At 37.7% G+C, this 72,089-nt stretch overlaps 1 long non-coding RNA gene across 2 annotated transcripts; it reads right to left on the bottom strand.

The window, feature by feature from the left end:
* Window positions 1-16,325: 16,325 nt before the first annotated feature.
* Window positions 16,326-58,153, bottom strand: LOC136294642 (uncharacterized). Of its 2 annotated transcripts, none has more exons than XR_010722471.1 (3): window positions 58,017-58,153; window positions 22,305-22,368; window positions 16,326-19,455 (listed from the first exon to the last, which is right to left on the bottom strand). It is a non-coding gene; the product is annotated as an uncharacterized lncRNA (long non-coding RNA). The 2 variants fall into 2 exon arrangements; XR_010722470.1 differs by lacking the exons at window positions 16,326-19,455; window positions 22,305-22,368 and adding exons at window positions 49,640-50,879; window positions 53,831-54,119.
* Between the last annotated feature and the right edge of the window lie 13,936 nt (window positions 58,154-72,089).

Raw genomic sequence — 72,089 nt, 5'->3', positions numbered from 1 at the left:
ATCAATTTGTCATTTTGTGGAAAATACGCTTCCTTTCTGTTACATTTTAAAGCTTTTTAATTTTAATTTTGTAATTATTTTTTCACAAGAAAAGGTCCTCAATGAACTACTACAAACTCTGAAATTATTCTGTATTTAGTGATAGAACTTAGTGAAAAGGATAAAAAAGGGCTTTTCTAAACAAATCACTTTTATGACTAAGCAATCACACTTATTTAAAGAAACAGATTATGAACATAAGCTTTACATTGACAGTCAGTTATACTTGAATCAAATGAGCAATAAAAATTAATAACAAAAATTTCAAAACCACCAAAAATATTTCAAAGAGCATTTGAAATATTTAAATGACCACTTTTTAAAAAAGGTTAAAGATATGCTTCAAGGTGATAAATACACATTTCTCATTACTTGGATGCAATACATCTATGGTTAATTTTATAGTGCCTAGTGTGATGCATTTATTTGATGTTATAGCTTCTTTTTACTGTAAATAATTAGCACAGGATGACTTTAAAGATGGATTATTATTTGATGTCTGTTGAGTTCATTGGGCACTGCTGTTGATTTTAAACACTTACTTAATGATAAAGTAAATCCCTACTATAGTCTCAGCCCAAGTAGCACTAGGCACTTCTTAAGACACAATGAGACTCTAAATCAGTCAGCCAGTTAAAGAGAACTTGTGGCTTTGCATCTCATAAGATCAGTTTTCAGGTAGAAGTGAAAGGCCCCCTATTGTACTGAATCATTCTTTGTCTTTAAAGAGCATCTCTCACACTCAAGTCAAAGGTAGTGTATTGAGCATGATGTTTGACTACTCTGTACTCTGAAAGGAGAGCAAATGCTGATTCATTTGCCCACCAAGTGAGAAGAAAAGGCAGAAGCAGAGGCATACCTTGACAGTACCACACCTGTTGAGCCCAGATTCCCAAGGCTGTCTCAGCAACCCCACCACTTCAGCCATCCACAGGGAGCAGAACAGAGAGAGCATGGACACCACTAGAGACAAGCCTGCTTGAAAGGAAACACTACTGCAAGGAGAGAATAACTCAAAAAAAGAAAGGGAAGGTCATGGATGGAGATGGCAACAAGACTAACCTGGATTTAAAAAATAAGTCTGTCTTAAACAGACACGAAATGAAACCCCTGGGTAATCAGCCTTATTTCTGTCACAGCTGAGCCATCTATAGGAAATGTTGTATCACTGGTATTTAAACAAATATTAAGGAAGGAAACAACAGGAATTTTCACTGCAGAATGAAGAGGCTTTTTGTATTACTATTTCTCAGTTCTTTTTTGTATCTTCCCCTTCGATTTTGGCACTTGTTATGGGGTAAGCCTGTAGCAGGGATATCACCAAAATGCAAAACAGTCTTGAGCTCCCACATTCCTGTAGTCTCCTTACAAATGTCTGGCTATTTTATGTACTCATGTCAGAGCAAAATTCAAGCTCAGATTCAAACCAAAGCTCAATACAAACCAAAATTGTTAAAAATGTTTTTAAGATACTCCCTAAGAAGGGGATAATCATTCATGAGAACTGATGCAATCCTTTCAAGGAATAAGCTCTTGCCAGAGACTGAATTAATTTAGAGGGACAGCATTGAAGCCTGCATCCTGTTAAGAATATACAAGCAGAAAATGTTTCATACATATTTTGCATTCATTTTTCCGCTGTCTAATTGGGCTGGAGGAGTGAGATAACTCATAGCTTATTGTTCTGGCAAGCCACAAGTGTAAAGAGAGAAGGGAATTGTTAACAAGCTAATATTAGTCCAGTAACATGACTCAATCATTTTATTTCTATCTGTTGGAGGGATGTCACAAATTCTCACGTAGGAAATTTGCTCTTTTGCCACAAGGATTAGCTACAACCTGCAATACCAGTCCTTTGCTGGAAGGAATAGTGGAGGAGCTTCACTGCTGTGTTATTATCTGGGATCTATTATGTTTTACATTTTTCAAAAATCTTTAAGCTAGATCTTTGACATTCAACTGCCTGTAAAGACATACGCCACCCGATGAGAAGCTTTGATGTGCATTTTGAGGATTAAATAATCTAGATGGAAGGCAATGTGTTTCCAGCCAAGAAGAAAACTATGGAGGAAATTTTGCCTCCTGCTGTTTAGCACTGCTGGCAGTCAATACCTTTTAGCCTACCCTCTAAATTTGATTTCATACATATTTACAGACTATTTTTCCTCTTACTACTAATTCTTTTGAGACCAAATTAAGAACAAAGATAGCAGGAACAGGCTTCATCAAATAAAAATGTAAATATGCTGCATCTCATTTTTGGATGAAGAGAGTTTATTTAAATATTTTCTCCACTGGAATATCTTTGCAGTATCATTATTGCTTGCAACTGGAAAAGTAATAGCCTTAAAAGTCAGAGTAACCCATTGAGGCTTAAGCAAATTTTTCCATTTAAATAATGGCATTTAACTAAACAAAACAAAAAATCCTAGAACTTTCTGCATTTCCGGACAAGGAAAGAATAGTAATGATAAGACAGATACTAAAGAAAACATAATCTCTCTTACTATATCTAACATGCATTCTCACTTAACTCAATAGTTTTAACTATGAAAGAACACTGAACTAATTACAAACCCATTCTTTTTCACATTTTGGAAGGCAACTGAAAAATCTGAAGTTAAAACTGAAAAGTATAGTGCTTCTACAAAGTGAGGTTAATCTATAACATATTTCTAATCACCCTTTAGTTTTGGTTTTTTGGGGGTTTTGTTTGTTTGTTTGTTTATTTGTTGGGATTTTTGTTGTTTTGGTCTTTTTTTAATTGACAGCCTACCCTTTCCCCTTTCCGCCTGATTCACTTCATGGGTAAATAGACAAATATGGTAGATGCATGATACTATCTTGATGAAGCAAAAGAGGTTGGAGCAGTGACTTTGGTGGAGTAAAACTCTTACTGGAGATGGTTGATCTCTTTTATTTCCCAGTTTAAGTCCAGTGAGAAAAATTATTAAACTTTCTCTAACTCAATCTGCTGACACTTTTTTCCCTCAGTTATTACCTCCACCCACAGCCCAAGCATTCTAAAAGAATCCTGAATAGTCAGCAGCAATAATTATTGCTGTAAACAAAAGAAAGATCTACATTCCATCATCATCCTCATTGTTCAAAAGCTTTAAGACATAGTTTTGTCCATAATGACACACTTCATTCAAACTCAGAACGAAAACTAAGGTATTGTACAAAGCAACAAAGAGTAACCAGACACATTTCTACATGTTCATCTGCCATGACATCCATCTTAAGTAATTTAACCTCTAGATTTTTGTCAATTCCAAGGTTCTTCCATCCCATTGTATCCCCCAAAACCCACAGAAGATGCCATAGATGAGTTGCAGGACCAAAGTAGCTCAGGAACATGTGATTCTAGTTTTAAGACACTCCTAATATCTTATAGCATCATATCTTACCAGGCATTTCTTACATATGCTGTAGTTAAAGAGAAATAGTCAGGGCAAGCTTGATAGGGCCTTAAACGTTGTCTGTGTGCTGTAAGATGGTGTCTACAGGCCAATCTCTGATTTGGAGTAGACACCTGGGGACATTCTAGAAACCAGCTTGGCCAGAGAAAAGCTTCCTGTTTCTGAAGAAGGCGTCCGGAGTGCCACAAAGATGCATAGGAGAAATCAAAGGTTGCAGCAAGATGCCCACTGGATTTTCTGGGTGGCATCAAACTTTAGCTTTCTCTGCACTCTCCAGCTTCGAAGGAGAGCATGCAAACCAAATTCACTGAGCAAAGATGTCAGGACTTACATGAGAATATGTGCGTTGTCCTTGCCTGCAGGTATTTCTTCACAGAAGAATATATTATGGCCTGCTACCTTGTATCATTTTCTTTTGAGAAGCTGAATCACAGTTCTGCTACTTCTAAAGTGTCAGATGTTCACAAGCACAATATTATATTGATATGTGTTTGTTATATAGCATAAAGATATCCTTTGTTGATGTCTCATGATATTTTTATATAGGGCAAGATAAAATCTGCTTGAAAGAAGAGCAAATATGTTAACTGTTTTTCTCAAGAAAACTCACGCAGAGAGGAAGGAGAAATTAATCTCTTTGTAAATGTTGGCAACAGTTCAGAAATGCATCTACAAAGAATTGTGACAAGTTTAACAGTGACATTATGTAGAATAGTGATGAGACTAAACACAAACCTAAAGAGCCAAACTTCTCCATTAAGTCCCTGTCTACATCAATCAGCAAACAGTGTGATATTTAAACACAGCGCCTTGAGCAGGTAGGCACGTTCATTATCTGTAGGCCTGGCTCTGTGAGTCGGCAGTAGGAGTCCCAAATATTCTTTCCTCAGGTACGTCCCATATGATTTCACTGAATTTCACTGTTTTTTCAGGAAAAACAAACTCAGTCTATGACTGCTGCAGCTGTTGTTTGCCCCTACAGGTTGCAGGGCAATGAGAAATGAGCCCTGGGAATGTGTTTCTGGCTTGGCTTTGTTGACAACTCATACAAACAGCTTGGAATTTCTGTATCTGCCAGACTCCAGATGCAAAAAAATATTAACTGTTCACAAATCTTCAGGAAATTTTCAAATTTTTCTGATGTCCTGGAAACTAGGAACAAAAATTCTGAAGGTTTTTTGTGTGATGAAAATAACAATGAGCTAAATCCAGAAAAGGAAAAATAGTAGGTTCTGATAGTGAAATAAAAGGTGAATAGTGAGATTTAAGATTAAGCTTTAAAAGAAAGTATTTCATGAAAAATTCCTTTTTTTTAAAGGCCTGGCTGTAATTTCCACAGATAAAATACATTCAATGGTAGCATTTTCTTAGAATGATATATAATTTGTGAGAATGAAAAAACCCACAAACTTTTTCTCATCTGCAAGATTCTATTCAAGAGAGATATGCAGCAAATCCTTTTTTAAGGACTATGTGCATCAGAATTCTACATACGAATATTTTCACAGGCTCAGAGGCTTCAACACTGTAATTAAAGGTGAATTTTTCACTTTTATTTTGTTATTCTTGTCTCCTGGGCCCGATTTATAACTTTTGTTATACAATTATATTCATTTATTTCTTTGTACCATGTTGTATGTAATTTCAAAAGTAACATCTAGGGTGTCCTTGCTTTAAAATGTAGATTTAGCCTCTCTGGATGAAACTTGGTAGCACATCTGTGTTTGAAAGTGAAAAATTACACATTTTCTGAGAGAACCAGCCTGAGTGCTCACATAATACTGTCTCTAAGAGAAAATTAAAGTGCTGCTGATAGCTAAGGGACTGGCTGGCTCAAGGGAATCATAGTATGACACAGTCTTTCATCTGATGAAAACCAGCATGAATTTAAGCCCATGCTGATAATGACCAGAAGTCATTATCATTTGTTCAGTAATTTATTTAAAATGAGTTAGGGGTCTGGCTCTCATCTTGGTGGCAAAGAGTCCAAGTTATAACTGAGCAAATAATGAAGAAATGCCTCTGCAAATTGATTTCATATCTTTAAATTAATATGCTTAAACATCTTTCTGTTTATCACCTTCTTAATATTTTAACAAACAAATTTAGGAGGATGGATGTTTGTGAATTTAAAAGATGTATCTGAAAATTCTCATGGAAAACAAACTCTGAATTTAAGAAGACAAGTATTTGGACCAGAAAAAAAAAATCTATTTTTCAGGATTTTGATTATTCAACTAAATATATTAAAATATATGCCTTGTCTCTGTGCCAGGTCAAAAGTAACAAATATCTTCTATATCATGAATCAGATGCTAACAAAAGAAACATCTGGAAGAGGACTAGAGAATCACAGTTATTTACAAAAAAAAAAAAAAAAAAAAAAAAAAGAAAAAAAAATAGCAAAGAAAAGCATCCCACAAGTTAAATAGAAAACACATGATGTCTTATTAACCTAATATTTGGCATAAACTGAGTCCTGCTAGAAGCAGGAATGGAGAATTTAATTCTCTGCAGAACTGAAAAAAATACTGATGTGTGATGTCTTTATCACAGTGTGGCCAGGGGATTAAAACAAAAATAACAGGTGCACAAGGGGGAACAAAATCCAGCAGAAATACTTGCTGGGTACACATTCCCCAGAAAAGGCTCTAGGAATAAATAGGGATGTCCTGCAAAAGTACCTCCAGTGAAAGTATATAGTGTGAAAGTGTATGCTACTAAAAAGTATGGGCATTGGGCAATCTTTCAGTAAAAGGCTGATCTAAAAAAAAAAAACCCAGACAAACCAACAAAAACCAAAAAAACCCCTGTAAATCTACAAAACTCTCAGCAGAACTACTATCACAATTAACACGTGCCTTTACAATTTCTAGGCCTCTCCATCATATGATATTTCTTTCACTGAATAGGACTGAAGGCTGAAGACTGCACTGCACGTAGGCAATTTCTTCTCATGGCTGGATATGCTTTGAAAGCAAGATTTGAATTTATGTTGGGGTCTGTCAAGCAGGGGTATTGATAAGAGAGTCGCAGAATCTCTGAGGTGGACAGAGAACTCTGAACATCATCTTGTCCGACCCTGCTGCTCAGAGCAGGTTGCTCAGAGCTATCCCCATCCAAGTTTTTAACACTCTCAAGGATGGAGACTCCTATTATTTCTCTGGGCAACCTGCTCCAATGTTTGATCAACCTCACACTAAGAAAGGTTTTCCTTACATTTGCATGGAGTTTCCTCTACTACCGTTTGTGCCCATCGCTTCTTGTTTTTCACTAGACACTGCTGAGAAGAGACTGAGGGGAAGGGTCACCTCCCTTGCAGTGCTGGCCAGGTGCTGCCTAATGCAGCCATGGGGTTGTTACCCTTTTTTGCCACAAGAGCACATTGATGGCTAATGGTCAGCTTGGTGACTGCCACGACCCTCTAGCCTTTGTTACAAAGCTCCTTGCCAGTGGGTCAGACACAGCCTGTGCTAAGTCGTGGACTAATGATCAATCCCTTTCTAGTTTCAGGGCCTTGAATTTACCTTTTTTAAAATTCTGTGCAGTTTCTGTTTGTCCATTTGCCAGGCTGTCAAGGTCCCTCTAAATGAAAGCACAACCTCATGCTGTATCAGCTGCTCCTCTCACTTTCCTATTGCCTGCAACAGAATTTTGTATTCTCTGCAACAGATTTCCAAAATATTGTCAAACTCTGGTGAAACTACAGAAAATGGAGAATCAGCCTCTGAAAGCTGAAGGACTTTTACTGCAAGCAGAAAACAGGGAGAGCTTTGTGGTATAGCTACAAGGCCTTTCATCAGCTACAAGGCTGATGGCCTTTCATGGGTAAACAAGTGAAACAGCCCAAATTCCACTCCTTTTTTATTAACAAAGGTGCTATGGCTTATGGACTCAGCCTTTAAAGGCAGACAAGAGAAGTTGTAAGGACGATAAATAAGTGTTTTGTTTCCCTGTGTTCAACACTCTTGGCTGGGGTGCCTGCTTCCATGGGAACAGCAGGATTCTGTGCCACACTAAGTACACTCAAACTGTGACAAAATCATGGGCAAAGGGAAGCACTTCCAAGAATTATATTTCTGTATGACTAGTGATATGGCACAAAGGTGTCCTCACTGAGAAACACCATATTTAACTGGAATAAGTAGTGCTACTCCTGATTTACATCAGCAAGCCTGAGAGAAGAAAAACACATGGAAGATCCTCACCATGAGAGGGGCCAGAGGCTTATTTCTGTTTTTGCTAAACAGAATGTCAGCAACAACAATCTGTAGTTTGCACTGTTCACTGTGTTCTTCTTCATGCCACAGGGAAAAATGATGCTTAAGGCAGAACAATTACACCCCAACTAGCCTTAAGGTAAAATGACATCATAAATAAACAGTGCAAGAAATAGTAATAATGACAGCAAAGAAAATAGATATAAAAACAAAAAACCAAAGTAGAACTGTCACAAAATAATATATCTTCAAACTTATAAAAGTATCTAGGACATTTTAAGATCCATTTAGAATAAGAAAGAGAAAAATGACAAATGAAAATCTATTATAATACTTGAAATTGTCCTTTTAACCTTTATTTAAATTAGCAAAAGTTGCATGTTCATGCCCAATGGCAAAATATAGTCCTTTTCTAGCAAAACATGGACATTTGGTATTAATACAGAGCATATAATATTAAAAAGTTATCTATTATAAAATCTAAGTCATGACTATACTTCCAAGCATTGAGCTTAGCAAAGAAGTATTAATTCTAGTTAAATTGGTCCAAAACCTAACACAAATGTTCAATGAAAATTTGGGTCAATTGTCCCTTTGCAGACCAGTAGCTATAATAATGGAGACAGTGTCTTCACTTGTTTAATTTAATATCCCTGTAAGTTCTGAACACAAGCATCCTCTAACAATAAACCAAACGAGCTCTCAATATAAAATATGTCTTCCTTCTCTGAAAATCTGTACAGCAAATACAGCCCGAGGGAACTTTTAACAAAATGTTATAAAACTGAAAACTGACATTAATAGGAAGTACTGATATATCTTTAGTGACAATGAGTTCAATTCCCCTGCCACTGCACAACGGAAACACCAATTGGCTCCAATTTGCTTCGATGGGATTTGCTCCGATCAGTGACAGAAGAATGAGGCCCAGTCCTGGTGAGACATCATTGTGACAGACAGATTTAGCAGAAAGTATTGGCTACAGCTCAAATATGTGACTCCTATGACGACTCAGACTTTGGTTGAAATCCATGGGGTTAGGCAGGATGCAGCACACGTGGTCAGTGCACTCCTTAGGGTCAGTGACTATAGCTCATACAATGAGCTCCGTCAGGAGGGTAAAGCACATAACATTTCTCAATTCTCCCTTCACACAAATTTATCCCGGCCCTTTATTCTAAAAAAATCCTCTAAATTCTCCCCTGTCCTTAATTTTTGCTGTGCCTTTCCCAGATCTTTCATTTCTGTCTGCCTAAATACACATCATTTTCTCTCACATCTTTGCCTCTTTCTCCCTTCACCATTCCCGATCACCTCTCCTTTGCTCCCTGCACAGCAGAGGGGCGAGGTGAGAGAGTTCTCTTAGAACCTTTGCCCAAAGCAGCCTAAAGTTCACACTCTGCCAAAAGAATCTGTCCACTCTATTACTTCCTCTCTTCTACAGCATGCTTGCATTTTGAAGGGAATGAGGAGGTAGTGCACTCCTTCTTGTGAAATCCAGCAAGGGGAAATGCAATCTGTCCTTTTACAAAGATGTTCTGGCCAAGAACAGACATATGCACCAAGAGAAGATGCAAGAAGGAATTTACACTGCAATGGAAATGTGTGATGAATTTTATACTGAATCAAACTTAATGTTACAATTGATTTTTTTTCTTCAACTCAATATTGAAAGCCTATTATAATACTATTTATCAATAAAGAATGTCAATTCACACTTTGAATTGTCTGAAATGGCAATTCCATATTAATTAAATAGCAATTGATCATTAAAATATTTTACTGGGGTTTAACAGCTCTATTACATAAGAAGATTTGCTAAATTACTGTCCAATATGTAGTTTAGACGTATTGCAGTGAACTCAGTGAGGTTGCACTGATGCAACCTCAACTGAAAACAAAACAGTTGTTTTCTCTTGAGTTAGTGTTCACTTAACATACTGTAAGCACTGAGTCTAAACCAAGTGGTTAACTACAGGTATTCATGGTAGTTAAATAGTTAAGGAATATTATGATGTCATATGTTTTGAAGCTGTAATTGTTTGGTACCATTTATTAATTGCCAAAATCATCTTTAGTTCAGAAAGATATCAAAGACTGTTGATACATCTGTACACAAGTCTGGCACCAGACAGATAAAGTATAAATCCATGCTGCTATAGCTGTAATACACTTTGGTCAACAACAGTGTGGGAGTGTGACCTGGGAAGTCACATCTAGAGAACTGAACTGGACTAAATCACCGATCGCAAAGCCTGGAAAAGTAAAAACTCATGCTGTTGCATGGTGTCCAAGCACACAAGCACTAAGCAGGTGCTGTGATGAATTTTTTTTTCATTTGATGCTGAAAGCTGGGCTCAGGATGTGCATGAGCATAGCCTGGCTTTTCCCCCTGCAGCTGAGGCAGTTCAAAGGGGATGCCATAATTTGCTTGCAGAATATTCATTACCAATTAACATAATCAATGGAGATCTCCTCCATTTAGAAGGGCAAGATAAGCCACTAGAGTTCCATTAGTAGTGCCCTGTCAGGATCTAATCCTCTATGGCTAGACATTTTCTCTGTGTTTTTCCACCACTGTTTAAGGGGTTGGCACCTCCAAGGAGGAAAAAAACAACCTTTTTACAGTCTTAACTGGCTGCACAGGGAGAGCATAACTGGGATTTTTTTCATTTTTATATGGTCTTAGATTCTCACCCAGTTCTTCCCCGTTAAGATAGCTCTTCTCTTCCGCAGCATAAGGTACTCATTTTTCCAGTGGGCATGGGCAGAATTCCCTTTTCTCATGAAGATTCCTTGGACTTTTTTTTTAAAAAATTATTCTATCTACTCTCATTTAGCTTTCAATTTCTGATTTCAATGTTTTATCACTTGTCTTCATCCCCTGTTTTATATGCTGCCTTTCAGCAGTTCCAGTTCTTCCTGGTCTGGAGAGCACCACCACAAATTTCAGCAACACTGCTCATCACCATTTTTGCTTTCCATCCTCCATAAACCAGAAATATAATCCTTGGACCTATCCTAAGTCTTGTGAAATCAAATAAATCACTATTTTCTTTGGTGCAAGGACTTCTATTTCTTATTTGTGTAAAAAATGCAGTTATCAGAATAAGGTTTTTGGCAGTTAGATCCACTAATTCTTTTCCGCTCCTACACACACACATAAAGCTCCTAGATGGCAGAGCCAGAGTAGTTCTCTGGATGCCGTATTCCCTCCCATCTAGTACAAATTCTAATTGTTGAGGGAGAGGGAAAGCTAAATCCCACTGTCACACCCAAGCCAAAGCTGCATGTTAAGTCACTATCCTTCCTTTCATCAAATGCTGTATGTGTGAGACAGACATACCTTTAGCCTTTCGCTTTCATGGCAAAATGCCCAGGTCCAAGGAACCCAAAACCCTCCTGCCAGCATCAGCCTCTGCCTAAATTTTTATCCACAGCTGAGCTGACTGACAAAAGAAACCCCTGGTGCCCCCCAAGACTGGAGGACTCACTCAGGGTCACACCGAATGCTGCCACCAGTCACGTCCAGGCTCTGGTAACTGGAGGGGAAGGGGGTTGTTCAGGGTTTCCTGAGTTACCAGCTTTAGCTCATATTCCCACTTTTTAATGCCATTCCAAGGCAGATCTTGCCTGAAACACGACACTTTCCTTCTTTTTTAATCCTCCAACAGAACCTACAAGTGAAACTGTTCTGCAATGTCAGTTCATACTCTCAGAATAAGTATTACTGAGTAGCCAGTGAGAAATAGTCCTAAATGAAAGTAGCAAAATTTAGCCTTTATTTTCTTAAAGTGAATTATTCTAGAACTGCATTAAACAAAACATGTATTTTCCTGCTTCTTCTGAACTTCTTGTGTATTATCATCCCAAAAGAAGGAATTCATTTACTTACTCTCCATACAAGCACTTGATTTACCTTTTTGGAGTGGGAGCAAGAGGATATCTCAAGTGCAGCTGTACAATATTATGTTGTGATTTTCATTACTAGTTCTACCTACCAGACACATATTACTTGATCTTCCTGGGAAATACAAACATTCAAAATACAAGCCAAATACAAGCTGATGTTACTTTTATGCCTATTTCCCATTCCTCTGCGTTCACACTTGCGTGACTGATTTGTGTGTGAAATGGTTTCCAAGTTTTCAAGCAAAAAGCAGTTAAGAAACAAAATATTTATACTCTTCTAACTTGCACTTCCTGTCTAGCTAGATCCAATACAGATGCAAAGTCACTGGTCTGCAAGAGCTTTCCACAGATCTATAATAAAATAATTAAATTAGTGAGTTGTGTTTAGATCAGAGATTCTTGCCTGCCAGCTCCTAAGAACTTGGGGAATTCTGAACCACAGAAGGATCATTTGGAGTCCATTTGGCAGAAACGTCAGAAACTTGCTGCTCCTGGGAACATCCTTTTCCAATAACATTTATAGCTCTAGATGGAAGTGAAAAGCACCATATGTTAAGAGTTTCCTGCAAAGCTTCCTGGTAAGAGAGGAAATAAATTCAACTTGTCACATCTGCTCGTGGACCAGTCAAGGAGGATTTTATCACAGCTTTAAGTGGTTTACAAAACTGTCCTGTTATTGACTGAAGGGAGCTTTACTTCTCAAGGGTTATTCTTTTTTTTCAATATGCATGTTTATATAATCTCAATCATTAAATTATTTATTTGTCAGTGGAATTCAGTAACATGTATTATTATTTATTTCTAAACAGCAAAGATTACTCAGTTATTCAGCTAACAGCAACAGTTCAGTTGGAAGCCAATTTGTGTGTTCAGCTGAATAAAAACAACCAGTCCCATTCTGCCCTTCATTTTCCTAAACCCAGGTCTGTATATTGTATCACATTTTCCATTATGAAATACTTTTAGTTAGACAAAAGTCAAGTTTCTAACCTATACAGAAATCTTAGGTCCTAAGCACTGTAAACACAATGCAAACAGCTGGCTTCAAATTCCCAGGGAGTCAAGGATCCCAAAGAAAATATTATGAACCACTACATCTTGTCTCTGTGGTTACTCAAGAAATCATTACTCCCCTTACAGAAAGCAGGAATTTATTATGTAAAGTGCAAAGCTAGCACAAAACAAGGCAGCGATATTCTGCAGCAGGAACTTTTGCAAAAGTCACAGCTCTATGAAATTTGACATAGGCAAACTCTACAAGAACACACGTGTTTTTTGGAATCTTGTCCTGTTCTCATTGAATTCAGTGGGATTTTACCACTGGCTAAACAAAGAGGATTGGGCCCAAAGTATGCAGCTATTTGCCAAAATAATCAAGTTACAGGAAATTGCTCCCCAAAAGGTAGATGTGTTTTAAAATTCCAGATGCCTACTTGGAGCTGATCTAATTTACACAGACTGGGCCATATACTGTTCCCTGCCTCTGCACACAGTTCCCTTTGATGTTAATGGGAATCTGATGCTGCTTCAGGGCAGTGCAGAACATGTCCCTTGGAGCCCATTCCTTCCACTCTATCACTAAAGAGTGAGCACAAAAGAGAGTGGCAGTAACACATCACATTACATCCAATATTCATGCAATTATTGAGGAACACTGTACGTATTACATTTGCAAACTGTCCATAATAATTTAATTTTCTCTCCTCAATTTATAATATGTTAATTAAGCATGAAATTAAATGCTTTTTAACATACAACTGATTATGCTATAATGTATCCAACAAAGATTGATTACTGAATAATAAATCACCATTTGCATAAATATTTATATAATTTATTTTTTTAAATTCCATAATGCATAAACAGATAACATGGGAAAACAAGTTCCATTATAGACATTGTACTTTGATTTTTAAAGACATTTTTCCTTGAGACTTTTGAAGACTTCCTCCTATATTTGGAGGAAGTCTAGGTTCTGTACCGTATTCCACACCATAAGGAACATTGCAGTCCTTCTTTACATGGTATTAGAACTTCATAATCACATAATATGTTATACTTAACATGCACCAAAACCCAGAAAACTTGCCAGAAAAGGAGAAAAAAGCATTTTATTTGCAATGCAATCCATATTAGCTTTACCCAACATGGAATTTTCATTAAAAGCTGATCTTGCATTTGGGATCCATCATTGTGCTTGCTCATATCAATGGCAAAACCTCTTCTTTCTGCCCTGCTATCATTATCATGCCTGACACAGAAAAAATTATACAGCAATTATTTCAGTCTAGGTTTCTCTGTGACAAAGTTACAGCTGTACCCATTACTTTGCCAGGGAGTTAAAAGCAGATATTTTTTGTTTACAAAACACTCAGGATAACTTTCAAACATGAGGAGAAATCTAAAGAAAATCCATTAACAGAGTTGCTGAGAACTTCAGCAGACTTCACCACAATTCTGGCCTCGCTCACTCTGCCTGCCTGGTAGTAAAAGTCATTTATTTTGGACTACATGTCCTTGAGGAACATTTCACCAGCAGCAGCTCGGATACCTTCTCACCCCTTCACAAGGGGTCTGCACCAAAGCTGAAGTAAATGGAAAGATTTTCCAAGAACTCACAGTCTTTGGATCAGGTTCACATTTTGCACAATATTCTCATGAAGCAAAGATCATTTACAGTCAAATTCCAATGCTCGGCCCAGTTCTGTCCAGACTGAGTGGGGAAGGGAGAATCCAAATTTATTTCAGTATGAAATAAAATACAAACTTCATGTAACTGCATAAGTGCCTCTACCTTGGCTAACTTTCTTTATGCTTCTTATTGGCCTAATTGGACGTGTCAAAGATATTTAAAAAACCCCACATCATTATTCAAAAATGCAGTCAAAACAATGGGGTTCGATTCTTTGGACATACTGATCTGCTGCTTACAAGCCAGGAGCAAGAAAGAGTTTAGAATAAATCACACTGGCTTGAACACAGAATCCTCTTGTAAAAAGAAAACTGGATTTAAATGCCTGATTTAGGATGACCAATTAAAATAAATTTTCAGTTATTTAAAAAGGACAAAGTTTAATGATAAAACTATTAAGAGAGAAGAAAACTGCAACTGGGTTTTTTTCTGCACCTGTTTAAAAGTCACCAGGAGGAAATGGAGACATACTAGCCAGCAGGAAATGGAGACATACTCCACACAGGGAACAAGACTGAAATAGAGCCCAGCTTTGGTTCACTGCAGCAAGCTGCTGTGCACCTCTTGAGGAACACTCAGCTCTATACAGAAATCAGTGGGAGTTTAGTAACTCAGACTGCTACAGCATCAAATTTTTGGATATTAATGTGGGCTATGTTTAAAATGTCTGTTTTCTTGCCCAGAAATCCTGTGATGAATTTGCTCTTCAGTAAGTTTTCAAGAAGCCCTCATCATTAGTGGAAGGATGTGGTATGATATAAGCTTTTTTGAAAGTTTTGAGATTATAGTTCTCCTGTCTGCTACAACCATACATCTGAGAAAGGAGGTGGGAGTCCCTGCACAGATGAGAGCTCTTGGGACAGCAGAGCCTGATGGGCTGCCCAAGAGCTCCTCCTGGGCTCCTCCCAGGGACTGCACAGAAAATGCCATAAAACTGAGCCTTCCTGGCAGTTTCTGCAGAGCACATTTTTTTATTATTATTATTCTCTTCTACTCCTTTCCACTTCTCTTTCTCATTCTTATTCTCAATTACTTTCTTCTTTTTGTTTCCAAGGTACCGTGTATGAGGATTTTGTTTTAAGAAGTGATGCTCCCTTTGTGAGTATTCCATCACAAGCAGAGAGGACCAGACCATCCATGTCTGCTAAACCACCCTCCATCTCTTGATATTGTTCTGTGTTTGGCACCGGCTTCAAACTCCATTTCTTATAAATGCACAGAACTCTGCAAGCTGCAATCCCTCAGAAACAAACTGGTAATGCTACTCAATACCCTGAATTCTTAGAGCTTTCTTCCATGATCTCAAAATGCTTAGAGATATCAATATTTCTTCTGCACACAGAAAACCTAGGGCACAAGTACATGACACGACTTTGAGTGTACACCCAATCTACACAGCTACACACTGGTCACACACCTGACCATCAACTGGATATTCTAATATTCCTAAAGCAACAAGATCAAACTTTACTTCCTTACAAAATTTGACTAACCAACTCATTCTTTTTAGTTCTCTCTAAAATTGCTGCGTATCTTCCTGTTTAAAGATTTTTTTCAGAACCCCTGAAAGCTGTTCCCCCTGCATGCCCTCCTGCACCCCACATTTGATCCAGCTGTGCCCCAGCTGTGCCCAGGAAGGGAAGGCATTGTGCTGCCCTCAGCTGCTGCGCTCCACAGTCGTGCTCTTCTGCATCCACTTTTTACTGACATATTTCTTATATGCAGCATACTGTGAAAGGGATGCAGGATGTTACATGAGGTGTACCGAAATACTTTATTATTAAATATTTTAAATTAATCATGTGTGATAGTTAATTATTCATTCAAACAAACCATGAAAAATAGGGACTGCAGCAATTTCCTGTCTCCAATATCAGCTTGCTACTAAATGTATGGCACAATAAAACACTCAAATTAAAACTTCCTGATGTGACACCAAATTACTAAATACCCAAACTGCTGAAAAATTAGAAGTATAACCCTTGCACTACATATTTATTATATTCATGTCCTACTTAAAAATGCATCCTATTTGGAAGAAAAGAATATTCATGACCTCTCTTGTACAAATTGGAGAGGAAGTTTCTTGATTTGCCTGAAACTTTTGAACAGCAATGTAAAAGAACCCTAAGGAAGGCACATCATGTGCAAGTAGTTGATGGTGTATGGTGAAATTAAATAATTGCATAGCAGAATGTAACCTCTTGAAGTCAGGCTTTCCACCTGAAAAAGTAAGTTTTTATTATTCGTAATTACTTAGAGTGCCCTTCACCATGAAGGAGTAAGAACAAAAATTCACTGCCTCAAAGAACTTGAATTTGAAAATCCTATTACATCCTACTTGGGACAGGTCCAGTGTTGGTGGAACTAGTCCTTGTAATAAGCAACACACAAGATATGAAAAAAAATTTAGGAAAGAAACCTGGAAGTAAAAAAAAAAGAAAAATAAAACATATAAGAAAGATGTCTTTAAAAGAGATGAAGGTCAAGATAGAAGGAAAAAGTTCAGACAAATCAAAACATGGTACATGCCCTGTTAACTCTCCAATGCTATTTTTTTTTTTACACTCTCACAGGTCTCAGGGTCACAACTGAGTGGTCCTCTACTGCACTTCCCTAACAATCACCAAAGCCATTTTAAAAAATCCCAGAAAGATAAAAGCAGCATAGAAAAGATGAAAAAACCCATATCCCAATCCTATTTTTATTTATGATTTTAGTGTAATTTTTTCATACATACCCAGCTGTATAAGTTTTTCTCCTGTATAATCCCTAAACCCTGCACAAAATGTATACTTAAGACTTTTGACTGAAGTTAATGATTCTATTTTGAACTGCCCAGTTTCTGGCAGAGATATCATTATAGTATATATTCCTGAAGACTCAGTGTGACGATCAAAGCACTCTGAAAGCACCGTGATCAATGAAGATCTGTTTGTCTGTCAATCTTTCAAGAGAAGCAGGAGTGCCCAGCTCAGCAGAACAGCAGGAGAGCACGCTGCCATCTGAGGGAATTGCAGCTTGGTCATGGTCTCTCCAAGGTAATAATATTTTGTCAGAATTATTTCTTTTCTTACTATGAAAAGAGATCCGTCTCCTGTGAACCCATTTGTTAGATTGCAATTTACAGGTTTAACCTTTCATTAGTCTCTATCCGCTTTCATTAAAGCCACTAATTTGACAAGCGAATGACTTCTTTTTGAGAGGTCTGTCCTTTCCTTTCCAAAGAGCTTTTTTTTTCACCTTGCCTATCAGCCTGGCCCAGGCACTGAGTGACGTTACTGCTTCTCTGCTGCCAGCGAGTGGATGGAGCAGGAGAGCACCAAGGCAAAGGTTTGCAGAGGTGCAAACATTACATACATGAGCGAATTTCAATACTCACCTCTTACCATACTCATACTCTGTTCTTCCTTTCTCCCTTTCCCCCCCAGTAAAAGCCCATGTCACCTCTGTCTTGTGTTAGCGAGATATTCCTAACAGCATCTTTGAATCTTTTTTCCCTTGCATGTCCTTCTTCTCTACTTCCTACTGCTTTGATTCTCCTTTGCTTTCTTCTCTTTCATCTTTTGTCTAGTCAGGTCTCCTATTACTTGTTTCATCTTTTGTTGCTCTTTCCTCCCTCTACACAGTTGCTCTTTTTCTGTGCTGCTGACTAAACTTACTTTCCTCTTCCTTTTTTTCCTCTTCCTACCCCAAACAACTTTTCCAAACTTTCTCTAAAGCAGAACAAGCAAATTAGAGGATCTTGTGAATTTAATCTAGCACTTCCTCATTGTTGTTCTTTTTTTTTTTGATCACTCTGCTCTCTCTTGCTTTTCTACAAGCAAGGATAAACAACACTTAATGATAAAGGGCAGATAGAGAGGAAAAGATCATGCACGTGCTCTTCTACAGCTCTCATGATCCTTGCTGGAGCCATTTGCTAATTTTTATATTTATTATCTATTTGGTTCTTGCATAATAATAGACTTCTCCTTTAAGCTTCCAAATGAGCCAGATACAGCATTTTACTGTTCTCTATCATTATGGCTCTTCAATCTTTTTATAGTAAGAAACTGGAAATGTATTCTGCAGAGTGTTATTTGTAAACTTCTCTCTCTCCCCATCCCTTTCAGTTTTTTTAGTGTTATTTAACTGTCACAGTTTAGGACACTGTATTTGAAAAATGCTATTCAGCATGTCTACACTGGAAGACCTGTGAGAGAAAAGGAAATAAACCCTCCTGAAAGTGATTATGTTCCCTGAGTAGCAGCACATGGAACGCCTGAGAGCCATTAGCTTCCTTCAGCTGTTACATTATGGGTGAACATTAGCCAACACATGAGAGCTGCTTGGAAAGAGCCAGTATTAGTGGGGTCAGAGAGAAATGGGCTCCAGTCTGTACACCAAGCTTTGTTCCTATACTGCCTCTGCTTCAAACTGCCACAATCAATGAGCTGCAACAGGTTGTTTCTTCTCAGGTCAGATTGTGCATGGGGTGAGCAGTGCATGAAGGAAAAATGGTAGGGAATCCTGAGGTTATTATGCAGACAAGGCATAAGCAATTGAAAAAAGGAATGAAATGCAAACTGCCATGACAAAAGGAAAAGGAGAGAAAACATAAAATGAGTTCAGGCCAGACAATCATGAGGAATGGAGAGGAAAAGAGGGGAGAGGTGGGAGGTAAGATATTTTAGCTCCTATCTACTGAGTAAATTTCCTCAGATTACTCATAATACATGAAATTATATATAATTCTCCTCAAAGCTGTTGACAGTGAAGCTACTTCTGCCTCAACAATGTCATTTACTCTTTACAGACAACAAGTAGCAATAATTTTTTATCTATGTTCCGTAAAAACATGATATGATATATACAGGTCTACAGCAACATTATCCAAAAAATGTCCTGCCTAAGAACATACACCCAAATCCCTAGGCAATGCATTAGCTTTTTCTTTTTTTTTTTTTTTCTTGCTACATATATAGGTTCTTTCAACTGAAAGTGTTAAGTCTTAGACAAAGGAGCACAGAAAATCAAAAGCAAAGCTTGGAACAGAGTTGAGAGTCCTGAAGTCAGAGTCTGGCTCTGCGCACCTTTCACTATTTTTCATAAAGACATTTTGAAGAAAAGACTAAAAATTGTAGCAAACATTAACACATCTGGATATCAGGTAGGTCTTCCAATGTACCTAGGAAGAGAAACAAGACAAAGAGACAATCTGTTGACATTTACTTGATAATTTCTGGATTTAATTTTTCTCAGTACTAAGGTTATATGCACTTTGAATCTTAACAATACATTTCTCCAGCAAGAACATTTAAGTGTCCCAAACAGACAAGCCTATTGCAAGCAATCTCAGGCTGTTGAGATACCAGACAAACAACTAAATCACTACACAGATTTGGAGGAATAATACCAGGAATTTGCTTCACTTAATATATAACACCCCCTTCTCTCACTAGATTTTGGAAATCAGTTTCTTCACAATCTAAACTGGAGACTTCAGCTATAGGCTGATTAGATTCGTTTTAAACATCCATAAATACCCTAAGAAATGGAATATGGTGCTCTGTAATTCAGTAAATCCAAGATTTCAACCTTAAGCATATAATCCTAAATGATTCAAGAACAATTAGAACAATCTTCAAGTAAATTAGTAAAGGAACTTTATGATTTATGCTGTCATTCCTGTCTTTTCTTAGGAGAATAAGATTTTATCTTATTTTATTTTTAAATTATCAATTAAGGAAAAGTTGACTGGTGACAAGAACTCTTCTAATTACTAAGTTTTCACAGTATTAAATACTTAAAGTTAAATCAACCAGCATTTAGCAAACTACTGCTCCCCCCTTCTCCCCCTCCATATACACACTTTTTTCTTTCTAAAAGCCCTCTACTGAATTAGCTGTTAGGTACTAATTGCAAATGATTAAGCACTCACTAGTCTTACACTTCTTGCTTTAATATTAATGTGATGTATTAGCATGGAACATAGCTTGTATTAATATTATAAATGGAAGCCTGCATGGATCACTGCCTACTGTTTTGCATTACAAGGAGCATGCAGCTAAAGAAAAAAGTCCAATTTAGACCAGAAAAAGCCTAGTACACCATATATTTCTGTTGGCAACAAAGAAGTAAAAGGGCTGAAGAAAATAAAGTTAAATACTATCTATTTATATAAGCAGCATATCATTTTTTTCATAAGCAGCAGCAGCAAACATAAAAAGATGAATTTCTCTCATCCATCTCTGAAATAACTGGAATATATGAAGCTAAAGTTAAATTTAAATTACTCCATTAAGCAGAGCCATGCCACAGACAAATATATTTTCTGCCTTGCTCTACAGAGGTAACAAAGTTGTTTTTTTCTGTGTATATCAGGTTCAAGGATTATACTCCATTTAAACATCTTACTTGTGATCTCGTATTCATAGGATGCCAAAGAGTACTTCGTATATTTTTAAAGTTTTTATATTTGTAATTATTTATCCTTCCCCCAAGGTAGCTTTCTCATTTCTTCAGCCACCGTGGGCATGTAAAACATGGGTCTGTTAGAATGTACAGCTTAACAAGCTTGCCTTGTATTTGTTACACAAAATAAGCTGTGTGCTAAAATTGAATCCAGTTTGTTAGAAATGAAAAACACTGGTTTCATTCTTCATTGCTTTGTGCAACTTTAAATGGACATAATATGTTTAGATGATAGGCAAATGAAAGCTCTCTGCACAAGAACTCTGTCAGTTCTAAAGAAAAGTTCTCAGGAGCCTAAAGAGTCCCCTCCAAGATGAAAATTTTAATGCTAGTTATTGGAGAAGTATGGAAAATATGACAGGCACTTTAAAAATAAATGACAGGTTTCCTCATCTGGAAAACACAATACATCTCTTTTTTAGTATTTCCCTTGAAGTTGGTTATGAGAAAAAGCTTGTGGAAGGAAGAGAAATTATTTATGCAGTATTCTTATAAATAAGTTGGAAGGATCAATACAAACGCAACTTTAGAAAGAGAAAGCCTGAGAGCTGAAACCAGCAGCAGAATCCTGGGATACCTTTGCCAACAGAGCAGGAGCAGGAATGTGTAGCAACAACCGAAAAAAGAGTGATGTCAAAACTCCGAGCTCTAATGTCCCATATCCACACATTGCTGCTATTGACATCAGAAAGCAAAGGGAGAACCCAGTGCAGAGATTGCTCTTAAAGAGAGTGAGCAGCTCAGCCACATCCCAGCACATAACACAGGACATCACCACACATCAGCCAACTCCATGGGCAACTGGTGCCCCCACTCATTGAAAACTGTTCCTGGTTCAGGAGCATCAACACAGAAACACAGCAGAAGTAGAAAGAGTGTGCTAATGCAAGAAACAGGCTGTAAAGAGCCAAGGAGCACTGGATGGGAAGGATCCTCCCTGGCAAGACACAACCACTTTGCCAGTTCCTGTGCACTGCCTTCAGCTGTCACTGTGGGGACACTTTAATTCCATGCTGGTCCCACAACAGAGCCCTGGGCAGGCCAGCAGAGGAGTGGCTGAGCACAGGAGTGAGAGCTGGCAGCAGCTGTGCAAGATGGTGTGATCATGTATTAGAGTCAAAGACACAGTTATGGCGCATTGTGATTAGAAAAATATTCATTTTTAAGAATAAAAAGTAGTGTCTATTATTTTTTTAATCTCTACTAGATTTAATGGGGGGCTATGAAGATATGCCTCTAATTGGTCTAATGATTTTTTTGTTGCTTTCCATTGTATGTCATTTTAAAAAAGCAGCAACATTGTCCCAATGTAGCTTTGCCTTTTAATGATTTCTGCTGTCATAATCCTGATGCACCTTTAACACAGGGAGACTCTTTTCCCAATATTTCTTATTCCCTACCAGCCATCTGAGAAATAGACAGGAGCTGACTGAATCACCCATGGCTGCAGAGTGCTGCTGAGGCAGGTTCAAGAGTTAACCCAGTTCATTTGAATCCTACTGAGTCACCCTTCTGTCACAAAAGTTGACATAAACTTGTTCATCTAGGAGGGTGGAAACCTACCTTATACACATAGCAGACACTCACATTTCTCTGAGATGGATGTCAGTGAAAATTCTCCACCACCCTGTGTAAAGAAGAGTAAAGGATTCTTCAGCTTTAGCTTCTTCGTTAGTCCAAGAATGCAGCATTATTAGGGCTAAATTTATGGAGATATATCAATATAGCTATAGATGTATTTATATATAGAGAGAGACATAATTATTCAAAGGAGGAACCTTTAAGAAAATAGTAATCAGATTAATAAAAACACTATCAGATTACATGGATTGTGATACAAGACTGATATCAAGTTCAGATTGTTCTCTAAACCTTGAATTCCAGCTCTTAAATTATTGAATTTACAACCTTGATAATGCTTGAGATTTTCAATGTATATCTTTGTTTTGACTGCATACACAAAGAACTGTTACAGAAATTCGGTGTTTGCCTATATTTATCATACACTGTCACAGAAATTTCTCAGTCTTCTGTTTTTTGAATTGGAAATAAACCTATTGCTAAGAATATGATTTTCCATAGGAACTACTTCCTACCAAAATCCTAATACTGGTAATTCCTTGGAGTAAATACTACCCTTTCTGCCATTGAATCAATGAAACTGGGCAGGTACTTCAAGTCAGATCCACATCCAATCATTATTCAACTCAGCTTTAATTTCTAATGCAGGACAGGAAAATGCAAAAGCAGATTCCCATCTTCATCTAGGGCTGTCCTTTGGGAATTATGTATTTCTCACTAGCAGTGGGTAAATCCTCTTCGAAGCTGCAAGACAACCGCTTATTCCACAGTGTCTAATGTAAAAAGAGTGTTGAGCATCACCCAGACACCATCTTGCTGAGTGCCACAGCTCACTCATACAAGAGTCTGCCACAACTCTTCCATTTCTTTCATTTGTGTTATCTGCTGCACCAGAGTGATTTGGGATAATTGGCGGTGGAATTCTGCTAACATGAACTTCGGGACTGAATTGTTTTCGATTAGCAAATGTTCCTATTGCACACTGGTGACTGCAAGCATTCATTGTTCAGAAATGCTACTGAGGAACTCTTTGAAAAGCAAGGTTTGGAAAGAATTCAAAACAAAGGAAAAACCCAACAATAAGCAGTAAATACAAGAATTCTTGTGGTAGTAAGAGAACCAGAAGAAGCAGTGGGTTGATATTTGGCTAAATGCACTACTCTGTCCAAGAACTGTGCTGTTACTTTACATTAAATTTCAGTTTCTGCTGAACTTTCCTAAAAGTTTTCCACTTACTTTGTTTTTGGAAAGAATGGATAAAATTAGCCACTAGAAGGGATGGATGGTAGAGGAGTTGTACAGTATATGGCTTTACCAACTTGGATCTACATCTACATCTACGAATTCATCTCCATGGGGTGAGGCACTTCCCTGAATATACCACATAGTATGGTAAAAAAAATCCTGCCAAAAATCCTGTATTCTAATCCATGGGATGCCAGGCTTGGCAAATGTTCTTTCAATTTCACTATTCTTCCTTTTACACAGCACTGACTTGATGAAAAGTTATGGTATCATTCTTGTTACCACAGTTCACTTTCAACAAACAGTTGGAGAGGATTTTTATCATTTTCTTTGCAATTGTATATTAATGCTGAAATGCATCTCCCCCCTCAATATATTTCATTCCTTTTTCAGGGTAGTAAGCAATATTGAAAGGTCTAAAATCCCCCTTTCACAGTGCCAGCTACCTCACCCAAGTGAGCAACAGTCGTTTTAGCCAATGCATGTCACAGAAATCTGAAGGTATATTTATTGAATATTAAAAACACCTTGGCAAATTTCTCATTTAAATTACAATTCTTCAGTTTTCAATACATAAACCACCTCTCCAGTGCTCACTACATTACTCTGGATAGCAGGACTCATGAAAGAGAGCAGGACAGCCTTCACTACTGATTTCACTGCAATGGAATCACCCACCCTCTGGTGCCCTAGCCCTGCTGACTTCTGCAAATAGCTGGGGATGTGGGAGAAGAGTCTGCAAAGTTTTCTGTCCACAAATATTTAATAACTTGATCTTATATTGATCTGAAACACCCAGTCCCACCTCAGGAAAACACTTCACACCTTGTTTAGCTTTAATTCAACGAATTACCTAACTGAAGTCCACTCACTGAATTACTTTGGTGCCTAAAGTGCAATAAAGTGTTTAAGCATGCACAGAGACAAACTGCTCTGCACTTTTGAATCTTGTACTCTTAACTGAACCCATCTTAACTGAGTGTCAAACTTCAGAGTTGAGGAACAAGTCTCTCATCAATTTTACTTCCATTTGTCTAAAGTCGTTAGCAAGAAGCATCTTATTCAGTCACCTCTTATTACATCATATCAGGTCTGCAAGCATTATAGCTTCAAAGAAGCAAAGTGCTAAAAATGGGTCAGGCTGATCATATGAGATCAAAAGTATACAAGAATTCAGATAAGGAGGTGGGGAAAAAAAATTTAAAAAGAGGGAAGAGGAATGAAAGCATGTGCTTACAATTCCTGAACAAGAACAGTTCTCTCAAAGACAATGCACTGTACATATGTTATTTATATGCCACCATTTTAATGGCCCTTTAATGAAAAACATCTTGTTACCATAGTAACTGCCACATTGCATGCTGTCTCTGAGACTCCTACATCATCATACAGGACACGCACAGTGTTTCACACCAATAAGTCATGGGCATGTCTGGTATTTTACAAAAGAACAACGAGCACATATTTTCTCTACTTTAACCCATTATCTTGCACACACAGTATTGATGTGAATTTCTCAATACGGAAAATGAAAATTGTGTTCTTGTTGCTTCTCTTATTATGTTGGTGGAGGGTAACATGCACTCGTAATGGCAACTGAAAGTAGGAGAAAAAAATCCTTTTATTTTCAACTATTATCTTACCTCTCCATGCATCCACAAGCAATTTACAAGTTGAGGAAGAACCAGCTGAATTGTTTCACGCCATTGTAAAAGTGCCTACTTAATTCCTTTTTGCATTTCTTCAACACTGATTTTTCAGAATACTTTGCAGGGAGTTATGCCTGTTTGCAACAGAAATTCCCTGCAAAGACTCTCGGTGTGAGGTGCAGGTGGAGGTCTACCTTCATCCTCCACTCCACCATTTATATACGTAAGATTTTGCACATGTTACCTAAGACATTGCACAAGAAAATTCTGTTGCCTCAATTGCTATCACATTTCTATCCAATGCTTTATGTTTTCAGTCATAACTACCTGAAAGATTTAAAAATACACAAAAAGTGGACTGAATTTTTCCTTTGGGAATGGGCACAATAAAAAATGTTCAGTCATGAGCCTAAGGAAATACTGAGTGTCTGTACGTAGTTTTCACGGGTAGAATTTCAGAATTAATGATGCAAGGATTATCTTCACACTGCATACAAGAGCTCGGAATCCTGTGAAACATCATCTCTTCAGCAGTACAGCTGAAGAAAACACAGGTAAACAGTCTGCTGGTTCTAATTTGATGAGTGTAACGTCTTCAGTTTGTTCACTTTAAATGGGCAGGTTTGTTCATTTTGAACGCATTATCACACAATAACATTTCTTTTAAACCAAACCATAATCAACCCTGGAGCCTACCTGCAGGAAATATATTATCAGTATGGCTGGCTACCTCCAGGATACAATTAGAAACACCAAGCTGTTAAACTTATACTATTACAAGATGCTAAACATAGTAGATATACAGTGAGCCATTGCTTGAAGATTTCTTGAGACTGAGGAAGAGTAGGAACCATCACTGCCAGACTTATGGCTCCTGTTCTGCAACTTGGGACAGATACAACCATTTCTCATGGCAAATTCCTCTCTTACAAGAAATAGACACCAAAATTCAAGCCAGCTTCTTGCCATGCCTCAATATTTAAAGACCCAAAACATTCCTAATTTGAGGGTAGATGAAAGTCAGGGACGTTCACTCTGTAGTCCAGGAAATGACTACAAGATGATTATACAAAGGGCTGAGGGGAAATCCCACTGTTGGAGGATTGCTGCTAGGTCAGCACCAGGTCCTTCCTAGGGTTCAGGAACAAAAATAGATTTTGAATATGTGGCTTATAACTACATTAGTTTTCCCTAAGTTATTGATGCCAAGATGTTTTTTTGCCTTTTCTTTTATGTAATTTTTATATAGCATCTATGTATCCTGAGTATTCTTAGCATGAATACTTGTAATTCCTTAGGTTTCATATCTTAGCATAGTCCTAGTATTCTGTTAGGTCAGGAGACCAAACATCCTAAAGGCCTGATAGTAGGAGGCCGGAAAACCCTACACTATCTTGGGAAACCAAGGTCCTCTTTAGAACATACACTGTAAGTTGGAGATTTGGCCCATCCGGGGGCGAATTCCTCAGTTGGGGGAATATCACACCTTTCATCCAGGCCTCCCACTGGGGCACCCTTGTTGGATATGCTCATTTGTCAGGTCTATAAATTGTATAGGTGACCTGTCGAGTGTGTGCATTGCTGCACACTCCACCTTGGCAAAGTGGTGTACCAATAATGATCCTTGTTAAAACACCAAGGTAAAACCCCTTATCCCTTAACTGTGTCTGGCTCTCAATTTTTAAGGCCAGGGAAAAGCATCATTATAGAAAACATTCCTAATATACATTGAAAATGTTACTCATCTGGAGAGATATTTTTCTTTGACTATTTCAGGATATCCTGCATTGTCACTGATAGGGACAAAACTTGTTCAACTTAAAACTTTTTAATTGACTAGAAAGTATGGAAGCCCTGAGGCCACAAATACACATTGCACAACAGACTGTTTCCATTTTCCCACTAAGAATCAGGAGAAGCCTTGCAGTGATTTCCTCTTACTCATGAAATTGGAACTGAAAACAACAAAGAATTTCTCACACTGTACGGAAATCAACTCAGTCCCAAGACAGATATCCTGTGCTTTAAACCCTTGCACCAGAAGTGATTTCAGACCCAACAAAACACGTTTGTTTAAAATATTAAGCATAGGTTCTAGTGACAGGAGTCACCATATCTGCACATTCTAGGCCACACTGCTGTGCAAAAATGGTGAGGTTGAGGTGGGAGTGGGGTGTTGCTGGTATTGTTTTTCTGTCCAGATTGCCAGGAGCCTCTCGTTACGTGTATCAGAAAGTCAGTTATGGTCTGTTATTCTGTCAAAAGACAGAAGGTACAAAATTAGAGGTTAACATAATGTGTCCATATAACTTATTTCTATTTCTGAGTTTCAGGCACAGAAAAAAGTCATGCAAAATTCTATCTGTAACTGCAAATTTAGCCAATTTTGAAAAGAACAGGATGAAATAGCATCAAATATTATAAAGCAGTTCAAACCTTCCTGTGGGCATTAAAGTCAAGAAGAACAAAACCAAAATTTTAACATTTGAAAATACGTAGATACTACATTAATAGGATTTTAAGTTTTTAAGTTTCATAACTTACTAACTTCCCTAAGTTTGGCTGAATGTTACAAGCTTTGGTTTGGTTTCATTAGTTGTGATTTTACTTTGTATTCCTCAAATCCTTAAATATCCTCACACTTGAGTGCCTTTTATAGCTTTCTTCTCAAACCTCCTACTTCCCATTCTAGTGCATCACTGAGAGAACTTTAAATGATTATTGCAGATCTAATAGCACAAGTATCAATTACGTGGGTTTTTGCTATTTAATATCCTTAAATTCTACACTTTAGACCAAAAAACCCAACAAACCCAAGCCACTTCTGCTTGCTCAGAAACAATTATCTGCACTGTTATTGATACTAACAGTAAGGGGCCAGGTTCTGCAACAGCAAAACACAGATTTGTGGCAGATTTGGAAGAAAGTGAAACAACTGGATGTCACTTTGCATTTGGTTTCTTTACATTTTCAAATTGTTCTGCATTGTGTAAGAGCAATATGGTTTAAAAATAATGAGAAAAGACAAGTAAGAGACCACTATTTCCTGTATTTTGGTCTATTTAGTACATAGAGTTCTTTATACCTATGACTTACCAGTGATGTATGGGTGAAATAAAGGGAATGTGTGAAAGATATGGGAAAAGGAAATGTACTGTGATTATTTTAGAAGGCCCTTAATAGCTGCTAGCAAACTATCAGGGAAAAAAACGAACACATTCTAAACCTTCATATGTTCTAAAGTCAACATTTTTTTTTCTCCAGCACTGGCGAGAACAAGTCAGTCCTTCAGATATCCAAGATCCATACTAGCAAGACCTGATTGTGAACTCTGTTGCCCATTCTCAGCTACCTATGTGTCTGAAGGGGTTTTTTCCACATCTCATTGCATTGAGAGAATAGTTATGATTTCAGAACTTGCTGAAGCAGCACTTATTAAAGCATGCACTCAGGATTCATTTGTGTTCGAGATCTTTCACTAACTAAATTTTAATGCCACCTTTCCAGGCGTCACTCATTTTCACCTGAAATTCAGGAACCACATGCAAAAAAGACTGTCTGAACACATGGTTACAAGAGAGAGATTTTCCTAGCAAAGACAGACATGTGAAAGCTTTCAGAACTTCTTTTCCAACTCTTGTGAGTTTTTAATGATTTGGATAGCGTGGGTAGTAGAAACAGATGCTATCGTCTCTACATTTTTGGCAGAGGATAAAGCAGCAAAGGCTAACATATTCATGCTGTTTGCAAACTCATGTATACCACAGATCATCTTTCCAAAATGCATTTGGGCAGGACAGAAAATTTTCAGCTCTTGATGATATAAAATTATACCATTAATGTCTAAATATATCATTACATTTTAAAAGAAAATACCCCCCTCCTGCAATGCATAATCTTTGCTGTTCTCAAACGGATAAAGAAAACATATCTGGATAGTCCTTTATATTCTTTCCTCTCCCATGAAAGAAAATAATGCTTGCCAAGTGCTTGAGGATCCTCAGATGGAAGACACTTTGTATGAGTAAATTCCTTTATTTATTGCTACCATGCAGCCTTCAGTACATCCAGAACATTTCCTGCAGGCCAAAGACCCAGTGCAAGCAGATATAACTCCACTGACATCAGCAGAGCTACCCACATTTACATCAGGCTTCAGCGCGGTCTAAACACTGCTGCCTATCATCCATACATTGTCTGTCCTTAACAGTGGAGCCTTTTTAATTTAGTTATAATTGTCTAGATCTGATCCAAAACTTAGGATACAGAGAAAAGAAAACTAACACAAAGAAAGGATTTATCTCTGCTTCATCTAAGATTTCCCCTGCCCAAAGAAGCTTGGTTTGGATCCTTATAAAAGTTAACCTTTAAAGATCACAAAACAATAAAGCAGTTAAATATGAAGGAGAGCTGATGAAGGGTTAGAAGTATTGTATCTTTCATACAACACTGCACCAACAGCCTCTGCAACTCAAATGTATCCCTGTCCTTTGTGTTATATCCTCTTAATTAGCTGTAGGCTGTAAAGCTAATAAGCACCTTGCAACATATTTAAAAAAAAAAAAATTATCATGCAATAACCTGAAAGAATTTAAACTGCCTTCAAAGTGATGAAAGAAGTTTAAGGTAATTCCAGAATACAAGCAACATGCTTGTATTAAGATCACATCTGTGATCTTAATTCCACTTTGCATAGGCTGAACAGTGTGCAAGTGTGCATCCTCCTTAGGGTCACTGGGACTACATAGATAAGGATCCCCTGAAAGGGGATCTGGTTTCAGAATGAGGTTTTCTAAGCATTCCCATAGTGCTGAGCCTAAGGAGACTATCAAGTAAAAGGCCACTCAGATATTTTGGGTTAAAAATTACTTGAAATTGACAATAAAATTCAGGATATTTGGGGAGTTTCATGACAGTTAGAAATCTCAACTCAAGGTTCACTGCCCAACCTTAGGTCTGATTTTGATCTGATACTAGAGAGCACTCTGGAAAGCAAGTGGCCCAGAATCAAGCTGATATCACTGACAACATCATCAGGGATTATGATGAGTGGATCACACTAATGCTGGCTTGAACTGTATGGAAAACATGGAAGTGGAGGGTATCAATACTTTTCCCATTGTGAGAAACAGAAAGCCATGAAGAACGAAATGGTGTTATCTTGTGGCTTCTATTAATCATTTCCAGTAACAATTAAAAGCAAGAAACTTGCTATCATTTCTCTACACTGTGGTAAAAATATTGCAGTATGTTTTGTATTTGGGCTTTTAAGAGTGAGAACAATTTGATCTTTCTGATTTCTTTATTTTTAGCAAAGTAATGACATAGGCTTTTATACATCATCTTTTGAAAACAGTGTTTCATGTTTTGTGCACTCCAGGCAATTTAAAATCAGACTTGCCTCATACCGGACTAATACTTAAAATAGGTGGTAGAAAAAAAATCGAGTGGGCAAAAATCAAGCCTTAGTTGTATTTTTTTTTCAATTTAAAGCCACCAGAAATCTCCCCTGTCTCTCTTAAACTGTAGACTATTTCCATATATACTACAGGAATAAGAATTATTAAAATAATCTATCATGGATTTATAATCCTATTCAGTTAAACTAAACATTTTGATTCAGTTCCAATGAATTAACCAATAATGAAAGAAGGTAATGTGTTAAGTACACTTTGAATTAAAAACAGAAACCTTTTTGGTTTCTTTTTTTAATGCTTGCAGTGAATCGCCAGAAAGACACAATTATGTATTATAGTGAGGTGTTCAACCCAAAACATTCACCATTCAGAATAACAATTAATATGCAGTATTTCCTCATTTGCTTTCCAGCGTGTAACAGTGGTTGAATCATGGTCGCCACCTTCCAAGTCGACTGCAGCACTTCATTGAAAGGCACTGACTACAGCCCAATGTTGCCATGTTTTTATCTTTTAAAAAAGCTGTTTTGGTAAAAGAGCGGCTCAAAAACAGTACAGCTGTGATGGAGAAGATGGAGAATAAAAGATAATAATTTTTTGCAAGGATTACCGTGTACCATATCTAATGCTTCCTATTCTATGTATGCTTGAGGCAATAAGGCCTACCAGTAAACCTTTCACCTTTCACATTTTCTATTCAAAGACTGTTAAGGGAGATGGCAGTAAATGCCATCTTTATTGAATTATGATCCACAGTGCTTTACTCGAAATAAGCAAGTATTAATCAACGTACAAATGTTTGCAAAAGGTAGAGCTGAGAGAGCTTTCGGGAAGGAAACAGCTTGTCAGGTGCACTGTCATATCTCTCTCAAAAATTAAAATAAACATCACAAGAGTTAGAAAGCTTGCTACCTACCAAGAAGGGTTGAATGAAGCATCTTTCAGACTTATAAATTTTCAGAACATTCTGCCCTTTGTTCTGTGCCTTGTGTATGCACCTGGCATGTGCATGACCACTTTCCTGGGTAAAAGTATAATTTTAAAATTTTAATTTGTTTTGTTTTAATTTTAGTGGATTCACCAAACCTTTTAAATCACATATGGGCCCCATTGGGTTTGGGGGTGTTTTCTTAATGTCTTGGTTTGGGGGTTTGGATTTTGGGGCTTTTTTGAAACTTCTTTCCTGCTCTTGTGGTCTTGCTGGCTTTTTTGTCATCATAACTTCATGCTTCTGTAATTTGTCTTGGCCAAAGGACAAAATCAACCCCAGTCTCTCTCCAAGCAGTCACATTCTTCACACTGCAGGCTGGAGATGGGACCGTGCAGTAAACCTGCACTCATGTGCTCAGAGTAAGGCCAGAAACACAGAAACAGTCTGTGACTTATTCCCCATCCAGAAGGAGTTGTGTGCTAGCAAATAAGAAGGCATGTAGAAATAGAAATGTATTAGAATAATGTAAAAAGAATATAAAAGAATGTATCAGAGTTGGAATCCCTTAATACACTACAGCACTGGAACTTTCAAGAAGTTACTTGGAACAATTATCGTCCTTTTTATCTTAAATGACAAAGCACTACTTTTGTGTAATATAATAGAACTTCTGAAACAAACAGATATATGGGGTGTGCCTACATGCAGCCTAGGTCTAGCCATGACAACCAGGGACATCCTACTGGGGCATTACAGCCCTTGTAGGCTTCTCACTGTTCCCCATAAAACCAAACCCCACACACAGCCCTGGCCATCCCATGGAACAGCTGCTGTTAGAGCCACAGAAGCAAAATGAAAGACCTGGCTATAGATATAAGCATACTTTAGAAGTACCTGTGGATGATCTTTTGTCATATTAACTTTATTTTATGAGTGTGATTTAAATACTAACCAGCAAGTAATTTGTTCATGCACTTGCCTGCTGAATATCCAGAATCGAAGAAATCAGTTAAATCATACCAGGCTTTGAGGAAGAAACTCAGACTTAAAAATTCTGTTTGGTTCAAGCTGGAGCCAAAAAAAAAGTAAACATCTACTGCAGATGAAAGAGTTTTCTCTAGTGAAATCCCACTAGGTGTTTTTCCAATAGCAATTCTCATTTAACAAGTGCACTCTGCCATGCAGGTGGGACCTGTTACAAGCAACAGCACATTGGAACACAAGCCTTGAATAATTAATATTTATTACTTACGAATATTCATTTTATTTATGTCTTTATTGCCAGCCTCATGCTCTACTAACCGTAGTAGGAAAGCAGTAAAAGTTTCCACTAGTTATATACACCTTCTAATTTCTAAAAGTATCTCCAAATACCTAAAACATATGTCTATTATGAGATAATTTTAAATTAAATAGAAAAAAATACTAACTGATTCATCACTTGTCATAAAAGAAAACAAAACAGTGAGACATTCCCAATGATGAATACACAAAAATGTCAACATGAGGCAAATTAGTCTGAAGGAGCAGCCCACAAAGCTGATTTGCCCACGGAGCTGATGTTACTACCCAGTAAATTTGATGTGAGCCTGCTTGCCAGCTGATGAAAGGGTAGTGAGTTACCCTGTGAACACAGGTGGGCAAAATTACACACAGCTTATCCAGTGAAGGTCAGAGCAGCTGGCAGGCTGCTAATTGCTCCCCAGGTTACCCCAAGGTAACCCAGGAATGCGTTTGCATTCTGGGTCTGAAGTCTCAGCAGCACAAGGCACCACAAAAGCCTCTCCACTTATTAACAGCAACTTACTATCTTGTAACACAGGGTGGTGATTTACAGCTGAGGCTGGTTCTTTTTAATAGGGAGATACTACAAGGCCTGAAGTCACTGTCACTTTATGTGGCCTACAGTTTTGAACCTAATTTAAATACCTAAATAGCCCCTCAACCTTCTTTGTATCCTTATTGTACTCCAGTAATTGTTATTCTTCTCTTTTCCCATGAAATACTCCAAAATACTTTTCATGAAGAAAAGTACTGATTTATCTGCAGCTCACTGTTCGTTGTTACTGGTAGCTTCCTTTCCCTGATAGCATTTTTGGTTACATTTGTCTAGGTTGTTGGCATTTAAAGAAACTGGTTTGACTCCGTAAAGTACTTAACTACTTAAATTTGGTTTTGCTGTAATCAGTGAAGTATAGTACTCATACAAACGCTTTGCTGAACTAAGGCATAACTCATATAATGAATTATGAACTCATAAATTTCTATTCTGAAAGCATACTCACTCTCTGAAAAGCCAAAATATATCTGAGGTATGTCCCACTGCAGGGGATGATAAATATTTTTACTTTTTCTTATCTATATGCAAACAAAACTATACAAATAAATAAATATTGATACTTAAGAAACAACATCGTCATAAAACATGCAGTATTTGTTCTCCCACTTGCTCAACTATTTTTATTTTAATGTAGTTTTTTAGGATATAGAAAAAGCTCTAAAATGTGATGCTACTAAATTTTTAATTATTAATACTTCTTGTATATTTTAATTAGGACTTTATTTAGACTTTAGAGGAATTTATACAATTTAGACTTTAGAGAAATTTGGGGTATCAATCCACCCAGAGAATTTCTGTATGTTTCTGTGTCAAATGGCAAGTTCTACCATGTTACTACCAATTTTTAATTGTGAAAGATTTCTGTCAGGTATCCATATTTCTATGAATATTCCTGGTTGACTTTTGCCAGGCTTGTGCTAAATATAGAAGAAATTAAAATTTTCATTATATTCAAGCTATGCTTCTGCAGTTTTTAAGAAAAATATTTCTTTCAGAAATTAGATAACACCGTTCTATTAGTAAGATTGGCGAAGCTGTGATGTGATATAGCACTACGATGTAAATCTGTTCCATAAGGTTTTAGAAGCTGTCATCATCCTTCGTTTTTTTTCCCCAGGACATTTTTATCTGTTAGAGTACAATGGGTCAAGTAGCAAAAACTAAGCAACTACTCCAGTAAAAACTTCTCAGTTATTTGCCATCTGCATTTATTTGCATTCAAGACTAGGAACAATGAAGATTAGAATCTAGTTCACGGATAGATTACAAAAAACTTACCTGGGAAATCTCCCATCAGGACTACAGAAATGAAAAGTATGGGGAAAAAAATCCAACAATAAGACCTTGAACAAAATAGTTTGAAATGTATATTTTTCCCTTTCTCCTCCTATTTCAGCCCCAGGTTATTTATTACTAAATATGGAACGCAAAAATCTGATGCACCGCAACATAAATTCAACTTTAATGATACACTGAAAAAATCTTATTTTTATCACAATCAACATCTTTCTGGATTTAAGAGAATTTACAGGGCACTGAAATAAAGCCTTAAATCCATAATACTTTTCCTACATAGAGGCTGATTGCTAAGGACAACAGTAACAGTATTTTGGTGAACTACAGACCCCACTTGTCATTAGTGGTCAGAAACTAAATTAGATCTCTAAATATATTTTTTTGTATGTATCCTAAACAATCTTCTTGGTATTTGACCCATGTAATTTGAGAAAATAAGCTGAACACCAGTAAGTTTGACAAAGCTGCAGAAAACCAGACTGCCCTACAGCTTTGTTTCTGATGTATTCCTAGATTAAAATAGCTGATAATTCACATCCAAATATGTAAAATAAACAACTCGTGCGGCATTCGAGTTGAAAGCACAACTCCTACAAAACTATGAATAACTTATTCACTAGCATCAACAGTAATTTTATCTAGATTGCAGTCTTTACACTGTAGGCACTGAAGGGATATTAAATACAACAATATTAACTTCAGCCTTTGTCATCAAGCAATACCTCCTACTCTTTGAAATTGAAAACAACAGCACAAAAATAAAGGCAAAGAAAGGACAACACAACCAAAATTAATTCTTAAAATCCAGAGAATATGGGTAAATGTTTGTGAGTCTATTGAAATGCTTAAATGAAAACCACTGTAAGCCTTAAAAATACAGCTAGATTGTAGCCCTACTTATAAAGGAAGAATGACATTTCTGATGCAAAATGTTAACGCATGCTGAGTGAAATATATTACACACTCATTCCAGGTAGGAGATCCATAAAGACTGTTTATTCTTTACTTTGCTTAGATAGTTTCGAGAGCTCTAGAAAAAGGAGGAAAATAGAGAAAGAGACAAACATCACGTATTCGATATTTTACTATCAGCTTGGTTTCATTTAGTGTTAACGCATATGTGCCTTGGTGCTTACAAAGAGTTCAAGGAACACTGGGTGTTATTAGATTGATAACCAACTCATATCCCCAGCAGGTGGCTCATAAATACTTAAATATATGCAAATTAGTTGGGAGAAGGTAGTCTTTACTTGTGGGTTTTAGGTCATACTAATGTGGTTTTCTCTTTCAAACAGAACTAAACAGATGTGTCAGAAGGGGTAAAATTCTTAATGGAAGAGAACACAAATAGTTTCTAACCTGCTGGTAAGGTTAGAAATGTCACGGGTTGTTGTCATTAGCATGGACTGGAGAGTTCTTCATCGTTTCAAATACATGTTCATATCCACAGGTAGTCAGATAAGTGGCCATTACCACATGTAGCAAAAGGACAAACAGATGAGATTCAGCTCATTAATTTTTGTCTCTCCTGTACATTTTTAATGTTTTCTAAGTTTGCAGTTGCCTATTGACTGCATGGAGGGAGTAAGTTCCCCCTTTTTTTCACTGAAAAACTCTCCTTATACAACAAAAAGTATCCTGTCTTGGAAAGCTACTTTCTCCAATTTTAAGCAAACATTCTCATATTTTGAGACAGTTTGTGCCTAGCACACTACTGGTGTGGGCACCGTTCTGTCAGAGATTGAAGGTAGAATCAAAAGCAAGATTTAAAAAACTCTTTGATGATGTTTCTCTACATTATTATTTTTAAGCAAGACAAAAAGTAGAATGAAGTTAAAATTTAATAAGGGAAACAGTGATATAATCAGCTAATTTATAACACTGACAGATCATAGCAGAATATCAAACATGAGTCATGACATGATCAGGGCTGACCTGATGTATCATTCAAAATATTTTTAAGAAAACTTATCACGTTCAGTAAATCACAGCTATTAAAATAATTCCTAGCAAAATAATATTCTACCGAATATAATTTTAGTCAATTTTTGCATTCAATTTATTCAATATGACTCATACACACACACACACACATATATATATATATAGCTTAACTTCAATGACCTTTATCGTGTCAGACATAAGACAGCAAACAATCCATCTCTTTGCACATCTGCTTACAAAATTATAAAGCAGGGAAGTCAGTGTTGTGCACAGATCATACCTATGGTTGTTGCTGCCTAAGGGCAGGCAAAAATATCTCTAATCAGACAACTGGGTTCCTTTAGGCTCTAGCAGCATGTCTTCATTTAGTCTGATTTCACTAACTGGGCTTTCAACAGTGACTGCAGTGTAAGGTTGTAATTACATCTCAGGAGTGAAAAAGCCCAAAAGCTCAGGTTCTGCAAAGCCTTGGAGTTGAGTTTTGCTTTCTGTGCTGTAAGGAAGCCAAATCATCTCCAGGAAAACACTGCTCCCTGTGCACACAAATACATTCATAAGCCCTTGCTGGACTGGGGTGCAGGCTGGGATTATATTTCTGTTGTTTAACTCTGCACACTTGGCAATTTTGATCAAGTTTTATCAGTTCAGTAAAAATGAAAAATTTTTGTCACTCCTGGCTGAGACTAATGCAGTGAACCCCTGACTGTTCTCAGGGTAATAATTTTAGCCCAGAATGACAGTTTTCATACCACTCAAATGACAGATCAATGGAATATTGGAGTATATTCACTTTGGCAGAGATGGCCAGAGAAAGCCCTAGTGCACTGTACCTTACTAGGCAATGAGGTTTGATATGATCAGCTGTTACCAGGAGCTCACACAGAAGAATATGGAATGATGGGCACAGAATAACCAATCTCTCAGACCTACACCGACTGACAGAAGGAGCAGGGGAGTGACAGCATAAAGGGACAAGCATTTGAAGTCATACAGGACTCATCTTTCCTAAACCAATTTGATGAATGACAGTGTTCCACTAATGGTGCAAAGTAGTTCATCTTTCAAGCAAAACAGCAGACTTTTAGACTAGGATGTTATCAAGGAAGAACAGTGGCAACAGTTCTATTTTGTCTGTGCCAGAACCCTGTCGCTGTTGTGATACCAGGAGAAGCAGTAACAATCAGGAGGTGGAAGTAGTCACAACAACAGCCTTTCCTGTATCCATCGGAGAATATTGCAAACCTGTCTCTTCAGATTTCCTCCCTTATTGCAAACGGGCTTTCCACCCCAAATTTCTCATTTTTCCGTTTTCTCTAGATAAATGGTGCAGTGGCAAGTACCTGGGAGGCTCCCATGTGTGAAGAAAAAAGGGAGAATCTTCTGCGCCAAAACATTTACTGACAGAAGTAAGAAACTACAATATTTTCTTGTGACTCTGTAGCTTATGATATTTTCATAAACTCAAAAAAGTGGTCACATTTCAAATAAAATCAGATCTGCTTGCCAATCAGCCTTAATTAATACAGGAGGAAAGCTTCTCCTTAGGCCTTTCCTTACAGAAATGTTGCATGTGTGCACAAGCACCACACACATACCCTAACTTTCTCATGAAGGCAAGCCACCCCATCCTTCTGTGAGGATGTGGAATTACATACCTAGGTTTTAGGAGCTTACTTCATAGGTCTGGAGTGCCCAGTGGCCTGGATTCCCCTATACCATTACTATATACTGGGGAGCAAATGGGGAAAAAAAGGCGGGAAAACTTTCTCCTAAGAAAACTTTAAAGTTTCCCCAGAGCAGCAGCTGATTTCTACCTCCAGACACAGATGTCTCTTGGTGTGTAGTGTCCAGGAGCTACACTGGGAGCTCTGGAGCCTGACACAGTAAGAACTCAAATATAACCTCATAGTCACATATAAGTGAATACACTCCTGACCAAGTATTTCACTAACAGTGAGCATAGAAGCAGAATGATAAATACAAGATCTCTTTAACTGATTGTGCAGAGGCACTGAGCTTTGCAAAAAGATGGCAGTTTTGAAATGGGAATTGCCTAGCAAGGGTATTCTACATTGCAGCCAGGCCCCTTACCATATCCAATGTATTACTGGCATAGAGCACTGTAAAGCTAAATTGGAATTATCATTCCAGCTTTCATGGCAGACAACAATATCACTACAACCACGCATAGAGTTCCCTTTAAAAGTTCTCTTTCCATCAGTGATAATTTGCTGGGGAAGATTTTATGGTGGGTAGGGGGAGAGCAGAGGCAGAGTCGGTGATGAAATTTTGGTGCTTTGTTGGTAAGTAAATAACTTAAATTTTTGGTCTGAAATACATATCTTACAACTGCTTTATTTATAAGTTCACAAGAAAAGGACAATTGCTCCTGTTTCCATTCACTACCCCATCCTCCATTATACACACTACTCTTTTAATTTTCTACTTATGGAGAGAAGTAAAGAAAAGTTATATAATACAATGACAAAAATAGAAAGTAAGGTAGTTACAAAATGCAAGCAATTTAGGGGACAGGTATTGCACTATTACACTGTACCAAACTGTGTGATGACTGCAATGTGAATTTAATATTCACAAAAGAAACCAATGAAAGTAAAAGTATAATGCAAAAATCTTAGCAAGTCCTCATCTGTAGTTACTAGTAGATTGCTTTTATACTCACGATCCCCTTTACAATTACTCTCTCTTTTTGCCTCCTTAAATTATATGATTCCTTGCAGGCTATAAGGAATAGAGCTGAAGCTCTGCTAAAACAGTCTAATGGCTTGTAAGATGCTTTCCTTCTCTGTTTTACCTATCACCACTTATAAGTAAAAAATTTATTTCATGCTGGTCATGTAGAATACATCTCCATTGCACGTTTCCTCCTTTTCTTTTTCTAGCTAATAACTTGGAGTAAGGATTTAAGTTAAATAGTTCTACACCTTGACCTCCATCTTGATGTGAACCGTAGGTGGCAGAGACTGTATTAGAGTTGTCTTGGGGGTGTTATGCATAAGATTTCAGTGCTTATATAGTAAAGAAAATTGTGCTTTAGTGTTAGCCTGCTGAGCATGCATTATAATTCTCTAACTATTTTCAGCAAGGTATTTTATGGTATTCAGTGTTTTCAGATGCCATACATTTGGTACAAGGTAGAATTAAATTTTTCATGTGGGGTTCATTAGCAAGGCATACATGTTTAGTTTAAATTTTTTCTTGTACTTTGCACAGAAATACACCAAGTGGCTGACCAAAAATCTAAATCTTAAACCCCAAAACTAAATTCATCTCTTTTTTTTAAATGAAATTGTGTAAACAGTATTATGATTCATTACATATGTGCTGGGAAATATATATCATTGGGAAAATATTGCCTGTTATAAACATACAGACTGTACTAAGTCAGGAAAATCTGCTAAAACCATTTCTGTTTTACTCAAGATCAGTTTTGCAGTATTGTTCCAGACTGTTATAGAGCAAAGACCTCACTTTAACATAATGGATTGTGGGACTGGTGTTACTCTTTGTACAAGAGAAACCCTTTTTGAGAGCTTAAATTTGTCTTGAGACAAAGAACTCATCACGTCCAGCATTACCTCATCAGAACTTCTTTCAGTCATGCACAGGGGAATAAAGGCAGCCCTTTTCCTTCTATGAATTTACCTTCAGTCTGTTATTACATTACATAATGCAGATGTTTTCTAGAGCTGTCTGTGTAAACACGTGCAATCAATCCCGTCCTGTGGTCTTTCTGTGTGCATGTAGATATAGAGATATATGGATATACATACACATGCAAGCATGCACATAGTTATCCAGCTGAGTACACATGAGAACTTCGAATCCCATCAAACAGCAGTCCAAAATCAGGATTGATTATAGTCATTATCAAGAGGACTTCAAATATGCCAAGATACTTTTCCTGAATATAGTTGTGTTTCTTCACCCTCAACTGTTAATATACTGGTGAAAGCCCAAAACTTCATGTACACCACCCATTCAACAGAGCTGCTAGTGCTCTGTCAAGGAACAAGCACCTCTGCCTGCTGTGGAGTTCATAAATATTGTAGTTACTGTTGATCCTCAAACCTTTTATGGAGAAATGCAAAAAAATAAAATCAGATTAAAATTACCTTAAATTAATCTTGATTTTATCCAGCTATGATCAAAGACTGGGCTTGATCTTGCAGGTCTTTGCTAACCTTAGTGATTCCATAATTCTGCTAAGATAGTTCAAGGGAAGAAATAAAGAATACTCCTAATTTCTTTTGGAAGGCAAAATCAGAATGTTTTGCCACTCAGAAATTATAGATAAAAATTATTAAAATTAATTGTGAATGTAATTCCTTTTATTATTCCATTATGCAACAGTGCTGACTGCAGTTTTATTTGCATGTGCTATTTACGACCTACATGTACCAGTGTCCTCTGTGTTCTTTTCAACACACATTTAGATGGAAGGAAAAAAACATTACAGCTACAGCAAGGTGGTGTATTTGGAGCACATATACAAACTACCCAGAACAAGTGTTGAGGTCTATTCCCAAATACTTTAAACTGAGAATTAAATAGAAGGAAAAAATTAAGGGGTGAAAATGAAAGTTGTCTTAGACACCGACGATAGATTTGTTCATCTCAGTATTGTATTTTCATTTTGCCTTTGGTACAATGACTCCCAGCATACATTACCCAACCCATCTGACATAATGAAGTGGGATTATCATTCATTCCTAGGGAATTCTAAAGAGTCATCACCAACCTTGGTCACCCATAGCACAAAAAGACCTTGGTTGAGATGTTAATTCTTCTTGTATGATTTCGTATGATTCTTATTTCCAAGGAATATTACCTCTACATTCCCGATCTTCTCCTTTGTCAATGTTATTTTCCACCTCGCAGTTATCATTGTTTCCCCAACTTTTCCCTGCTTTGTCCTGTGTGTCCAGTGTGTTCTTTCTACTACTCTTTTTTTCAACATGATTGCTAGTCCAGAACATTTGAGTGTTTTATATCTAGTTCAGCCACTTCCCGGCATATGCATTTCAGAATTTCCCTTTGTCATTTTTAACCTTTGTTCAGCTTTTACTGCCAGGACATAAGTCTCAATATGTATCAGATATTTTACGTGCCATTAAAATACCATACTGTTGTATTAACTTCCTTTATCTGAGTGTACCATTTTTTTAAACTACATTCCACATGAATAGTAGTTTTTGCTGTCTTCTTACTCTCACTAACATATAAGAATTTCCCTCACTCTCCCAGAGTGACTGCATCTTGGGTTTGGCTCAAGTACGTACTTCAATATTATATTATCACATTACACAGCAATGCAGGTGCCACTCCAAGAGGGGGAATAGTAATTAAACACCTTATACACAACAGTTAGCAGTAAAAAACACCCTAAATTATTATCCAAAATCATGATGAGGGGGATCACTAAAACCTAGTTTTTAAGGCAGTTTAGGATTATCTTTTAATAACTCCTACTCAGAAGACATCCCATTTAAGGGAGAGAGGGAGGAGAGGCATTTGTGTGGATGCATGCCAGTGACTGAGAACAAAACAATTTCTAAAACTATCAGGTTTAGAAACATAAAACACCAACCATGATTGAGATATTAAATGTTATTTTTAACCATTTCATTTAAATAATTGTAAATACTACACACAACAATTTACCATAGTTAGCAAAGGTCCTTCAAAGCTCTTAATAAATGAGGTTCATCTGTAGTAAGTGGCTTAGTACAACACTGGCATTCCTAATCAAATTTGGGACAGTTGTGTTACACAGATTCAGTTTATTTAATTAACTTACAACTGCTTTGTACTAACGGTAGATGGGCAAATGATATTATTTGTGAGAACACTAAATAAAATAAATAAAAGAAAATGAGGCACATGATGTATTACCAGGATAAATCTTATCACAAAATGTAGGGAGAAGAAAGCCTACAGCAACAACACTTAGCACACTTCATTTGATTCTCATCTGTCAACTTCAGCACCAGTGGCTCAAAAAAGAATGCAAAGGTAAATGAACATCGAAATGTGTTATACAGCACTTGAAAAAGAATCAAAAAGAAATAAATCAAAACTTCAGTATTATTTTAGGCCAACACTTATTTAAAATATAGGACTTTCATAAGATGCTGGTAGCATGAAAGAATCATAGCACAAATACAGTAATAAAAAACCCCAAGCAAATAAAATAAACCCACCTCTAGCTAAGCCATAAGCTAAGGGCCAGGGGTGTAGATTTCTTTGGTTTTGTTTTTGTTTAGCTTGGTATTTTTGTTTTAATAGATAATTATATTCATTCCATCCTAAAGAGTATGATGCAGAGTCCCCTAAAATTTGATCTGTGGCTCATGATGCTGACTGCCCTCTTATTTGCCTGTGTTCACAAACAAGTGGTCCTCTGTGTCCTCTTCCCTTCTTTCAAGAATTGAAATAGACTTTTGATGGGCTTACAAGTTGTATGCCCATGGGTCACAGTTCAGGGGGATGCAGTTAGTGGGACTTTGCCAGCTAGAGAGGTTTGTTAGCCCCTGCCAGGTCCTGCACAGGATGGTGGCTCTCTCCTGTTCAGCAGTACCTCATGCCAGACATAGGTTTTTAGCAACAATGGCACCTGGCAGCAGAGGAAGCAGTGGGTGATAGAAACAAGGAGCCATTTGCGCAGAGGCCACTCCATCCTCCACCTCACAAGTGACACCAACTCACACCATTGCCCTAGAAAAGTTCTCGCACATTTGCTCTACAACCCATGGGGGATGTTTTCTCCATTTCTCCTGATACTTTTCATGAGTTACTGTTGGGACATAGCACCCTAATTAAATCAATAAAGGCTTCTATAAAACCACCAGGTCTGGGAGAAATCTAAGGAGAAACACAAACCAGACCCATATTGCAGGTTTGACTGATGTGAAATGGGAAAAAGTGAAAATGAGCCTTTGTATGCAACACTGTCCCAAGGTCAATTCTACCTAGACAATCCTCAAGCAGTCACACTATTTAATGGTTTTGGGCTATTAATGTTGCACAAGTATATCAGCATTCATTATCACACTAAGTTTGCAATGTTGATTGGTTTTGCTTACAATAATCAGAGCTCTTTTTTGAGGTTAACTCATCTATGACTGCAGCTGGAATGTTTGATTTCCTTTTTTCTTAATTGCATGTAGAAGAAACACATTGGAATGATTTTTGACCACCTACTGCTATATCTCATAAGATTTATATCAAGTTCTTTTATTAACAGGCTGAAAAGCAGCAGCAAAGAAAAGCTTTGATGATAATAATAAAAAACCCTAAACCTTATTTCATACCTGTAACATCATTCCCAGAAAGATATTTTCCTAGTATTTGCTCCACAAATGCTTTTTATATTACTGAAACTTAAATTGTAATACTGCTGCAAGTAGGGATGAAACATTAACAAATTTAGGCTCCTAGAGCTGTATGAAGTTAAGATTATACATTTCAAAGGTTTAAATAGGTGTTTGCCTAAGAGCAGCAATCTCTATGGAAAACAAGTCTGAGAAAGAAAGCACCAGTTGGATTTTCATTCTATTATCATTGAAATGGCATGGGGCTTTTTTTGTTAATGACTGAATAAATCAGAATTTCAGCTCTATAGTCACAGCATTTCTCCTAGTTATTCTTTGTTTGACGCAAAACTGAACAGCAGATGAAGAAACAACTGATTTTACAATGGAATGCAGCCTGCAAATTTGAATTGGTCACTTGGACTAGATGATCGTGTTAAAGTCCTTTCTAACTAAAATATTCTACTCTTATTAGCTGAATTACTTCCCAGGAAAAAAACAACACCCAAATAAATGTGATTTAATTTATCATTACAGCTATAATAAGAAGAATCTGAAGATAGTCAATGTTCTTGTAGAGATGGTAAAGATGATAAGGATGATCCAGGGAATTATAAACTCATGATCCTCACTTAAGTACTTAAGAAAATTGTTGAGAAAGTCATTACAGATGTCATTATAAAGTACCTGAGGCGCAAACCAGCATAACTTTCTGTAAGTGCAAATTTTGCTTAATATAATAGAATTCTCTGAAAAAGTTAGAGTGAGTAATGAAAGAAATTTAGATATACTGAAACTTAGTTTATGAAGAAGAAGCTCTCTGCTTTATTATGGTGCGATAAGGGTAAAAAATTAGGAAACAAAAATAAAGAATTAAAGAATGCATCTTACAGCTTTTGGCATGAAAGCCATTAAGTATCATTTGGGGTCTGAATGCACATTTCTCCATTCTCTGTTCCCGTCCTGCCCTGAAGCACTGCATGGTTGAGCCATTAGGTTTATCTTAGGTCTTTGTAGCCCAGACAGCTTCCCACAATCTTTCTCTAGCAGAACTGCAAAGCCTTTTCCTGCTCACTATGAATTTGAAGCAAACCTTAATACAATGTCTCTCCCACCAGCAACAGCCCTCATAGGTTTTTTTAAGAATGGGGCATAAAAAGCACCCTATGAAAACACAGTAGCACCACATGGAGATATAAATGCAAATTTAAAGCTCATGGCTGATGAGAGAAATATTTCTAGTGCTCATCACAACCCAGTGTTATTTCCTGCCTGAATAAAAATGCTGGAAAAAAATGCCTGATATTTATGATTCAGTAGTCTTGCAGTCAGCTGAACTGGTAATTAAAAATTGCATCCAAAAAAATTATTTATAAATACACACAAGAACTAGAAGTAATGATGTAGGTGGTTAAAATGAGAGAATGTGAAGAAAAACCTCCTGGGGTGGTCAATGCAATTCTTACAAAGGTCTGCAGGCTGAAGCTCTTAAAACCTGAATTGCATCCCCTGCACAGGTTTTGCAGTTATTCAAACCTACATGGGGCAGGTGTAAAGCTCACATGTGGCAGCATTTACACCCACATAGCGCAGCTCAATGTCCACAGAAACCAGCTCAAGGCACTGTCTCATCCAGCTCATCTCTCAATTCAACATGCTGCTGTAAGACTGGAAAGCTGTAAAAGCCATCAACTCTATTGCCTTAAAATTCAATCTCTGTAAGAAGTTCAGAATATACTTTAATATCTTTCTAACTGTTTTAATAAAATCTGTAATTAACTAAATGAGGATCATAAATGTTATGATGTTTTATACAAAATGTGACCCAATCAATATATGTAAATGACTCAACCATTTTCTCCTTGGTGAAAGCATCTGAGGTCCAGGAAAGTATTAGTAACACAGCAGCCTCAGTACAGTCTCCAACAGAAAATTCTGAAGGAGGAGAGCTATTTTATCATTATAACCATTATCATGATTTACAAGCCCCAATAAAACAGGCAAACCCTGATCTATTTTAATCTAGTGCATTAATAGTCTGAACTGTACTCAGAAGCATGGCACTGGCAATGGGAGAAGCAGAAAGACTGTCACGTTCCCAGGAGTTATTGTTCTTTGATGTTCTTCCTGCAGCTTCCTCTACATGGCTGGAGCCACTGGTGTGCTCCTGCTGTCACCAGGACTAGATGAAGCTGGCCATGAGATTTCATGCTTTCATAAACCCCTCAGCATCCTAAATTATACCCATACACAAAAGGCAAGCAGTGAGGAGGAGAAGTGACAAACCAGCAAAGTTCTTTGAAAACCCCATGAGTTTCACCATCAGGAGCTGGTTGTGAATCTGTGCACAGGCAGAGAAGCCCTCTGTCCAGAGCCATGCAAATGATCAGAACTTAAACTGATGACACCTTCAAGAATGACAAATCCCAAACAAACCACAGGCTGAAACAATAAATCATAACTTTATCCTAGTCAAAATTTTTATCACTGTCAATTCAGAAACTTTTGCACACAGTTTGGTATGATAACCATTTTGTCATGGACACTGTCAAACTACTGTCACCTATACCTTGCTGATAATCAACTGTGTGCCCAGATTTATTATCAGGAGTCAAATTCACGTGCCAGCTGTCCATCCTTAGCATGGAAGAAAGAACATCAGTCTCAAATGCCTTTTGAGAAGAGAGAAACTTGATGTCTTATGTCAATGTCTTCATTTTTTTTTGTTTATACAGTAATTCTCTGAAACATTCAAGAGGGGAAAGAAAGACAAGAACAGCAATGAAAAAATCATTATGAAAGCAAATGAAATATTTGCAGGTTACAAAAATTAAAGTTAGGGGCTGTCCAGTTCCAACTGAAAAAAAAAACAAACCCACAAGTGTTCCTGTGAGTGGGAGAGCAGGGTACAATAAAAGGAAAAGGAAGGGAGTGAAAAATGAACAGTAAAGAAAATATTCATTAATTCTGCTCACAATTTTGGAAGGGAGGGAGGGAGGGAGGGAGGGATATGACTATTTTAAAATAAAGAGATCGTAAGAAACTGTTATTGACCCCAAGGGATGAAGAAGAAAGCAGATCAGGAAATGTTTACACAGATAAGAGAGGTATTCAAAATTGCTGGTCTATTGCCCATGAGAGGTTTCAATTACTTCTCCAATCAGCACAACAGTGGATTTACAAAGAAAGCATTCATTTTCCTGGAGTTGGGACAGAGTCAACAGGTTTGAAAAGACATTCTGGAGTTAGTTTAAGGAATTAAACCAAATAAAATGGGCAAATATCTATAGTTTAGTGTTGAGAACATAGTTTCAAATACACATGGCTAAAAATCCCTCAAACCAAAAAGCACATAAGTAGTAAAACTTTAACAGGTAAAAAATATTTGTGCAGATTAAGTAATTTAACAGAATTCACATGTCAAATTTACTTTCAAAATCACTGAAAGCATGTGCAGTTCAGTTACAAGATAGTTTATAACTTGTACTTTCCTTTCATTTGTTCTCATCCCCGACAGTAGTTTACTTAAATGAGAAACAACACACTGCATCGAAAATCCTGTGAACCTGATGAAACCCTGTGCACTCTTCAGCAACATTAAAATAGTGCTACCAACCTTACAGTGCTAAAGGAAATGAATAGAAGACGCTGTTGCTCTAAAGTCTCTGTACCTGACAGACTTAAATGTGTAAATGTTTCCACGAGGCTCCTGCGAGCACCAACCTTTACAATATTATAAATAACACATGGGTACCTTAGCTGAAGGCCACAGTATGATATAAACTGAATTAGTTAACCTCATGCTAAGAGAATTAGGAGCATTCACAGAATGCAGTACCCAAGTGGAGGGTGTTACTTTGCAGGGAATGACCAGCACTTTCTTCCATCGCTTCCAGTTAAGATACACCACTGTGTCTACATTTTGCAGACATTTCTAAACCCAAGTTCAACAGCTCCAGAAAGTTCAAATTGCATTTTTTTCCCTTATTATTTCACCAAGCTTTCATATATCCATATTCTTAGTCTACTTTTCCCTCAGTCTTCTGCCCTCCACTCCTAAATCAAACTTGTACAGGCTTTCTATAACCAGAGTTATACTACATTTGGACACAAATAAAGTTCTCAATATTTTTGCTGAAAATGACTGGGAGTCCCAGTGGTCATGTCTTCCCTAATTATCAGCCACAGATACTTTTCCCTGTACATCCTACTGTCTCCAGTGGCATTTTGAATGTTCATATTTTAAATTTAACGTCAGACTTAGTAGATAATAACTTCTCTCTCTTATTCCCTGCTTAGATAAACTTTATGCATTTGTCTTTTCTAAACCTTCAACACAAGAGGGTTCTTTTGTTGTGGTGTTTGGCTGTTTACTACATGAGCTAGCAGAGTCAGAAATCCATCAATGGGAAAAGACAGGAAGAAATGACAAAAAAAACCCCAAACAAAATAATATTTTCTCTGCATTGATACTTCATCTCTGGCAACGTTTTTCATGTCATAAATTGATCAACAGCCATTAGCTGATGCAGTGTGTTCCATTCTGAGTTCAAATGGACATCTGGTTATTGCAGAGGGAGCACTGCAACATCTTCCAGCCTTTATACCAGATTTATTTACTTTTTTAATGCTGAAAAGGGAAATCAAGGAATCCAGGTGTAAGAAATAAAGAAAAACATCCACTTGTAGGTAGTAAAAAAAAAACCAGAAGATCAATCCTGTGTTGATATGAAATAATCTAACTGGTTTAATTATTAGGCATCATTTTCCTTTCAAAGTTCAAGGCCAATTCCTTATTTGTTTTGGTAAAATAAAGATATAAATTGTGTTCTCAGGGGTTGTGGGGATATATTTGCAGTTACTGGAAATCTTGCAGCTTACAGCAACCAGTATTCAAGTTCCCTTTGCCTGAAATCCTGTAAAGTGTGCTTAAATGGGGATGTCAGGGCTTTTCACATGGCAGCTCTGGGGCATCCTTGCTGCAAAGGACAGTTGAGTACTGCATGGACAATCAGAGAAATTATAAAATTAACTCAGCTGGAGCCCAGGCTGGGCTCTCTGCCAGGGCTACAGAGGCTCTGTGCCTGCTGTGGCTACAGCTGCAGTGACACTGATGTAACAGCAGTGTGGGACATCAGGGACAGGGTGAAGGGGGGAGCTGGAGGGAGAGAGTGTCCTGCAGGTAAGAACCCCAAAAAGGTACCCCAGACCCTGCCAGCAGCGTGTGGAGAGGAGCTAGCCTGCACAGGGGCTTCCAGCATGGGATGCACCCAGCACAGGGCTTTGAAAGAGGGATTTTGGGGCTTAGTGTCCTGTTATCCTACTGCCTTGTCCCTGCATTGGTGAGAGAGGAATGGGGGGCAAGATTCTCACTTAAAAATGTGCATTTGTGGCCTATTTGCCCCTTTAAGAAAAAAAAGCAAACGCAAAAATTGTTAATTTAGAATGTGCTCAATTCTGTTCAGATTTTAAAACAGCATGAAGATTTTTAAGTCAATTAATACCCACTCATAAGTTTTACGGGGCCCAGACAATGACAATAGGCAGATTCAGATCGAGTTCTTAGATGTTCCCAGAAAGTTGCACATACACAAGAAGGCATAAAATGAGAGGCATATGCAATTTCTAATTTTTTTTTTTTTTCCCAGACACTGCATTTTTCAGAACCTAGATCACTTTTCCAGATGTAGCTGCATCACAGGCAGGAATGAAAAACTTGTTACTCCTGTGATGGAGTGCTTTTAGGTATACTGACTACAACTTAAAGGACTTTCTCTGATCCTGGTGCTCACTGGAGAGTTACACAGGACCCTCTGTTTATAACTGCACCCCTTTATTCTTTTCCCTCTTCAGTATTGTAGGAAATCTTCCGTTTTTCAAAATGCTTCCTGCAAACATATTGCTTGAATATTTCCAAGAAGAACCTAGTTTTTATATTTATGGGGTATTCTTTGATTATCTGTAGATGCTATTTCATCATTTCTTTGTCTTTCTGGTATGTGTCATCCTTCCATCGTAGCCTCAATTCATTAAGAAAATGTAAATTTATTCCCTTGTCTCTTTGATTAATAAAATATATGGAATATGGTTTTTCAAGAATGAATGTCAGAATTTTACAAAAGTATAATTGTACAAGTATCAGAAAGAAAAACACATAAGAATTAACAGCTTTTAATGAGTATGAGAAATAGCTCACAGAAAGCAATCCATGCTTCAGGATATCTTTACCATAGCCACATACGACCATATATTTTTCTGTTACACCTAAATGGTATTCAGAAAATCAAACAGATTTTGCCTGAATTAGACAGATCATATTTACTCCTTCTCACCAGCATTTTATTTCCCCTACATTCTTATCTAAAATAATGCTCAGGTGCTCATCATAAGAACCCGTGGCTGTGGCTTATGCCAGTACACTTCTCACAAGCAACTGCAACTTTGATTTTTACCCTGTAACTTTGATATTTACATTGGCGAGGTATACTCATCATATACTTCTATACTCTTCATACTCTTCAAAGAGGAAAAGGTTATCCATGAAAAGATGAAATATCTAATTAGGTTCAAAGTGCCAATAAAAACTGCAACAAAATATTCATGAGCTTAAATTGAAAAAAAAAATTAAAAATAGAAATAACTTTAGAATAGAAGTCTGTATCAGTGGATTAGAAAGGCCACCCCATGGTGTGACTCTCGGCCCAGTCTCCCACACAGGGCTTGGCCTTGTCCCAGCTCATCACTGAAAGGGCCCTGGGCTGCTTTGCCCTCCCCAGGCAGGGGCCAGCCTGGGTGTGACAGGCACTGTTGAGCAGGTGGCACCGGGGCTCTGTGGCACAGAGGTGGCTGGGGTGACTGAGAATGTCACTGATCACTCCTGGCTCGCAGCATTTCTCATTCACTGGTAGGAAAACAAAATGTAAACACAATGAGATACAGAGAAAGTGACCCTGTTATACCTACGACTTCCTCACGCACAGCAGATTTACTATGCAGTGAACAAGGACAAGGGAGTGCAAATCCTTTTTAATAGTATGAGGTAAAAACAAAATAAAAGTGAAGGATGTATTGTGCTTGCCTTTTCTATGAAGAGGTCAGGAGTTTGCTGTTGAAGGAGAAAGATTTTTTTTGTTGTTAAGTCACTAATGGTAGTGGTTTAACAAAAATGCTTAGACAGTCTTAAAAACCATGGCCAGACAAATATCCAAACCTGCTAAGGAAGTGGAGAGAGAAACTAAGGAATTAGCAGGCACATCCACAAGTTCATTTAGTTCAGAAGAGACCCCTGGGGACTGGAAAGTGGCTAACATAACAAAGTTATTTTAAAAGTGCCTGGAGACATAACAGGAAACCATAGACCAGTTAGCTTGATATAAAGTGAGGAGAAACTCCTAGAATATCAAATGGGAAAGCACTTGAAGAAGCACAGCTAGATTAAGGATTGACAGTATAAGAGCAGAGAGAGGAGAGAGCTTGGGGTTCATGGTTCGCTAACTTGCTGGGATTCTTTGAGGAGATTTCTGCCACAGTAGTCAGGGAATGCAGCAGGCACCACCAATATAAACCTTTCTCTCTATTTAAGAAAGCATATGCCCTACTTCAGATAAGAATAACTCCTCCCTTGATGGCACACCACCACAGCCTCTGTGCCAAGAAACCTGATCATGTCCAGACACACCAAAACATTCCCTGAAGAGTACCATGTTTTGGGGAAAGCCGGTCTTCCATAGATACATTTCTCACACAGAAATTATCTGAATCAAATCTAATGAACAACTTAGTACTACTTTTCATCAGTTGTGTCTAGCAATATCAGTAGCAATGCTGCTTATCAGAAATCCTTATTAATGTTGTGAAATACTTTGCAAGAAAAAATAAAAAGAGAAAAAACTAAGAATTGGGTCCTGTTTTTAAATCCTCAAAATGGAAACAGCTTGAAGTTTGATTTCTTTATACTTTACATGAAAGTAAGCACATTCTCTTGATATGCCACAGTCTGCAGATAATGAACCAGGCAGAAAAGACAGCCCTGAAATTCTGCTTTGATTCATGGGAGAGACAGGACAATAAAGGCAATGAATATAAAACCATCTACCACTCAGTAAGCATTTCAAATCAGTTTCATGATTATAAATAATTGTTACCATATTTGTAAAGCTGAACACTAAATTCCTCTTTTTGTTAAAGAGATAATTGTCCAATTCATGTAAGCAGAAGTTACTGTCTTTCCTCTCTCCCTTTTATGTAGCTGTAACTTCTGCTAAGTTTTATTTCATGAAATGAGACCCAAGATGCTGATCAGCACAGTTAACTGAAATAGAATGTTACCCAAAAATGAAATGTTGCTGCAAAGGAAACATTTGGCAAATGCAGAAGTCAGATTGTGGTCATGCAGAAGCATTTTACAATTAGAAATGTCTCGTTCTATTCTTCTGCCTGCCCTTGAAGAGCCAAAGTAACTTGGATTTTTGGCTATAGGTTGTGAGCTCCCAGACTGGGATGACTGCAGATATGTTCCAGAAGATCGAGCTGGTTGACAAGACGTGCCATTTTCAAACAGAAATAACCCGGCTACTACAGTAGTTACAACACACGAGTTCACATGACAGAAGTATATCTGCATTACCAGCAGGAAGGCTGTAAATTATGAGATAGAATTGTTTATTCAATGATGAATTTGGTGCTATGACTCTCACCATCAAGAACTTTCACATTTAGGAAAAAAAAAAACGTTGCAGAAAGGCAGGGTAAGCTAGACGTGGCAGAATTATCCACTGAAGTCCCACTGCTTTGAAGAAAACTGATGAGATTTTTGAAGAAAAAAAAAAAACATAACAGAAACTCAACCAGCAAAAATCCATAAAGAGATCCTGGGTTTTAAGACCAGAATAACACCAAGAGTTGGAAACAGCTGATTTAAAAGATCAGTTGAGAAGAATCCTGTGAGCTATTTTCTGTACTGCCCTGAAAGAAAAAGAACAATGATAGGTCTTGCCAGAAATTACATGCAGATAAACCCAAAAAAACTACCAATGTGACACCTTACTGAGGCCTAAAGAGGTAAACTAGCATCAGAAGCTTCACATGAGAGTTTATATGCCTTACATCATAGCTAACGAACACTACTTATCTTAGAAAAAGACAATTAAAAAATGGCAGCACAATCTGTGATTAATTTCTGTGTCTTGAGCATTGTGAACACAGCAAATAGAAAGACAGATTTAAATATAATCTAAAACATGATATTCACAGCTACTGGTATTCATGACTTTTCTCAGATTTTTCTTACTCTTTCACCAGCCTGAAAAATATCGAGTTTCCATTCAAAAAGCGTCATCACCCTCTCCACATATATCAACAGCAAATTTGCACGTATGATAGATATGGAGTGCCAAGGTGTGCTTTGCAACAGCTTTTGCAGCCAAATATTTTCTGCTTCTTACTCTGTAGTTGCTCGCAGAAGTTCCAACATGGTGTTCTCCCCTTTCCCTTCCTCCCTCTTAAGTGAGGAACAAAGGCTCCATAGATTTTCTATTATTAGCAGCATAAATCAGTTGTCAAGATAATATCTGCCAGACAAATCCATCAAGTGATGATCTTCATGATGGACTTAAGTCTCCTGTTTGTCTTTTTTCCTTTAATAAAAGAATCATTGAGGTTGGACAACACCTTTAAAATCATTGAGTCCAACCATAAATCTAACCCTGCCAAGTCCACCACTGGACCACATCCCTAAGTGCCACACCTACGTGTCTTGCCAATAAAAAAACTAGTGGAGTTTGGCTGTACCTGCCCCCGGATCTCTGGGGGTCACCGATTTTAGATGTTGCTCAAAAGAAATAAGAAATCTACCTCAGGCCAATCTACTTAGAGCATGCAGTCCAGTCCAGTCATTCCCAAAGAGAATTTTATCATTTTCCACTCTTCACTGATAATTTTCTTCAGGTTTCATCTCCAAGCAACACTGTGCCCCACCAGAGAAAGCATGCCTCTGTCTCTTCTTGCCTCTTTTCATTCAGAGATGTAGCCATAAACTGGTATCCATTGCCTGCTTGCAAATGGTCACAGGCCAGGGTCCAGTTCCTATCACTGTCTGCATGTTGACACAGTCATAAATTTTCCAGCCACCTCTTGTCACCACCTGCAGAAAAACAAGGCAACAGACAGCTCCTAATTCCTCCCTGCTCACAGACATGACTTGCTAGAAGCAGACTCCCAGCGCTGCCCTATATCTTTCTGGAATGATTCACATAGCTCAGCCTGAAAATCTGTAATTACAATTACTCCTAGCCCTGGCTAAATTGCTAGTTTGAAGGTTTCTCCCCCAATTATATTCCCACAGCTCAATGCCAAATTACACTATACTATCTGAAATGTCATCTAAGACTTCGGAGGCTTATCAGAGTTGGCTTAACTGGCTAGTATGAGACCTTTTTAATGAGATGATTAGCTACATAAAACAATGAAAACCTTGAAGCCTTGTATTTGGCTGATAATATATATATTTATAAAACATTAGTAAGAGTTTTAGTCCTGGTAAAATGGTAAGTGGATAAAACTGGCTGCTGCCCTAATGAGATAACCACCAAGCTAAGACTTCCAAGGAACATTTAAATATGGACTATGAAAATACCTCCTTTGTTCTCTCACTTCTTTACCCCATTTGCAAGTCTCTGCTTTCTGCCAAGTGTGACAGCAGGCAGCTTTCCCTGTGCAGAGATCTTCCGCTTACAATCTTCACACTAAACAACTCTGAGAATAGCCAGATAGTCTTCCAGATAGAGTAAAAGTCACCCATCTTTTCATAGATATATAAAAAATACTCCCAGGGCTGATGAGTCAGGTTGTTTTTCAACTGCTATGTAGTAAATAAAGTAGTAAATCAAACAATATTCAAACAACGTAAAACACTGCATTTTTTAGACTGACATGTCTCATAAACACCTTGTCCAATTCATTTCTCTCACCATTCTCTCTTAAAAAAAATAAATACAAGTTCTTTTGAGGAAGAGGAGAGCACATGAGAAATGTCTTGGCTGCGTAGTGAAGTTGAAAATGAAACCAAACTCAGATTTATAGCAGAAAAGGCTAATTACTGGCTTAAACATGGAAACAATTGTCTCATATGATATATGGTGATGAATCAGCAGAGCAGCCACAGGTCACAGGGGACAATGTGAGGAATGAAACTGCTGCTTCTATCAAGGGGTCACACTTCATCAAAAGACAGATTATTTGGGGGAGACCAAACAATCCCAGAGCCGCTGCTACAAGGAGCTGGCCAGTCTGGAACCGAGGGTAAGACTGACTTCCTTCAGCAAGAAACAGGCCCAGAGACCAGGGAGAAATGTGCTGCACCAATTGCTATTTGCACCACTGAAGCAGCAGTCCCTGGCCCTGCCCAGTACAGCCATGGACAAAGATGTGCCAGTGTGCTGGGGACACCTCCCGAGATCCCTGGCCCCAAACCCCAGGCAGCAGATGTGGTGCCTGTTCATCTTGGACAAAGGAACAGACTGATGGGGGATAACCAGCCCTTGACTGGCCTACCTGGGGGTAAGCTGGAAATTCATTAATTGCAGCTGTTAAATCTAGCAAAACAAAGTGTTTCTGCAGCTCTTCTTGACTATCATTCCCATTAGACACATTCCAGCTAATTCCCAGAGCCCAAAAGGCTATTGAAGTTGCAGGCCACCCAGTTGCTCACCCTGGGACACAGCACAGACAGGTGCTTTAAGAGCACATGGGGAAAAGTCTGGTGTGTCCTGCCAGTCCACACTTTTTCTTTTTTAAACATAGAAAGCAAAAAAAGTCTCTCACTAGATGTTACCAGTTTCTTTTCTTTCCTAAATCTTGCTTATGCTACTTTCATCTCCACTGCCAGGGGCATTTTTGGGGGGCTAGGTTTCAGAAGGGTAGTTGCTTTTTTACTGTCTGTAATTGAACAAAGCTTTGTCATTTGTCAAAGTCTGTCTTTTCCATTTTATTTCACCAATTTTCAGTAATTTTTTTTCCACAGGTGTGGTACTGAATAGCAAACAAAAGTTCTCCCTACTCTAAAATTCGTTATTTCCTCAAGAAAGTCTACACTATTCCATAAATGAGAATTGTTCCAATAGTTGTGTGGCATCATGGAAGACCTCAGTGATGTCTAATGGCATCTGAGCCTTCCCACTGTGCAGTCGCAAAGAGAGAAAGGCTCTGGGGACAATGGGTGAGGGGCCCAAACCTCACAGAAAAAGGGTGTCACCATGGCTACACATACCCAGCCCTGCCAGCTGAGAAGAGCCAGGTCCTGTCAGATGGCCCTCAAAGCACCCAACACTTCTGCCCACTCCTCAAAGAGCAGAGCACACACTGCTCACACCACAATGCCTGGAGAGCTCTGCAAGCCTACACAGCTTCTGCCCCCCTGCCCCTTCCAAAAAGTACTTCTTCTTTATTTCTCTTTTTTTAATAAAGCACTTTCGTTCTTCTTTTATATTATTTTGTTTTTAAGTCTGCATAGTTTATAAAACTCAAACTGTGGACTTAGGGTTTTTTCAGGCAAAGGGACACAAAAGATAACTCCAAAGCTGCAGCAAGACTTCAGGGAGCTAAGGAGAAGCTGTGTAAGCAATAAGCTGGGTTTTTTCTGCACTGAATTCCTTAAATCAACACTGATATTATTGTTCCCCATTCAATTTTATTATACCACTTAACTTTCTTGTCACATTAGCAGGAAATTCCTATGCCTCATACCAGCACCATCAAGAAGAAAAGCTGCAGTGCTCATTTGATCTGTTCCAGAGTGATCTCCCAAACAGAGACCAGAAACTCTGGGCCTTCTACCTAACCAGAACTTTTGGGGTATTTTTTGGTATTAGTACAAGACAGAAAAGCTTTAATATTGCAACAATTTTTGGCAAAATTATAAACTCCTAAGATACATTTTTAGCCATGTCTTTTGTAGGTAGAGGAAAACTTCACCAACTTTACCATATCTTTTAGTAAGAAGTCCTATGATTTCTAAAGATAAGCCATTCTTGACAGAAAAGTCAGTCTAAGTGTGCTCAAAACTCATTTTTTAGAAGAAGACAGAAGATTTTGAATGAGAAATAAAATAAAAAATATCATGGAGGAGTTCTTCTATGCAGTCACTGATCTAATACACTTAAACCTAAGAACTCATGATCCCCTGCCACAACTGTAGTGAAAATGCATTAGTGCCACTTGCCAACAAACTGTGTAGTTAAAAGGATTTCCAGTCATCTAGTCTTATGAACTGGGAAGGAAAACGTGGGAGTCTGCAGAAGCTGCTGTCCATATGGATAAGCTTTAGGAAACAAACTCCCAGCACTACAAGGGTATCTTATACCATAATTCAGATAACAGAAGTGATTTATAAGAATGGAAATTCATATAAAAACAAGAAAGGAAAGGGGAAAATAAAAGGGAAGGCAGCAGAGCCATTTTATTAATAGGTAAGGTTGCTTGCTGGTGTATCTCCTTCCTTCCTCAACCTTAATTTCACTCAAACTCAGACTTCTGAAACAAAGACCAGAACAAACCAAGAAGTCAACACCTTCATGACACAGCTCTGGATCCATTGATGCATTCCCCCTAGTTTCATAAGTATTTAACTTACACAGAAAATTATCACTGACTGCAATCAGTCCCAGCTTCCAAATTTCAAAAAAGTGGATCACCAGTAGCTGCACTGACATCAAATTCCAAAATATGGTTTAGTGGCAGACCCAGCAGTGTTAGGTTTACAATTGGACTCAATGAGCTTAAAGATCTTGTCCAACTGTAATGATTTGATAACTCTGACTCCCTGCTGATCTCTACCATAACTTCCTGTTTTCCCATTAAACATTAATATAGCAAAAGAATCCCAAACCCCTGTTCTTTTCAATTAAATTCATTTTTTCCTCAGACACAAAAAAATTCTTGATTCTTAAAATCATCTAAAATTATTAATATCATTAAGAAAACTGTCAGCTGTTGAAGGAAAAAGTGGAAAAAAAAAAAGCTTTCAGTTTTATTTATTACTTACACTTCAAGTAGCAATGATGTGGTTACCCATGGCAGGCTAAGAATATAAGCATCACAAAGTTTCGTAGACAGAAACAGGATCATCCCACTGATGAAGTTTAGGAGAAGATAGAAGAAACTAGGCTAGAAGCTTCAAGCTACTATTAATGTTAGGAACAGCTTCTCTGAATTAAACTTACTTGTCTTAATTAAATGCATGATTCAATGCTGAGTAGCACCTGTGCTTGAAATAGGGTTTTAAACAAGTTTAGTATACTTTTTTAAAAAAACTTTTCTTCTGTACTTTTTAAAAGAGGTGGAAAAATGTTTATAGATGGTTAGTTACCATGGAATTAAGCAGACAAAGATTTCTGAGATAATCCTTCCATATTGTTTTAATATCCCATTTTTGGCTTTGACTGTTGAGGCCCATTTTGCCCATGAAATATAACTCATAGACTTCTACAGAAAAATTCCAACTGTTACAGAAATACAGAAGTTTAGCTGATGACTTACTTTAGGAATTGCTTGAAGAAAATTATATGCCAGACCTGAGTTTGGTGTAACATGCTATTGGAAACATCAGCTCTCTGACAGGATGTCTAAAATTTAGCAAAGGATTAGATTTTTCCCCTGTGAATTACAATATAAAAACCACCATCGCTCTTGACTGCTGCAGTATTAAGTCTGTTTTGGCATGTCCACTAGTATATGAGCAGATGACTGTTCTGCACTCCTGCATTTTCCATGCACTTTCAATCAGAAAGGCTGAACTACAAGAAGGATACAGCTTAGGCATCATCTTTCTAGCAGTCCATTAACTACCAAGTAAAATAGGGGAAGAGTTAAGAAGGAATAAAGCCCTCTGAGGAAGGATATGGAGGGGACTGAGTAATTCTCTGAAGACATATTTTTATTGAAGTACGCAGTTATTGATACAGTCTTGGAGCATACAAAAGAAAAATCATATGTGCTGTCAATGAACTAAAATGATCCTTTGAAGGGATTTCTCTGTGGTATCCAGCATAGAGGATAAATTGAAACAGATGCCAAAAAAAATTCTTTTTTACTCCACCTACACTGTGTAATTATGATATTACTGAAACAAGTTTTTATTTGAAAAGTTTCAGTTATATCTCTAAAAACTGGATTTTATATAACAGATTTTTCTTTATGGTATTACATTCCATCTCCTTTCCTTTACTCATTTCTTTCCTTCCTTTGACTATATTATTTTGTCTATATTTTTACTTTGCATCTTCTTTCTTGCTTCATTGCTATTATTGTGTGAATAGCATGATTTATTTTAACAAAGTCCCAGCATCTGGAATTGACTGACCACAGGATAAGCTCAGTTTCCACATACTATAAATAAAACTGATTTCCTACAGTTTTGTACCCTTGTCTAATTCCTACCTGCAAAACCCTACAATAATCCCAAGTGCTTCTTTAAACATGAAAATATGACTGGAGAAGAGCCAGCAGGGTTGAGGCTAGTTTCAATATGCAAGTACTCACTGGTCAGCTAGCTAATATTCAGAAAAAATTCATCAGGATTGAATACTGCCTGCTATCTTCTCAAAAAAAACCCCAAACTTTAAAGTAGTAGTAGTAGTAGTAGTAGTAGTAGTAGTAGTAGTAGTCCTCGTCATCATCGTCATCGCCATCGTCGTCGTCATAGTTCATGTGTATAACTTCTTTGCTTTTGTGGTTACAGAGACAGCTTGAAGAAAAGGCAAGGTATAAGAACCATAACCAGAATTCTGTAAGATTATCACGTGAAGAAAAATTTTGGAAAGACTAGGATTCATAGTATCACTTAATTGCTATATGGACCTGTCTCTGTGTATAAGGACACAGATACCCCTTTTACTCATTCTTCCCCCAGTATTAAAAATATTCTTCTGCCTCTCATTGTCTCACAGGGAGAAAGCCCACTTTCCCCATCACAGGTGAGTGCTGTTACCTGCTCAGCCTCCCAGCAAGCAAGAAGAAGCTCCCAGTGCAGGGAAGGCATAAAATGGTTACAGTTCTGCAGGCAAGAGAGGCAGGTTCCTGCCCACTGCCATTGCATGGCAGGGCTATCCTGGATCTCAAGCAGGACTGACCACAGGGCAGCTAAGTGGTAAGGAGGGTCACCAGTTCAGCCAGTCACTGCTAAGTGTCCCCTCTCTACCCTCTGTCACACAGCTCATGCATTTGTCCATCTTTAGATCAAAATCTAGGGACAAGTCTCAGGTTGAGCAGCACCACCTTGGAACACAGGTTATAAATGTACTCATCATCTTGAATGATGATAAAAATATTAAACCACAAAATAAACTGTTGATGACTGTTACTGCCATGAAGGTTAGTTTCTCTGTATGAAGAATACTTAATAAACTTAGGAGTACACTTTGACTGTCATCAAAACAAAACAAAAGCCGGCATGAAGCTAAGATTCCCTTATGCTTGGAAAGCATAGTGTAAGACAAGTTTTACTTGTTCCACTGCATAGATTTTCAATGATAAATTAATTACATCTCACATAAATGATAGTAGAATTCACAAGAGAAATCAAGTAGTTCTTTTTTTTTTCCTTTCCTCACTGATTATAGCACATTCCAATGCTATAGTAATTCTCATAGTCAACTTGTAGCATTTTCCAAGCCAGAACGGTCCTCAGTCCTATCTCAGTCTGAGCAGAAAAAGTAGGGGTTTGTTTGGGACTGAAAATTACTGTGAAAAGAAAGAAAAGCCTCTAGAGAATAATTCTGAACAAAGAACATAGGGAAAGCAATAATAGTAGTAATAATCTTCTTTCGTTTTTAACACCTTTCACCTTGAAACTTTCTAAAGGTCTATGAAAATCATGGATGCAGTAGTCGCACTGCCAGCTGCTGAACAGGAGTGGCACCTGAAAAGGAACACAGCTACCTGCAAGAGACGGACCTGGTGTTTGCTTCCATTTCCACTTGTAACCTTCCTTTCACCCTCCACGACACGTACCCCATCCAAACATCTTTCACGAAGCATATTTCAAGGCCGCTATCCCATTCTCTAAATCTGCATTCCAGTGCCTTCCATATACTTTGCAAGTATTTGACCATAGAGACAGTTAGGAGAAAAAATGAATCTCTTCTCCTTTCCCTTGCACACACCAACATCACAGTGCTGAAATAACTTCCACAGTGCAGCCATGCCATCTTTCACCTGAAACCTCCTGTTGTTCTGCACAGAGGCCACTGGCAACAGCATATTCCCCCCATGGCTTGGGGTGTGGTGTCTTCCTTGGAGGCCCACATATGCGCTGGGGTCTACACATGTTTATACTGGTAAGGTCAAGTTTTCCAGCTTTTCAGGGAAGGACTGATTTCCCATCTGGATATTTGAACCAGCTCATTCCAGCTTGCCATCAGATGTGATATAACAAGTATAATTGAAAAATCGGATTAATATTAAATTAACACATAGCTAAAATTTATTTAGATAGAATATTAAAGCAAATCAAGATATTTATTTCTAGAAAAGACAGCCCTGTCATTCCTTTGTCAAAAAAAAAGGGGGTTAATTTATGGAATAGATTACTTTGTAAAAGGTCTACAATAATACTGACATTCCTTTTATGCAGAACTATTAATATTATATTTATATTCTTATACTGCCTTCAAACCTCAGCCAAGAATCACCATAATTCCCATTATGCCCTCTCAGAAAACAAAGAGACAATCCCTGCTAGGAATATGTATCAGGTAATTAGGTTTTTAGGAACTTTCTCTCTTTTTTTCAGGGTGCCTTTGTAGAAGCAAAGTCTGCCAAAGACACCAACCTGGATTTTCTTTAAAGCCACCCAACTCTTTCTGAAATTCAATTCGCTTCACAACTAGAAATGCATCATTTGCACTTTTTCAAACTTCCATCCAAGGACACTTCTCCTTTCCTAATACTTTAACCATGCACAGCCCATGAAGTCAACATGCAAGAAGCATTGCATTACCAGCCAAATGCAGATATGAAGAAACAGTAACATACGTGATCTTTCATCTCCTGTTCTGTCATCCCTGCCACAAAATTTTGGACCTTTATCAATTTGCATTAGCAGAGAGTAGTGCAAGATATAAAATATACAGAATCACTAGCTAAACTAATAAGGATCAAAAGGCAAATCTTCTGTAACTTCTTTAGGGTCACGCTTGGATGGAGATTCATTACATAAAGGAATCCCAATCCAGAGAAATCTTTCTGCCTTGAAAAATGCTTTTAATGCTCATCTCTCCCACAACACTGTACAGAATCATTTTTCAGGTTATAAATTTGAAAGGAGAGAGCAGAGGGAAATTTCGCAGTTCTTTCACTGACCATAAACTTTTTGGGGTGTTTATAGGTTTTGTAGCAGAAACCACAATTTTCCCACTGGAATGTGACCTGTCACTTCTTAAAGAAGAAGGGAGTATGGCAATGAAAATGTCCCAATTTCCCGTTTTTTCCAACAGTGGCTGTTCACAGCTTTCCCCATAACTGCACATAAATTACATACTCACTTCAAAGTAAAGCTGTCCAAAAGACCACATTAACAGCTCATGCATCTTCTTCTCTTTCACCTGCCATGCTCTTCTTTGGACCAATGTTTACCTCCTAATGTGATGACTACACAATGTGTCTTTCCTGGATTTTTGTTTGATCCAATCTCTGCTCCCTACAATGAGATTCCTTTTCATTACTTATCCTGAATTAATGGCAAGCCATCAGACTGTAGTACCCAGGTTCTACCATCAACGGTAATATCATGAATTCTGACTTCACACCCCTGTCTCCTACAAGATACAAGAAACCAGAAATTTAAATACATTCTTTTGAAGTTGTGGCCACATGCAGCACCTCATGGTGCAAAGACCACAAGGACTGAAGTCTTTCTACAATCTGTTGCAGCGAATACCTTTTCATAGTCAAATGTTACTTAATTTGACTTTGCTTCTAAGATACAGTAGAGTCCTGTTAATATGCCCTACTCCTGTTGACTGCTGATTACTTTTTGAATCAGGAATTTGTGGCACAACTGATTTCCACTGAGTTGTCTCCATCATTGGTTTATTAGATGAAGCAGTGGGCAGATAGCAACTCCACTCATGTTCTCCTAACTTCAGTTAGCAGGTTCTTCCCCCAGCCTGTAACCAGGGCTATGCCAGCTGTGCCACCTCCAGCTTAGAATTTCTCTGAATTCCTTCTCCAATGAAGATGGACTTCTGCTTCCACGCTATGTACTGCTACTCCACTGAGATGGAGTGCACCATCTACTGCAGGGCAAACATGCCCACTATATATTATCAATCAAAGGGAGGGAGCCTGTCCAATTTTATTATCCTGGACCACTACATTTGAAATGAAGAGATATATCACAGACAATGAAAACTAAGGAACTTAGTTGTTTTAAATGCAGTCATAAAGGCTAATTAGAATTCCTCACAAGATACTTATGAATTGAAATCTGTAAGTTTGGAATTAAATATTGCTTCGAAAATAGGAGCATAGCCTGGAAAATAATGTAGGAGATACGGAATGTATTAGATGTTTCTAATACAGAAAAATCAATGATAGTTACCACACAATCGTGCTTTCAGGAAACCAGCACACTGTCTCCTGCTGCATGTAATCAACTGTTAGATATGTAGCAACCCTCTACTTAAAACATAGCAGACAATATCAATACTAATTAGACTTGAGAAAACAGCTTGCAACAAAGAGTCCAATTTTTGAGTTCCACACATTTTGCAAATGTCAGTGGTCTCTTAAATTTAAAAATTGTCATTATTTCAAAGAATATATACTTTCTTGCTAGCTAACTAATTTTGAAATTGTTATTAATAATTTTGATTTGTCACAGAGATCATCCAAGAAATTATTTTAATTTTGCTTTGTACGTTTTAAACAACTCTTACAGAATGCAAGTTTTAAATGAGTTTATTAAGGGAACAGGAGCTTTCAAGATGAAAAAGAATACTTCGTGAACTCTGCACGCACAAATATTTTGAGTAATTGAGGAAAATGCACCGAGAACAGAATGATATTTCTAAAAACAATAGCAGTAGAACATTTTGAGGAAATTTTATTGCATTTAATAGTACAAATTTCAATCACATTCTGATAAAAATTAAGTGTCAAGGCAAGAAAATACCTGCAAAATAATGTTTCTCAATTGTTTTACTGCTTATAAGGTCTTCCACAGTCTCTGAAATCCTGCCAGGGAATGCTACAGATCACCAGGAAGCCAGAGACAACTGCAGAGAAGCTCCTTATCTCTCAGCCAGCTCCTGGTCACTCTCATTTGATATTTGACAACACATTCCCAAGCCATTCACACAACAGATTTTGTAACTGAATTGAACATAGCTGTTAAATCATGCTCAAACCATAAAAGTACTTTCAGGCAGGACTTGGAAAAGCATTAAAGCCTTATGTTGCATGCATCTCTTAGCAGACCTCGCTCAGCAAAAGGTGAGCACAGCTCTGGCCTCTCTGCCTTCTCCTCTAAAAGCCGCTCCTTTCCCCATACTTGGACTTTGGAGTCTGAGGTATGGGGAGGGAGCAGAGTACACTTCCCAGAGAAGTATCCTTTAAACTTGAAGAGGGGGAAAAAAGGAGAGAAAGAGAGTACAGTGCAGAAGACTTCCACAGATTTCAAAGAAAAAGTCAAATTCATGCCAGCCAATTGTGCCAGAGTACAAACACTTTAGAAACACAAAGTCCGGAAACCACAGTCCCCCTTACGAACTACTTGGCTTGTTCCAAGATTTAAATAAAAATATCAATACTGAAAATTATCTTTTCTGTTTATATTTGAGAATACTCCGGAGCATTTTGAGATGTGAAAAAAAACTAGTTTTCAGACAACTTTAATTTTTCATTAAAATATCCTACATCACTCAGTAAAGATTTCTCCTGCACTATGGATAAAGTTTTTCAGAAAAGACAGCTACCATTTATAAAAAATAGACTCAAATATACGTATTCTTCTCAACTCCTCACATCCTAAAGCATTCTGCAATTTATTTTCCCACTTTCATCTACTGAGATTCAGAGCAGCCATGGTGTGATCATATGTTTTTTCAAGAATAGCTGATGAATACCTGAAAACTCTCCCACTGTGGGACATTCTGTTTTCTCAGAAATGAAAAAAGCAGGGAGAATGACACATTTTCTATTTCTAAAAATAAACTGAAAGGCCAGAGAAATCAAAGAAAAAAAATCAGAGCACAAAATGTAGAATACCAATTGCATTTTGGCAATCTGACTAATGAGATAGTCAGCTAATTGCCTGATTCCAATAAACATTTTAGCATATAATCGTATGGGTAATGCTTACTTCCTTTCTAAGAGACATTTTTCATCATGAAAAAGCACACAGACAACACATGATTGAAGGCCTCCCTGCCTAAGTGAGTTGCTGGTTTATGCTGCTAACCACCTGAAGACTCAGCCAGCCAAGCAGATTCTTGCTGGATAAAGAAACTGAAAGAGAGGTTTGTCAAGAAACAGGTAGATCTTTTCTCTGTATTGTCTTAAATGAGAAGGTAGTTTATTTTATGAAACCGTCTCTGCAAGGATTTCTTACATTTCCCTGCTCTACTTTCTGGAACTCTCCAGGGAGTCAGGAAAAGGAAGGACCTCTCTGTAACCCCTATTCCCCCCCCCCCCCCCCCCCCCCCCATATCCAGTGGTTACTTCTCAGTTTGATAATCAGGAAACAATACAGGATGAAGAGGTGATTAATTCAACCAACACATGCTGTTTCAGAGAGATGAGAATAATGGTAAGTTTCTGGGGTTTGTTTGGAGTTTTTTGTTTAGTTGGTTTGGTTTTTATTGCAGGTTCCTGTGCCCTACTCTAATCAATAAAGTCAGGTATGTAGAAATAGTTCCACCAGTTGAGAGCTTTTTCAGAGCACTGTGGATATCCACACTGATTTGTTCCCTTCATTTCTCCAGGTATTGCAGCATTGTATTATTCTGATCTTTAAAAAATACCTGTTATCATGTACTCTCCAAAAGATTAATATTAATTCTTCTGACTAGTTCTTCTATCATAGGAATTGATTCATCACTAATCCACAGGGAACTCCTTGTCCTGGGAATGCTCTATATGAGGGAAGCAGGGGGCCAAGACAAAAGTGGATTGAAATCTAAGGGCAAGTAGGAGCTCTGAAAACCTCAGCTGCAAGAGGCTTCTGCATGTTATTAACATTCAATCTAACTCAGTTTGCAGAAATGACATATAATACTGCTGTGGATCTCTCTGTCTGTATTCCACTGCTGTCTTTTGGAAGTTCTCTTTGCATGTTTGTACAGCCTATCGAACTCTAGTCTAAGACAGGGAGATCTAAGATTTTTACTAGTACACATCATATCATGGCTTCTTGGATGTCTAAAGAATCCTCCAATTCTCTTTTATTTCTCTCTGTCTGATATTTTACTGAGCTGGAAATAACAATTAAGAGCAGATATTACAGATCCATATACTATTTTTATTTGAACAGTGATTTGAAACAACTGTGTATGAAAAGTAAGGAAATTCTGTAGAAATCCTGCCCTGCACAGTAAGCAAACAACTGTTTATCATTGGTCTAATTACCAAGCTAATGAGATCTAATTTCTATATTCATAAAGTATGCATGAGCAAGCATAAGCATATACAAAGCAGAGCACAGTGACAAATACAATAAATAAAATAGCAAGATATTGGTAAATAAACATTAATGATCTTTAAACCTGAGAATCAGGTGATGCTTTATGGCAATGTTGCATGGGCAATACATAATTCTAATAAGTCTTGGTGTTTCTATATTAACAGCATTGAAAAAGTATAAAGTACGTCATTTAGAAAGGAAAAACAGCAAATATACAAACATAAACTGGGGAATTACTGTGCTGGCAGCAGCACTGAAGAAAGGTTTGAGAGTAACAACATAGCAATAAAATAAGTCAAATTAATAATATGCAGGTGCTGCAAGAAAAGGAACATTATCTGGGAGGTCACCCATAAGCACAAGCAGTAATTATGCTTTCCTCTGACTATGTCATGACTGAAGTGCTTCATTAGGAAGGAGCTAGAGGAATTAGTGAGAATCTAAAGTTGAACAACAAAAACGCTGAGAGGTTTGGAAACTGTTAAGCTTTGAAGAAAGGTGGGGGAAAAGCTGAATTCTTCCATTTAGAGACCAAAAATTTGAAGACTGTAAATTCTTTAATTACATGAACTATTGCAGTGAGGAGTATAAAGACTGATTTTCTCCATGGTTCCTTGAGGAATTATGAATACTCAGTGACAGCAGTGGGGGATTAATATATTAGGAAGCAGTTGTCAATGGTCAAGCCCTGGACAATTAAGCACTGGAACAGCCTATGTATGAAAGCTCTGACATCCTTGCAGATGGCAGGTTTTAAGAAGCAGTATGACAACCATCTCCCAAGAGATTCTTGCTGCAGAGCAGGAGGATGAGATCGAGTAGATAACGCCTGCATTTCCTTTCCAGTCTTTTACTTCTGTCACTGGCCATCCTTTGCTGATTCTGTATGCATGAAAGTGAAGTAAAATAGCTCCCTAATATACGTCTTCTACAAAGAATGGATTATACTAGCCTTGTCACCCATAAACCCTTGTGTCCCACCTGTGAGGAAGGTGGGATTAAAAAAAAAGAATATTTTTTTAGGAACACTGTTTGTGAGATACAATCTCCTCCTTGCAAATATACATGTTTGCATGAGCTGTGTCACTGAGAAAGCAGAGGTATTGATTCAGAAGTTGTCTCCTGCTGAATGGTGCAGGTGTTTCTGTAGGACGATCACTGTATTTCCACAATTGTATTGAGACCATGAAATAAGAATAACTTGAAATCAAATGCTCAGGATTATGTCAACTCTGAGAATGTTCATCCTGGAAAAAATATGATAAACAGGAAGTCTTAACAATAGTTGCTCTTTCTGCTTTCTCTTCTGTTCTCCCTAAGTTTGTTCTAAAGGTAATATATGACAAACTTGCATTGTGCACAACATCAAAAATCCTGGCATGTCAGTATAAGCCTAATGACAGTTGGCCATCATATGCCTAAAACCAGCCTTGAGTTCTAGAAAAAGACTTCTAAACTGTGGCTAGTTTCATCTTTGAAGCTGTCTTTTTTAAGGAAGGATGGGCAGCCATGGGTCCTGACTGTGTGGAGGTGGTTAATGTGTCTCCTCCCACTCCCACAAGTTAGTTAACTAAAAATGAAAAAATTATTTAACTAAAGCTGAAATTCCAGTTATGTTGAAGACTGGTTTTGACCTGATAATCTCCGGGAAATCCAGACTTCTGCACCATTCTTCTCATCCCCTATCCAAGCTTAGCCTCAGTCTCTATGACAAAGGAAATTCAATTCCCTCTTCTGCTCCCAGGGGATGGCAAAGAGAGAGTAAATCTATGCCTCTTATATCATGCTGAGGTGTTAATGAAGCATCAGTAGAAAAGTTCATCACCTCAATAATCTATTTCTGTTTTGTTTGGGATTTTACCATTTTTTGCTTTTGCTGCTAAACTGAAAAAATAGACTATGTACCCAGATCTGTAAACTGCAGGGCATGGCTTAGCTCCTACTTACAAGGAGCTGTATTTTTTTCAAAAGTTATCTTATTTATAGTAGTTAATAATGGGGAGTAGGTAGTTTCTTCATAAGTTCAGATAAAAGTGGCTCTGTATTAAAAATCTTTTTAAATCCCTGTCAAATTATCCCCTTAAAGGGGCATTGCATCTTGGAAAAAATCTGTAAATCTGTCAGATTTATTTTTCTAACCATCATCATCATCTCCATCAGAGTACTATTTAAAGTAACACCTAGATAGGGATTTTTTTTTTTCGAACAACATAGAATTTCTTTTACATACATATCTTGAGTCAGATAAAAGTATTTCAATGCAAAATTGTTATACCATCCAACAGCTTACATCTATGTTTTGTGCATCAGAGAAACCACACAAACTTCTTACAATCATATCAAACTTTTAATCTTTATTTCATCAAGGGTCTACTGATTTAAAATTTTAATAGAAAAGTTTCTAGGCTTTATATTTTACATCTATATTTATGCAATATTTAGTCAGGAAAGTAACAAATGGATAAACACCAATAAGCTATTCCAAACATTTTTATTTCCTTTGAACCTTCAGGACATTTTTATCTTAAGAGAAAAAAAAAATCAAATGGAAACACTTTTTAGATGCTATCATGATGTTAGAAAGGAATACTTTATAAAGTCCAGTTCTGGTTTCAATGTTGTGGTGTTTTTTCCATGTTTTTCCATGCATTGAAATCTTGTTTTCAGCTGTGCTACAGCTTTGGTGACAGAAATTACTAGAAAATATTGATTTGCATTACATGGCAGATATGTTCATCTTCACCAATTGTTTCAACTGATTGAGTCTGAAGGATTTCTGCATTTTTATTTTCCTGTTTCAGAATGTTTTTAACTTAAGGCTTTCATTAAAAAAAAAGTAAAGATATTTTTTCATATGGCTGATGATTTTTTCTTTCATGCTTTACACTGTCTTCTAGAAACCAGAAATTACTCTTGTTGCCCTAGTCCCTTCAAAACATTGATAGTTTACTATAACTGTTCTCCAACTTAACTGAAGTTCTAGACTTCAACATCACCTATCAAAGTGTTTCACTTTTTCTCTTTCATTTAGTTGCTTCTCAATCATATATAAAATGTTGAAATTATAGGGACAGTATAATTTTAAACCAAAATCCCTCCCAAACTATTTATAACATAAGTAGTTTTCAAATAATTCGTCTACTTCATCTTCTGTCTACCAAGATGACATAAAAATTTTAGAGTAGTCACATTTTCCAGTTATTTTTGTGGGTCTTGCATTTCCCAAAGTAAATTTTCATGGTTTTACTTCTTACCCAGAATATCATGGGGAGCAGGCACCGTCTCCCTACTCAGCAGCTGTAGCTCATTTTTATTCAAACTCTTTGCTATTCAGTCTCTAAGCTTCCTGCCTCAGCTTAGCACAGTGAAGGATCCTGCACAGCCTCACTAGATTCTCCCAGCTTATAGACCTTTCTTCTCCTTTTATGAAAGTGAGGCCTATCACCAGCCCAGTGCCACTTCCATTTCCACTGTTCTCCCCCTGCCTTCAGTCAACTGTCAGCCTGCTGCCATCACCCATGGCTCAGATGGAGCTGCCATTCTTTTCCCTATTAAAAGCCCTACTTAATCAACCAGAACCTGAATACAAAGTCTTGCAGTGACCATAAGTCACTGCATACCACTGTATATTCATTCAGTATGTAATGGTCTGTAAGCCTGGAAGTGTGACCCTGTGACTCCATGAGGCTCCCAGCACTGTGAGTTGTCCTGGAAATACTGGCTGGCACCAGGACTCAGGTGCAGGTGCCTGCTGTGGGTCTAAGCCCCTTGTGCCCTTCCCACAGTAGCTGGCATGAGAGGCAGAATCTGGCCTGTGGCTCTTTCCAGGAAGCAGCTGTGAGATATTTCAGCTCCCTGCCCAGCTTCCCTGCCTTGCCACTTCCAGCCTGCCTCTTAAAGCCCATAGATTTTGTTGAGAAGTAGAAAAGAAACTGTGGTGCTGAGCTGACGTGCTGACTGGAGCAGAAGAGGAAGGGATGGGAATATGTAGACAGCCCTTCTCTCACCCCGAGAATCAAGAACTGCTAATGTTAAAGTGTGGATCAATATGCAATCTGCCACAAGTGACTGCTGGTTTATGCAGACCTTGGCAAGCAAGAAAGAATTTTCCTCCCTTGCTTCAGGAAAGTGTTGATATAAAAACAATTGTCAAAACTTCTTCATCCACCCATCTGATATTGATCCTTCCATGTCAGCCAGTGCTCTGGATGCTGCAAAAAGTCAACATCCCCTTCTAGCAATTGATCCTGTGCATTGAAAACTACCACACCTGCCTGTCTGAAAACACACCTTTTCCAAAATGCACAGGAATAAAAATCCAACTCCCTGTAAGGAAAGACAAGGGGCGAGACACTTTGACCACCTTATGCAATTTTGTCCAGAGAGTCTGATCATGTTGGTTTCTCCACGGACCAGAGTAGAGTGCAACAAAGCACCAGTAGTTCACAGGGCTGAAGGAGCTCTCACAGTTACAGCGTCTGACTGCAATCCTATTCCATGAGAGTATCCCATTGATCAGCTCCTGTAACACACCTAGAGTTTTCTCCTCTTATCCAACAAAAAATTTCCCGTTGTCCTCCCCTAAAACCATGTAAAAAAGTTCACAGGTAGTTTCCTGATTTTAAGTCTGAGACCTCCATACAAGAGACAAAGAAAAATAAGAGCAATGCAGCTCAGTCCTCAAAATCCTCTCTCATGGTAGCACAAAATAAGAAAATACATAGACTGTGAGAGTTCTCATTCTGTCATCTTCTGACAAAAGCTAAGCTTGATGTCCCTGTTGTACACAATCATATTTAAAGGGTATTTGAAATGAAGTCTAATTCCAAGGGCTCAGGATGGCAATTTTCAGATCAGAGATATTTTTCTGATATTTTTCTGATTTTTTGGCATACTGGAGGGTCCAGGTACCTTTTGTCTTTTGATGGCTGTTTAGGTGTGACATTAAATATCCTATTTTCTCTCTCCTTTCAGCCTTTTGTCCATCTCTTAAATATAGCAGTAGATTTTTCATAGCCTTCCTCAGGTGAAATAGACTCCTCTGCTACTCCCTCCATGTGTGGTAATCTTATTTCACTAATATTACAATAATTTAAAGTGATAATGCTAAATATTCTACTAAATACTTTGACAGCTGAGAACAGACAACTAAACCATGCTACTAAAGAATCCCTCCAAAAGACATAAAATCTCTTTCAGGTGTGACAATTACTATAAATTATTGATGATTTAATATTTTTTTAAAATTATATATCGAAGTTTACTGCCAATCAATCAAAAGACATTCAAAAACCTGCCTAATTTCCCAAATTCAGTGAGAAGCATCCACAAAGAATAGTATCTGCAAATCACAAGTGAACCACAGAGAAGGAAAAATGATATGCACAGGTGAGCTGAAGGCTTGTGTTGGTAAAATGCCAAAAAAATTCTCATTAA

The sequence above is a fragment of the Chamaea fasciata genome, unplaced genomic scaffold, assembly GCF_029207755.1.
Source record: "Chamaea fasciata isolate MVZ Bird 193981 ecotype frontalis unplaced genomic scaffold, bChaFas1.0.hap1 SCAF_10, whole genome shotgun sequence".
Lineage (NCBI taxonomy): Eukaryota > Metazoa > Chordata > Aves > Passeriformes > Sylviidae > Chamaea > Chamaea fasciata.
The sequence above is the reverse complement of the archived record's forward strand: the minus strand, read 5'-3'. Positions and strand labels throughout refer to the sequence as shown.